Here is a 72,089-nt window from a genome sequence, read left to right as displayed (position 1 = left end):
TATGGCTGAGCCTGCTCCTCTGGTCCAAATAGCTTCCTCTTCATTTAATTATCCCCTTTATTCATGAAAGTTTCTCCTAATTCCTGCATCTTCCACATAAACTAAGAAGAGAGTCAGATTCATTCCACTTAACTCATTGAGTTAAGTGGGGTTAGTCCCACAAATGATAATAATTAACTCCAAATTAGAAAAAGATGATTTTGTTTCATGATGTTTCACAACTTAACATAAATGTTGATAATATATCCAGATAAAGATAAAGAAGTAGATAAATTAGATGAAATTGCACATATATATTACTATCATTTTGGATTTATCACGGGGCGCGCATGTTGGGCAGCGTGCCGTGGGTGCAGCGCGCAAAGTTGTGCGGGGTGCCTTGCAGCGGCTGTATGGGCAACACGCGCATTGTGTGTGCGGGGTGTGGGGCTGAGAGACATCCTGCCAGGAGACTAAGGCATGTGGCGCACTGAGAGCGCCGAGATAGCACAAAGGGCGCGTAGCGCTCTTGCGGGTAGTGCTCGGCGCACAGCGCCCAGCTGGGGGGCGTCAGATGCAGCGGCATCGCGTAGACTGCACGCGATAGTATTGACACGGTTGCTGGTGGCGTGTGTGATTGCGAAGGCAAGGGTGGGGTGTGTGATTGCTACGCTCCCGGGCTCCTGGCACCCGACCCGGGGCACTTGTGTAGCGAGAGGCGGCATGCGCGCAGAGCAGCGGCCTCGAGGCGGTGTGGCGACACTACCTGGCGCAAGGTGCCTCGTCTTGTTCGTTGTATCACCCTTGTCTTCCCCATGTAATGGTCCCAACGATGATGTACTCTTTTATGGTATTAATGCAATTACCCTATTCCCCGATGGGGCTGCGCCCCCACCATCTCTGTTGACCCTTTTTATGGGATCTTATGCATTTGCAAAGGCTTCCGCTATAAGAGATCAAGGCTGCTCAATGTTTTGCTCCGAACATTGAGGCTGACACACACCAGATTTGAGTGAGAGACCTAGCTCGGGATTTGACCGTGTGACTCTAAGGAACAAAGGAAAGAAGAAAAGACAATTCAACTTTATTCTCAAATTCAGTCAGTTTTGTCCTGTTGGGCACGCCATCCTTATATAGGGCCAAGGCATGCCCAATTGGGCGTAACTAAAGGGAACCGTCTCAAGACGAGTGGTTCTCTCAAAATGACAAAAATAAAGGTTCGAAATGGATGCGGCCAAACACGACAGGCCGAGTGCAGAATCGGATAAGAAATTAAAAGAATAATAAAAAGAGAGATATCGAAAAATGATACGCCTTCATCTTCATGCGCAGTACTTGAACGATGCATCGCGGGTGTTGGCTCGTGTGGCTCGATGAGGTTGCTGTCGTCATTCCGTCTTGATGGCGAGATGGTACCCCATCATCCTCGCGGGGTTGGAGGAACTCGGCTCTAACGAGTTGATGCTGACAATGTCTTCGAGTGCTTGAACTAGCTCTGATCGAACCTTTTGCACCTTTCGGTTTCCGTGATCCAAGTGTCATTTGATGTCGGTCGACCTTGCCAATGAACAAGGAACTTGCGGTCTAACCGCTCCTTGTAGTATCAATTACTTGGCGCAGTATTGTCTCAATATTATCCGCCTGATGGGTTTTGAATGGAATGAAGGGGCAAGTGTGTACACTTCTCACTTCTAGTTAGGTTCAAAGGGTTGTGAGTCTTATCGTTAGGTGAAGAGGTTGGTAGCGCACTAAGTAAACTACGTTAAAAGAGTGCTTACCTCATAGGTGTTTTCATTGATCACCCAGGCAATCAAGAAAGGCCCGGTGCTATGAGGGTGTAACTTCGTAGCGACCCCATGAAAGTATATCTCTGGGCGTAATTGAATCATGACTCGATCTCTCTCCGCAAACTAAACTAACCATCGTCCTTTATCGGCTAGTTCCTTATACTTTTCATTTTGTGATGTAATGCGAGAATGTATGCTATGATGCATGTTCTTAATATGCAATGCAAAGTCTAGCCCTTCCTCTGAAATTCTAGTATGATCATCTAGAGGCATGAGGTCTAAGGATCGGCGGGGTAATTGACCGTATATGATCTCAAACGGAACCTTGCCGATGGTACGGTTGACAGAAGAGTTATATGCAAATTCTGCTCGGGGCAGCACTAGATCCCACAAGCTAGTATTATTGCCAACTATTGACTGTAGTAAGTTGCCAATGCTGCGATTGACAACTTTGGTTTGGCCATCTGTGTGAGGATGGTAAGCTGTGGAAAATTTCATTTGGATTACCATGAGGACCCAAAGTGTTTTCAAGAAATAGCTCGTGAATCACACATCGCGATTCGAGACTATGGTGTTAGGAACTCCGTGCAATTTAACAATGTTGTCAAAGAAGAGTCTCGCGACGAATCGTCTGAGTCTTAGATCACGACACGAAGTGTGCCATTTTGGAAAACCTATCTCGATGACCATGACTGAACCTTGTCGTTGTGCAGTCTTAGGGAGTCGTAAGACAAAATCTATGCTAATATCATCCATGGGTCTTGTAGGCACTGGGAGTGGAGTGTACAGGCACGAATTCTGTTTTGTCATTTTGGTGCATGAGCATGCAAGGCATCGTGCTACGACTTTGCTGACGTCTCGTTTGAAAGAGGGCTAGTAGAATTGGTATTCTATGGCCACTATGGAATTGTTGACGCCAAAATGACCCCTAAGGCCTCCAGCGTGAGTCTCCCAAATGAGATAGTCTCTCAATGATGCCCTCGGGATGCACACCTTCTTCCAAAGAAGGGGTAACCATCAACTAAATAATAATCACGTAATTCAGTGCTCATTTTATCCTTTAGAGCACGCTGAATTGGGCCAAAATCTGGGCAGTCCTCGCAGTTGTTCTTCATTTTTCCACAACTGACTATCTGGGTTCGCATCATGTTCAGTATTAGTCGCCGCCTACTTAGGGCATCGACCCCGGCGTTAGCCTTACCCTTTTGTGCCGGATGGTGAAGGTATAGTCTTGGAGATCGCAATCCAGCGGGCGTGTTGGTCACTAACCTTCCGCTGATCATGTAGGTGTCGAAGGGCACTATGGTCTGAGTATAGAACAAATTCTCGAGGCAGAAGGTAATGTCTCCAATGTCTATGCGCTTGGACCAGCGCGTAAAATTCTTGGTCATAATTGTCATACTTTTGGCTTGTGTCGTTAAGATTTTCACTAAAGCACTCTATTGGGTGTCCTTCCTGAGAGAGGACTCCTCTTATGCCTACTCTGAGGCATCACATGCAACTTTGAATACCTCGCTGAAGTCGGAAGTTTTAAGACTGGTGCTTTGGTCTTAAGCCTCTTGACATTTTCAAAGGCCTTATCAGCTGCAAGGAGTCGATTCGAACTTTTCCTTATGCAGTAAGTCTGTAATAGGGGCAGTGACCCTATAAACCTGGCATGAATCTACGATAGAATGTAGCTAATCACATAAAGCTATGGATGTCGTGCCGTCCTTTAACTTTGGATTAGTGATGGCCTCTATCTTAGCCGGATTGGCAGATACTCCACCTGCAGAGAGGATGAACCTAAGAAAGATACTTCCGTGGTGAAGAAAGTAGACTTCTTCGGGTGAGCGTAATGCTTTGCTACCATAGTGCTGACCAGACATCTCATAGGTGCTGCATGTGTTCTTCCCGGCTAGTGCTATAGACTAAGACATCGTCAAAATAAACTAATGTAATACGATCCCACCGGCATTGACGGTTCGTATTATGTCTCAACACGATGATGAGTGAGTTTAATTGGTCCGTTTTTAGTGGAATGAATGTCGTGAGAAAAACCCTGGATGAGCAATATAGGATGTCTACGATTAGAGTGAATGATCAAAGAATTTCTATGACAAAGATATTGATCAATCTCAGACTCCCAATAACCCTTAAGACCATTTCACGATGACTGCGCTAAGAGGCGTTTTAACGGCCCTGAATTGTTCCAACCTAAGGATCAGCGACTAATCATTATACCCCAAAGAAATCCTATCCCTCGAAGTGGCTATCCTATAGCCATGTTGGTCGAAATCTTAGACAGAGGAGGTGATAGCGGAAGATGGCACTGCAACAGGTAATAATAAAGAAATGAAATGTGGGTTGGAAAGAAGAGGAGATATCTGGTTGAGGACGTCCACGGCAAGAGGTTCACACACGGCGTGGGCAAGGATGACGACGAGTGCCGAGAGGCGTGGCGTCGGTGATGAGAACCGCACACGGGGTTGGTGTGGCGAGGCGGCGGTGCCTGGCGGGTGGGACACGGCTCGCGGGGCTCGGCGCGTGCGCACAGGGCGAGCGCCTGCAGAGCCACGCGAGCGCGTGGGTGCTAACGAGGGCGCCCTGGCCTGGGCGCTAGCGCGTGGCGCGCTCGCGTGCGGCGTGCTGATGGCCAGCGCGTGAGCATGCGGCAGCGGATGCGGCGGCGTGGGCATGCGGCCATGGCGGCGGCGCGGCGTCGCGGCCCGCAGGCAGCGCGGCGTGCGGGCGTCTAGCCGCAGCGGGCGGCACGTGGGTATGCGCGCGAGGCGGCACCGTGGCGGTGTCACACCCGATGGGCGGTGCGCGGAGTGACCCCAGCGTGGGCGGGTGATGCGCTCAGTGGTGATGTGAGGCATAGGTCGCTGGCGTGTAGCACTTAGGCGTGAGATAGTATGGAGCTTGGTCGTCGGCGAATGCAACAGGGATGTCGGCGTGAGCGGCGATGGCGATGGATCAAGAAATCTTGGATTTCTTGAGGATTAACTGCTCAAGAAGTCCAGAAGGCCTCTGGTTCTTGAATCTTGAGAGATCTTGTTAGCTCAAGCGATGGACTCGGGAGGGTGTCGATAAGGCGGCGGTAGGCGACAACAGGTCCTTGGGTGATCTCGATGAGAAATGTTGGCAATGGCAGCCTCCCAGAATGGTGAATCTTGATTCTGTTGGATTCGTCCGGAGTGATCTCGGCAGGCGAAGGATAACGCCTCATGGACTGGTCTCGGCGTGAAGGCGTGTGGCGGTAACCCACAAAGTAATTTCATTGTGAGGGCGGGAACAGGCACATTCCCTCTACTCTCTAAATCCTATCTACTTCTATCTTGCTAAACACTCTGAAGGAAACCCAACTTTCAAATTCAATCAAAGCCTTCTTCAACTTGGGCATACTATCCTTATATAGTGAGGATAGGTGCCAAGTGACGTCGTATAGAGGGCGAACCATTGCGAGGCGTGGGTTGACCTCTACTCATGATTACAAGAGAAAGGAAAAAACAACATGGACAAGGCCCAAACACCGGCCCAGTCCATAAGATCCATGAACAAAAATACAACCAAATAAGGCGAAAATAGCGCCAAAATGAAAAGATACTCATGAGAAGTGCTTGAACCCCAGATGGCGGCGTCTGCGAGCAGCCGGTGTGGATGCACTTGTCCCGTCTAGGCGTCAACTGGATGGTCCCCATCATAAATGATAATGAATTTCCTTATGAATGGGCAAAGTACCTCATTCATCAACCTCTGAAAGGTGCTAGGGCGTTAGATAGCCCAAAAGGCATGACATTCCACACAAATAGATCGTCTTTTATCTTGAAAGTGGTTTTCCATTCATCACCAGGACGGATCCTTACTTGATGATAACCACTGTTTTAGGCCAATCTTTGAGAAAATTGTTGCCTCTGCCATCTCGTCGAAGGTCTTGAACTAGAGGATCAGGAACCGGCATTTCACGGTGATCTTGTTGATTGCTCTCGAGTCACAGCACATTCGCCAAGTTCCATTTTCTTTGGCGAGAAGTGCTGGTACAGCTCAAGGGCTAAGACTTTCTCGAATCAGTCCTTTAGAGAAGATCTTTGACCTGTCGGTGAAGCTTTTGTACTTGACTGGATCCATCCAATAGTTTGAAAAATTTGGAAAGGATGCTCCGGTACTAAGTCAATTGCGTTCTGTATGTCACACAATGGCAGTAATTCATCGGGTAGTTCTCGGGAATACCTCCTTGAGTTCATCAACTTGTTGAGCGACCTCCGGGGTTGTGATATCTGGCTCTAGTTCCTTAGTAGGAGCGGTGACTATAAGTGCTAAACAGACATGCGTATGTGCTCTGTCTTCCTCCAGTTGCCGATGAAATATGCATCCATTCATAATAAGTGTATTTTGTGGTGGCGGATAGGAGTTGGGGTGGAGGAAAACCATATTAGTAAATGCGACCACCATAAATGAAAGTGCAAGTATTCGTTTGCCCAGAGTTTTGGGCGTCATGGTCGAATAGCCATGGGCGTCCTAAGATAATGCTTCTGAGTTTCATCAACAGTGCGCATAGCACTTTCTTGCTGTAAGTACTCATCTTTAGTCTTGACGTAACATTGATTTCTGACCGGTAAGGTTGATGCATCTATCCACGAGACATAGTAAGGATTGGGATGTGGTATGAGTTAATCCCAGTTTAGTGGCGGTTTCTTCGAGCTGCATTGATACAGCTGCCACTATCAACTATCAATTTAAATGTACATCCTCCAATTTTGGCGTACATTGGCGTTGAGCTAAGTCAATGTCACGTTGATCCTATCCAGTTCATCGAGCGGCAAGATTACTGTGGGGGTAGGAGTTGGTTGACCTTGATTTGCTCTAGTAGGGTTGGTCAACGGTCTGCGTCTCACTAGACCTGATCCGGTCGTCAATACCCTTTGTGGGGCTTAGGGCTGGGGCTAGTCTAGGAGCGGGTCGGGAAGAGCTTGAGCTGCGAGCTTCCATGCTGCTACGATGAATCCACATATTTACTTCTAGGGCTTCGCTACAGATGTGATAGGGGTAATCTGAATATATCCTTGGGGTTCTTCGTACCCCTCTTCCTCGCTAAATTCTTTCAGAAATTCATCTACTTCTAAGTCATCCTCTAGTATGGGTTCTACAGGGTTTCCATGAATGTTCATATGTAGGAGTGATGGACATTCGGTCCTACGGTGTCCGAAGCCCTTGCATTTAAAGCATTGCATGGGCTCTCGGTTGACGGCCAGGGCTCAGACCGTGGATACAATGGATGATGCAGTCTGGGCTGTAGTCACTGTTTTAGCTGGCAATGGAGTAACTCTAGAGGTGGTCGTGGTAGTTCTAGTACACCTAGAGTTACTAGTCATCTTGGCAGATGTGGCTGCGCTGTTGTTGTTGGCAGTTGTTGCTCGTGTGGCAACCGCAATTGTAGGAGTAATGTCGTCAATTGAGTACTCATTACTCTTGACCAAGCTATAGGCAGTGGCCGTAACTGGATTTTGCTCCAGCACTCTAACTCCTAAGTCGCTACGAAAGCCATGAATGAAGAATGTGATTTGGACTTGTGGGCTTTCCACAAATTTACATCGCATTCTAAATTCTTCGAACTCCTCTAATACTCACTAACTTTACGCTTACCCTGTTTAAGATCCATCCATTTTAGGAGTAAGCGGGTCATGTAAAGCTTGAGAACATATTTATCTCTTAGCTTCCTGGACATTTGTTCTCAAGTCAGAGAAGGCTCTCCTCGGCGTCGTGCCGCTTCCTTCTCATTTTTCCAAAAGATCTTGGCTTGTCCGCCAAATCTTGCTTCCGCATATGACACTCATAGGTCATCGTCCATGTCATACCACTGGAAGTAGCTTTCTAGGTCGGACTCCTAGTCCATGTAATCTTTAGGGTTCCTTGATGCCTCGTATAGTGGAGCTTCCATCCTAATGCTCTTTTGTATCATACCCCTGTAGCTTCCCGACGACGATCTTTTTGTCATCCTGATGTTGATGTTGTGGCGAATGTCGCGCATCTTGCGGCTTGGTAGTCAGTGGGGTCATGTGTAGGGGTCGCATAGGGAGCTGGCGGTGGAGCATAGTCACCATATCCATGTTGTGTCGTTTGCACATAATTATGTGGAACCGCTTGGTTGACCACCGGTGCAGTCGGCCTGTAAGTTGGTGGTGACATGTAGGTAGCCAGAAGTGGAGGTCTCATAGTGGACTCCACGTGATATGCCATATGCGGCACTGGATGTGGTCCCGATGCATGATACACGTCATGTGGAGCATAAGTGGGCACTGGTGCATAGGGGGAAACATGTGGCGGGTTGATCGGCGGTGCACTGTATGGTTGGGGCGCTGGGGTGACATTAGGACCTTGATTTGGGGTCAAATTCTGCATCGGACCATAGAGTCCGGGCAAGACAGACATTCCATTCTGATACATAGGTCTATTTGGACCTGTTGGGTAGCCTTTCACTCAGCGCAGCATATGTGTCGGCCCCACAACTGGCGGTGGGGTAGCACCATAGAGATGTGAGGAACATTGTTCCTAGGGCGTTCAGGGCATCTGAGACCGATTGATGACGGTGGATAGTAGATTTCTGCAGGGCAGAAATTTCTGTCTGAGGTAACTCTGATAAATGTCGTGGTATCGAGGGTCGATACCGGTCTGGTGGTGGCGATCATCGGTGGTGACTCTCCCAATGCTGATGGCATTGTGGGCGATAATGACACGCGGCTGTCCGTTCGATCGCACAACGAGGTGGTGCAGCTCCCTGGTTGGTAGTGGCATGGGGCTGCTCCTCATCTAAGCTTTGCCCGGCGGCGATGAAATTCTTCCGCCAGCGAGAATACTACATTCTCACTAGTTGGCGTCTTTGTCATAGGTGCCATATCGAACAAAAGACGGTCTTCAGGCCATGTCGATACTACAGGTCGAGGTGACCCACTAGGAGGGGTAGGGATCCAAGCTACGATATCCCTAACTACTAGTGGAGGTAATTCACCCTCCACGTCCACAGGACTCACGTCTTGGTAATACTCAGGGCGTGGGCCTTCAGATGGAAGGTCCACGACATCAGGATCGTATATTGGATCCGGCCCGACGTACTCTTCATCCACTATACTATGAGCTTGAGCCCTCATTTGAAACATTGTATGGTCAGGAGTCCCACACTAACTTTCACTACAGATGCTAAATGAAATGCAATGATGAAATGATGTATGAATTACAAGAAATGAGATGTTCATTAAACTAAAAATTCAAAGGAGATTTATCCGACCGACCGTGTTAAGCAAAAGCTAATAAAACTTGGCTCTGATACCAATATGATGTAATATGTGATCAGCCGGGATCGATCCGCGTATTACACCGCAGATGATGATTAGCGTAATGATGCGTCTTCATGCGATGATGTAAACTTGAGAAAATTTAACAACAAGTATGGCGAATTATCTAACAGAATTTAAGGACTTAGCTCAATTGGCAAAGTTTGATTGGACACAATCGACCTCCGACCGTCCCTTCGGACCTACTTGACACATAAGATGATGTAGGACGACTAAGGAATGGATGACTGGAGTGCGGGGAAGGTTACAAATGGATGGGGCGATGGATGGGTTGAGTACAAGAGGATAAATCAGCCCACAAAAATACACACGGTCAGATTCGGACTCTAAAACTGATAAAAAACTGGTGATGCAGCTTTGACCCTTGTCGGCGGAGAACTGTCTTCACCAACATAGCGATGCCTAAGCACGAAATAAACACCCAAATTTGCATCGCGAAGGAGACTCTCGAAAGAAAGGGAGAAAGTGCGGAAATCCAAACCAAATCTAATCCGATGGCGGTGGAAACTTGTCGTGGAATACTGGGCGAAGAACACGGCGACACCAAAAGTTCAGGCGTACCTCTGCACCGTAGTGCGTGAAGAGGCTACAGCGAATTCTGATTTGTAATGAGACTAGACAATTCCGGGCGTTGGCCGACCCGCTGGGCGAGAAGATCTGGGCGTTCGGGCGTTGGCGGCCCTGGTAGTGAGTTGATGTTGTGGTCGCAGATTGGCGTGGCGAATACCGCGCCGCGAAGTGCGCGTATGGTGCGTGGCGCCGCAGTGCGCGAGCAGCAGCGTGGGCGCTGAGCACGCGGAGCGCCTACGGCGCGCGAAGAACGCGGAGGCCGTGCAGCGCACCCGAAGCACGCGGAGCGAGCGCGGCTCGAAGCGTTGGACGGCGTTGACGACGGCCAGCGTCGGTGGCCTGGCGTGCGCCGAGCGATTCTAGGCGGTTCTTGCGGGGTGGCCTCGCGGCTGTGGGCAGCCCAAGCGGGCGCCCTGGGGCTGGCCTTGGGCGGTCCGGGCAGGTGCGGTCTCGGCAGCCTGGGGCTGCCCTGTTGGGGAGGCCTGGGCGGCTTGGCGCTGCCTTGTTGGGGCGGCCTGAGGGTGGCCAGGCGGCCCTAGTAGGGCGGCCTGGGGCGGCAGGGCTGCCCTATTGGGGCCTAGGGGTGGTCTTGGGCAGCCTGGCAGGCGGCGTGGGGCGGCCTGGGGCTGCCATGTTGGGGCTGCCTAGGGCTGGCCTTGGGTGGCCCAGGCAGGGCAGCCTGGGGCGGCCTGGGGCTGCCCTGTTGGGCGCCTAGGGCTGTCCTTGGGCGGCCCTGGCAAGGGCGGCCTGGGACAGCCAGGGGCTGCCCTATTTGGGCGGCCTAGGGCTGGTCTTGGGTGGCCCTGGCAGGGGCGGCCTGGGACGACCTGGGGCTGCCCTATTGGGGTGGCATAGGGATCGCCTTGTGCGGCCCTGGCAGGAGCGGTCTGGGATCATCTGGGGCTGCCCTGTTGGGACGGCCTAGGGTTGGCCTTGTGCGGCCTTGTGCGGCCTTGTGCGGCCTTGTGCGGCCTTGTGCGGCCTTGTGCGGCAGTCCTAGGAGGGTGGTAGAGAGAGAGAGAGGGAGAGTGAGAGAGATGATAAACTCAAATTTTAAGTGTTTTTTACTGGTTATTTAACTGATGTGTGGTGTGAGGATTTGAGCTTATACAACGAATTTGTAAACCTCACGGCTTAGGGCAAGTGAGGGTCGATCCACAGGGAGCAAGTAAGACAGTACTGATTCTCGCTTTTGAGTTAGTTTATCTCAGGGAATATATAATTCAGTTCTTTTAATCAACTTAACTATCTTCAGAGAAATTTAATTAATCACCTTAGGTCAGTATAGTAAGTTCTCTTGTTGCAGAATGACCCCCGTTTTAATTGTAAATATACTTATTATAAAAATTCTATAGGTTCTCCTGCTCACAAGCTCACACTTGTGAAGAAGACAAAAACACAAGCACCTGGTGTGCTTGTGCCTCTGCGCACAGAGCACAGCGATCGCTGCAAGCTAGCGCGAGCTGCTTGCGATGGTCGCTGTCTTGCCAAGGCGCTTCTTGTGCGGGCATCACGATGCCTGCGGCGCAAAAGGTGCCTGCGCGCGGCGACTCTCTCGCGCCCGTGGCATTTCGCGCTCTGGCGTCGCGGTGCTCCTCGTGGCGCGAGGCTGTACTGCGGCGTCGCGACCTGCCTGTCACAGGCTTGGCGCAGGTGGTGGTGCCGGTTCAGCGCGCTTCGTCGCTTGCACGGAGGGTCTGTGCTTGCGATTCTTCTCGCTGAACCTGCGGGTTTGCTGGAATTTGGATGAACAGACTTGTGAACAAGATTGGAGATGGATAACGAAGAAAATCAATGAAAACAATACTGAATAGAATTCTAAGAGTAATCTACCAACAATTGTTATTGGAACTGCTGAAAACACAAGGTGTGATCTTCAATCCAATACAGATTGTCTTCAGAAGGGAGAAGAGAATTCTGAAACCTCAACAATCTCTCCACCGGTGTCACGTCCCTCACGGCGAGGTAGAGATCTCCTTGCTTGCTAAACCTCAGGCTCCTTCTCCTCCCAACTCCAATGCTCAGCAGCTCTTGGAGGTGCAGAAATCCTTCCTCTCAAGCCTTAGCTCCTTGAGAGGAATTCTGAACAACCTAAAATCAACTCTCAAGAGAGTATTTATAGGTTTCTCTTAAGTCATGCCCAGGGGCATTTTCGTAATTTTGCTTCTTTGAATTTTAGCCGCTCCTCATGATCCTCGTCTCTTTCCTTGATCTTCTTAACCTGTCTCTGAATGTTTACTAACCATAAAATGTTAAATATATTCCACTTGATTCAAAGGATCAAGTGGGGTTAATGTTCATAAAATGATGCATATGCATGATATTAGCATGAATTAACATTATAATTTTGATGAATGAAAACTAAAAGTTTAATTATTTGATGACATATTTGAGAGTCATCAAACACTAACTTAGATCATTTCTAGTCCCTTAGTAATGAAATGCAGGTGAGAATAAAGATGATCTCAAGTTGACTTTCGACTTCCGATAGCTTTGATTCATGCTCTTTTCAAAGAGTATTTTCAGCAATTGAACTTGACCAGCATAGGAGAAATTTAGGATCTATCTCAGCCTTCTACCTCAACTAAGTGCACTTGATCTCAGCGTACATGTAGTAAGTACATAGTATATGGAGTAAGATCGAGTTAACACCCCAAGCGCACTACTGAGCAGCGTGAGAGTGGTGCTAAGGCTAGCTCAATACTATGGCTATAGTAGCATCGGCTCAAACACATGGAGACAGCTTTTCCACCTTTATTTTCTTTGGCATTTGCTGCTTGTTGGTCATTTTGATGACAATCAACTTTAGTACTATGATGCAAGCTTTGCTTGTTTATGCGTGATGCAGCTTTCACTTTATAGTTTGGTGGCGCTTATCCACTACCCATGTGCCGTCCTTAGTAGACTGGCAGCTTATTCCCCGGCGAAGTTTTGTATCCTTCTTGGTTCAGGGAGCTTCCTCACGTCATAATAATATTGCCAATGAGCTAACACTAACCCTACTCTCCACTAAAGCTAAAAATTTTCGTGCATGTAAGTGCTAACTCAACCCGAGGTGGATGGTGAGGTGAGATCGTATAATGGTCAGATATATGGCTGTAATAGTATGGATCATAGTGCACCTAGCTAGGCTTACTTCACCTAGGATTTCCTTGCTGGCCACTCTTGCACTTCTACCCTTTTGAAAAGTCGAATTATCATGCATATCATTGGACAAGAATCTCCTAGGATCATCAAATATCCATGGTTTGTGAATGCAAAGCGAAAAATTTTTAATGGATGATGCATGCAACTGTACTCCCTCCCCAATAAAAGGCATGTTCCTACATGACAAATCATAATTAAGAGAAAGGAGAAAGAGAGATCAAACCATGGAAGGAAAGGCGGCGATCAGCATTCGTGTTGTCAGTGGCGGTGTACCTAGCTTGGATAGGAGTAGCTGCACCACGAAGACAGAAACAAAAGCGAAGAAAACAAAAACAAAACCACGGCAAAATAACAAAATAGAAAATAGAAAATGGAAGCAAAAACTAATCAGATCATGAGCTCTCGTGCGGTGGCTTTTCTAAAGTAATATTCATGGGGCTATTAAGATTTTCTTCTTCTAAGTAGGGTTTGAGCCGTTGCCCATTCACAGTGAATTGTCTTTGAGATGTAGGATCAAAATGGTAACCGCTCCATTCTCAAAACCTGCTGAACAAGGGGCCATCCATCGCGTTTTCAATTTTCCTGGAAAGAGTTTTAATCTAGAGTTGTAAAGCCATACTTTTTGATTCTCTACAAAAATTCTTCTCCTCAAGCTCTTATCATGAAACATCTTCATCTTGGCTTTATAAATCTTCAAATTCTCATAAGCCTCATTTCTTAACTCTTCCAACTCATTCAATTGAAGAAGTCTATGCTTGCAGCTCTATCCAAATCTAGGTTGAGTTTCCTAATAGCCCAAAGGGCCTTGTGTTCTAACTCAACTGGTAGGTGACAAGCCTTCCCAAAGATAAGTCGAAAGGGAGACATGCCGAGAGGAGTTTTGTAAGCGGTCCTATAGGCCCATAATGCCTCGTCTAGCTTCCTAGACCAATCTTTCCCATCCGGACCTATTTTCCTCAAAATTTTCTTAACCTCCCGATTGCACAATTCAACTTGGCCATTGGCTTGAGGGTGATAAGGAGTAGTGACTCGATGATGGACACCAAACTTCTTGAGGAGGTTCCTAAAGTTGTAGTTTGTAAAGTGGGAACCTCCATCACTAATGATAGCTCGTGGGCATCCATATCTATAAAAGATGTTTTTCTCAATAAAATTAGTCACTACCTTACTGTCATTGGTTTTGGAGAATGGCTTCTACCCATTTGGAGACATAATCGACAGCCATCAAAATATATTCATAACCATTAGAACTAGGGAAGGGTCCATAAATCGATTCCCCATAAATCAAATATTTCTACTTCTAGGATGGGTTGTAGGGGCATTCCCTCTTTCCTATTTATGTTGATGGATGCTTGGCATGCTAAACAAGTATTATAAAATTTCTGGGCGTCATGAAATAATGTAGGCCAAAAGAAACCCGATTCAACAACTTTATGAGCTATTACCTTGGCCGAGTAGTGTCCCCCTCCTGGTTTCGCGTGGCAGAATGCTAGGATGCTTTGCTGCTCGCTCTCGGGGACGCATCGTCGCAAAACTTGATCTTGCCCTTGGTGAAACAGCTCCGGATCTTCCCAAAATAAAATCGCGCATCCTTTAGTAGCTTTTCCTCTCGTGGGACGTCCAACCTGTAGGAATTTGTCCTGAAACTAAAAAATTGTGATATCATACCAAGGAACCAATGTTCCTTGTGCAGTTAGAAAAATTCATCAGAAATGCATCATTAATTTGTTCAGTTGGGCGCCTATGATTCGGGAGAGGTGGTCGGCTACTACATTTTCACACCCTTTCTTATCTTTAATCTCTAAATCAAATTCCTGTAATAAAAGTACCCATCTAAATCAACCTCGGTTTAGCCTCCTTCTTCGTTAACAAGTATCTAATAGCTGCATGATCCGAAAAAACAGTTATTTTACTACCTAGTAAATAATACCTAAACTTTTCTAAAGTAAAAATAATTGCCAGCAGCTCTTTTTCGGTAGTAGTGTAATTCAGCTGCCCATCCCCTAAAGTTCTGCTGGAGTAGTAAATGACCACAGGTTTCTTGTCAATTTGGTGACCTAACACTACACCTACTGCAAAATCAGAAGCATCACACATTAGTTCAAAGGAAGGGTCAATCGGGCCCTTGCAAGATAGTCACGTTAACTAAAGCTTCTTTCAATTTATCAAATGCGTTCTTAGCCTCTAATGTTAGTTCAAAATCATTATTTTTAGGCGATAAAAGATTTGAAAGAGGTTTAGAAATTTTAGCAAAAGCAAGGATAAAGCGTCTATAGAAACCCGCATGGCGAGAAACCCTAAGGGTTTTAGGTTGGTTGGAGGTGGAAGGCCCTAGATGATCTCGATTTTGGCCTTGTCCACTTCAATCCACGGTTGCTGACCGTGTGTCCCAGCACTTCTCCCTCCTGCACCATGAAATGAGATTTTTCCCAGCTTAGGACAAGGTTGGACTCAATGCACCTCTTCAATACTTTGGTGAGGCTTAGGAGGCAGTTTTCAAGGTAGATCAAATACTGAAAAATCATCCATAAAGATTTCTAGACATTCTCCTACTAAATCAGAAAGAGGGCATTCATACATCGCTGAAATGTGGCGGGGCATTGCATAGCCCGAAGGCATACGCCTAAAGGCATATGTCCCTACGGGACTCGTAAATGTTGTCTTCTCTTGATCATCAGGATGGATGTTTACTTGGTTGTATCCTGAATAACCATCAAGAAAACAAAATATTGCTGCCCTGACAGTTTTCTAGTATTTGATCTATGCAGGGCAGTGGGTAGTGATCTTTCTTTGTCGCCTTGTTTAATTTCTTATAGTCAATGCACACCCTCCATCCAGTGGTCAATCTCTTCTGCACCTCTTCCCCTTTTTCATTCACTTCTACTGTAATTCCAGATTTCTTTGGTACCATGTGTGCAGGACTCACCCATCTACTATCGGATATGACATAAATAATTCCTGCATTCAACCACTTTATAATTTCTTTCTCAAGAACTTCTCTCATGTAAGGGTTGAGTCTCCTTTGATACTCTCTACAAGGTCTTGCTTCCTCTTCTAAAATATCCTATGTTCTAGATCGAAGATGGAATTCCTCTAATATCATCAAATGTCCAACCTATGGTATTTTTATGCTCCCTAAGTACATCGAGCAAGTCACTTTCTTGTTCAGGAGTGAGTGATGAGGAAATGATTACCGGTAAGATTTTCTTCTCATCTAGATATGCATATTTGAGGATGAGGTAAGGGTTTCAATTCTGGTCCTACCTCTACCGAAGGAGTCTATGATTTCTTCCTCTAGCTCTCTGCCCTCTACTTGTGACAAGTATTCCTTAATCACATCCTCTCCGTCACCCCTGCACACAATTTTAACTCCTCATTGCTTCCTAAGGGACACTTCATCATTTTGATATATCAAGTTGAACTCTCTCCTTTCCAATTTTAAACTCCACGTCCCCTTTTCCCAATCCATTACTCGTTTTGCACGTAACTAGAAATGGTCTTCCTAAGATAATAGGAGCTAAGCTAATGTTTCGATATCTTCACATCAGTCACTATAAAATCTACAGGTATTTCACAATTCTCTACAGTGATCATGGCGTCGGTTAACCTTCCTTTAGGTTGCCTCACGGTTCCATCGGCTAGGAGTAAATCCATGTGTATTTCCTCCAATTCTCCAAACCCACACTCCTCATATAATGCCGTTGGGATGATGCTTATGCTTGCTCCGTATCTAATAAAACTTTAGAAAATGTGTTTCCTCAATTTCACATGTGATGAAAGGGGCTCGGGGTCTCTCATTTTGATAGGGATGGCATTAAGAATGCTAGAGCGTTCTCAGATAATTTAACTACTTCCCTAGGCTTCCTAATGGTGCAAGAGTCCTTAAGGTACTTCTTTAGGGAGGGTGCGCACCTAAGCATGTCTTTTACAGTTACAGTCATGGTGGCTTTTAAAATTCTCCAGCAATCGGTTTTCATAATCAAGGATCGGTTTTTTTTCTATTTAAAGCGGAAGGGTAAGGAACATGTTGCCCACTCCTAGAAGGTAGAGGTTCCTCCACGTAGGGAGAATCCTCTCCTTCTTCCTCTCGTGGTTCATTCCCCTTCTTAGAATTCTCTCTAGAGTTCTGATAGGGATTTGAAGTTCTTTTCCATTTCTCAATTTTGAGATTGCTAGAACTTCAGGATCGTCTCCATTCGTCTCATCAGGAATGGAGTGCTGAACATGATGCAAGTTGCATGGATTTATTAATGGTTTCGTGGGAAGTTTATAAGATGTGCAAGGTAGGTCTAGAGATATACCTTGGTGTTCAGGTGTGCAGGCCTGAAGCTTTCTAGCATCTTCCTCATTTGCTCTTGAGACTCCAGCATTTGCTTTGTTTGAAATTCCATCATCATTTGCATCTTCATCTCCATCTCCGCCCGCAACTTTTGGTTTTGCTTCTCTATCATATCTGAAAGGACGGGGGTAAGTGAAGAAAAATCAGGTTGGTTCTGAGATGGAACCTGATACTGCTGTGGAGGCCTGTGCTGGAATGGTTGCCTCTACTGGAACGGAGGTTGAGTTGCCGGCTTGTTCCCTTGGTGGAAGGTCTCTCTGTTTTGGAAATTTGGCCGCTTTTGACCTGCCCATGGTTGTTGCGACTGGTTGAATGCCTTCACCTCCTCTTCCATGGCTTGCAGGCTCCATCTTCATGCTCTCTGCTAAAACAGAGAGAGCAAATCTTAGCTTTCACGATAGGCGAGTTACATAGGAAGGCGTTCTTCAAGGTGGAGGTGAGCTCCTCCAATTTCTGATTGGTCTCCCTTAAGTTAAGCTTGCATCTCTCCCTCCTTTGCATTGACCTGCAGAACCCTGCCCTTTTTGGTTGCAAGTTTCTCCCGTTTTGGTTGGCTCAATCTCCTGCAAGTCAGTTTCTGCAACTCTCTCCAAAATATCAAAACTTCATCCTCATAAGCGGTGTAAAGCGTGCCACGGTGTGAGATTCACTTTATTTTTCATGAAATCAGAGGCGATTCATAAAAATTTGGGCTAATTGACATTGCTCAATGCCATGGTGAGAGCACTTCCTCAGCAGATCATTGAACCTCTCCCATGACTCACTAAATGCCTCACCATCGTGAGGATGGAAGTTAATAATTTCTCTTCTATAAAGTTGGTTTTGGAGAGGGTAAAATTTCTGCAGAAATTTTCCTGCATCTCTTCCACGAGTTAAAAGTAATTCCTAAATTGTGATACCAGGAAAATGCTTTATCTTTTAAAGTTAGAGAGAAAATATTTTATTTTTAAAATTTCTGTAGATATCCTAGAGCGTTTTGAGATGAACACCTAATATGGAAATCATCAAAGGAATTCTAATGGGTTTTGGGCAGGCAATCCATTAAATTCAGGTAAGGAATTAATTAATGCATTGTCATATCGAAATAAAATACCGTCGCGATGTTCAGATTTACATCGGTTTGTAGTGAAACTTCAGCCGGTGTCGACCTGTCCAGCATGGTCCTCCTCCCATGCTGCTGATGAATATCTTCAGCCATAGTTCTCTGCTGAATTTCTGGTTCTGTAACTGTAGAATCTGGAGTGGCGTCTCTAATAATTTTTTCTGCAGACTTCTCACCAGCTCCTGAGCGTGTAACTACCATAAATCTTCAGCAAAATGTTAGCAGACGATGAGCTGAGGATTTTAAAGTCCTTCAGCTTAAGAGGATAATAAAGAACGACTGTAGATTCAGAAAAACAAAAATTCTTACTATAATACCGTGCTCCCCGACAGCGGCGCCAGTTGATAAACTCAAATTTTAAGTGTTTTTTACTGGTTATTTAACTGATGTGTGGTGTGAGGATTTGAGCTTATACAACGAATTTGTAAACCTCACGGCTTAGGGCAAGTGAGGGTCGATCCACAGGGAGCAAGTAAGACAGTACTGATTCTCGCTTTTGAGTTAGTTTATCTCAGGGAATATATAATTCAGTTCTTTTAATCAACTTAACTATCTTCAGAGAAATTTAATTAATCACCTTAGGTCAGTATAGTAAGTTCTCTTGTTGCAGAATGACCCCCGTTTTAATTGTAAATATACTTATTATAAAAATTCTATAGGTTCTCCTGCTCACAAGCTCACGCTTGTGAAGAAGACAAAAACACAAGCACCTGGTGTGCTTGTGCCTCTGCGCACAGAGCACAGCGATCGCTGCAAGCTAGCGCGAGCTGCTTGCGATGGTCGCTGTCTTGTAGGCGCTTGGCGAGGCATCACGATGCCTGCGGCGCAAAGGTGCCTGCGTCACGGCGACTCGCGCCGCCCGTAGCCGCTCGCGCGCTCTGGCGTGCGGTGCTCCTCGTAGCGCGAGGCTGTACTGCGCGCGTGCGACCTGCCTGTCACGAGCTTCGCGCGGGTGGTGAGTGCCGGTTCAGCGCGCTAAATCGCTTGCACAGAGGGTCTGTGCTTGCGATTCTTCTCGCTGAACCTGCGGGTTTGCTGGAATTTGGATGAGCAGACTGGTGAACAAGATTGGAGATGGATAACTGAAGAAAATCAATGAAAACAATACTGAATAGAATTCTAAGAGTAATCTACCAACAATTGTTATTGGAACTGCTGAAAACACAAGGTGTGATCTTCAATCCAATACAGATTGTCTTCAGAAGGGAGAAGAGAGAATTCTGAAACCTCAACAATCTCTCCACCCGGTGTCACGTCCCTCACGGCGAGGTAGAGATCTCCTTGCTTCGGCTAAACCTCAGGCTCCTTCTCCTCCCAACTCCAATGCTCAGCAGCTCTTGGAGGGTGCAGAAATCCTTCCTCTCCAAGCCTTAGCTCCTTGAGAGGAATTCTGAACAACCTAAAATCAACTCTCAAGAGAGTATTTATAGGTTTCTCTTAAGTCATGCCCAGGGCATTTTCGTAATTTTGCTTCTTTGAATTTTACGCGCTCCTCTTGATCCTCGTCTCTTTCCTTGATCTTCTTAACCTGTCTCTGAATGTTTACTAACCATAAAATGTTAAATATATTCCACTTGATTCAAAGGATCAAGTGGGGTTAGTGATTTCATAAAATGATGCATGTGCATGATATTAGCATGAATTAACATTATAATTTTGATGAATGAAAACTAAAAAGTTTAATTATTTGATGACATATTTGAGAGTCATCAAGAGAGAGAGGAGGAAGAGCGAGGGTGGAAGGCCAGCAGCGGAGGCGTGGCAGCAGCGCTATGGCTGGAGAGATAGGGAGGCTTTGGCAGTCCTCCAAGAAGAGTTAAACAAATCTCAATTCTTGAAATATGACTGCCTAATTATTTCTTGAAACAATGGCCTATACATATAGGCCTTGGAGGAAAGAGAAAATACAATTTAAAAATGAGAAATTAAAGACGAGACGTGCTTCATGTCATTCCACGGGGTAGTTGTTGATCTGCCATTGGTGACGTGTCATGATGCGCGAAGGAACATGCGTACGTGGAGACGTGTGTAGTGGAGACGGTTGCGGCGTGTCCTTAGTAGGAGTGTTGACGTGCAAGCGTGGAGGCGGCGTAAGCGGAGATGGTTGTGGCATGCCCGTGGCGGGAGTGATGGCGTTGGTTGATTGTGGCGGTGTATCTGTGGCGGAGAAGTTGACGCCGGTTGACCGTGGCGACACGTCCGATGGTGGTGTGTTGGCATCCTTGCCATCAATTCCCCCGGGGTGCAAAGAACTCGACTCAGCCGAGTAAGCGGCAGAAAGCTCCAGCGGGGTCCTTAAATCCAGTCACAGGCGAGCTAGATCCTCCTCCATGATCCACGTGTCGTCCGCTGATGCTTTGCCCTACCAACGAACAAGAAACTTCCGCATCGTCCCACCTTTGGTGAAGGTGATTACCTCGTCTAGTATTTCCTCGATGATCTCATGCCAGTCAAAAGGTAGTGATGGGGGAGTGGACAAGTCAAACTCGGTCACCAGAATGTCCGAGGGGTAGAACAGGGCCTTTAGATGAAGGAGGTGGGGCTTTAAACGCGACTATATCCGAGATATTGAAAGTGGTGCTTATTCCCCACGAGGAGGGTATGTCGACGGCATATGCATTTTCCCCAACTCGTTTGAGGATCGGAAACGACCCGGCACTATGAGCACGAAGCTTAGCAGCCCGTTTGGAGGAAAATCTCTCCGGCCTAACCCTCACCATCACCATTTCACCTTCTTTAAATTCGCAAAAAAGACGGTGAAAATCTGCAGCCTGTTTATATGAGGCATTACTATTTATGATACATGTATGGATTTCCTCATGCAGACTTCAAATATGATCAGCGAACTCGTGACCGTCATCTGAGACTCTAGCATGCGGTAACATAGGTATGGGGTCGGTAGGGGTACGAGGTCGATGACCATGCACTATCTCAAATGGACTCAAACCAGTTGTACGGTTGACTGACGCATTGTGGCCAAATTTGGCACGCGGAATGACAGAATCCCAAGACCTAAGGTTGTCTCCCACCAGCAATCGTAATAGGTTGCCGAGGCTCCTATTAACAACCTCGGTCTGTCCATCAGTTTGGGAGTGAAAAGTCGTGGAAAATTTGAGCTTCGTCCCCAAAAGATGCCAAAGAATCTTCCAAAACTAGGTAGTGAATTGGACATCTCTGTCCGATACTATGCTTTTTGGAAGCCCATGGAGACGCACAACTTCATTGAAATATAATTGAGCGAAATGAGAAGCATCACAAGTTTTAAAGCAAGGGATGAAATGAGCCATCTTCGAGAAACGATCCACAACAACCATGATGGAATCATAGCGTTTGTTCGTCCTTGGAAGCCCTAACACAAAGTCGATGCTCACATTGTCCCAGGGTTTATCGGGGACCGGAAGAGGGGTGTAAAGGCCAGTGTTTTGTTTAATCTGCTTGGGAAGGGAACATACACGACATTGGGAGACTACGTTAGCTACAGTCTTGCTTAAGGGATGGCCAATAGAACCTGTGCTCGACCATGGCAATCATTTTATCTCTCCCAAAATGGCCACTAAGGCCTCCGGCATGCTTCTCCCACACAAGAAAAACCCTAAGAGATGACTGCTTAGGATGCATAGGCGGCGATCATAAAGTAAGAATCCATTTTCTAAGATATAATCTAGGTTATCAGGGTTCGGGTTATTGCCTAAATTCTGTAAAATGGGAGCAAAATCTGGGCAATCAGGATATAGGTCCTTCGTGTGATCAAAGCCAATAACCTCGATCTTCATGACATTCAACAAGTGGACTCGTCTACTCAAGGCATCTGCTACTCGGTCCTCAATGCCTTTCTTATGTTTAAGGACAAAGGTATGAGACTGAATGAATTCGACCCACTTAATGTGCCTAGAGTTTAATTTCTGCTAGGAGTGGAGATACTTTAAAGCGTTGTGGTCAGAGTAGAGGCGAATTCCTTGGAGAGCAAATAGTGGCGCCAATGGCGTAAGGATTGGACAATCGCATAAAACTCTTTGTCATAGGTAGAATACTTAGCTTAGTGATAAGCGAAAATAGGGTAAAAACTATGCAATTTTAAGCCCTTGTCGTTGTGGATTTTGGGTTATGCAATAAAATTTATAAGAACTCCACTTAAGGCGTATAGTGATAAATGCAGTGTCGTCAATGGAAGCTAGTAAGGAATTCGATTTGGTGATTGTATTGGTCGTTTCACTCTGATTAAACAGAATTTGATCTTCAATGAGGATCAAGTCACCTAATTAGATGATAATTTAGAAAGGGGGTAGAAGAGTTGAGATGAATAGAAGAAATATGGAGCTCTAAATTGGCTTCTTTGATCCTAATAAAAGGATCCAAGAGGTCAATTAGAGAAACTAAAGGAATGTTTAATTTGAGTTTGGTTTGTTTTGCAACTTTGATAATTCAGAACTGAAATGGGGATAATTTAATCTCTAAAATTAAAACTAATTTTTTAGAGTTTTTCTTTGGAATGCAGTTGAATGCTTAGTTGAATCCCTCAAATTCTCCTCTCAATCTTAATCAGGGCTTGTACATGCCGCTCAAGCCAAGCGATTTAGAATTTCAGATCAAAACCAAGAAGAAGAAACAAGAAATTGAACTAATCTCATTCAAAATGCACAAATCCAAATACAATCAAGGAAAAAGTACCACATAACTTGATCCAGGGTGGGACTCCTCTCTCTCTTGCAGGTGTGATAGAGAACCATCAAGAATGAGCTCCCCCTCTCAAGATTTAGCTTTTATACTTAGGTTATATGGAAAAGCGTGCCCTTGGCGAGAGAAAAAAAACAATTAAATTTTCGTTAGTGCGCATTCTGCGTGCGTTTTGTCTGCTGCGCTGCGTGCATTTTCGTTCCTTTGCCTACTTGTGTGTACGTCACGTCGCCCATGCACGCACATTGTATGTGCCGCGCAGGCGGTGAACTTACCTCCTGCCACATACACATGTGCGATCGCCGTTAGATTTTTATCCAACGGCTAAAGTTCTTCCACGTCGACAAGGCGGAGGCTCTTTGCGTTTTTCAAGAAAGCCCTTAATAAAACAAGCAATTGTAGCGAACGCCGCCTAAAATATTCGTGTATATGCCCTTACGCATTCTCTCTCCTCCAATTTTTGGGGCAAAAACACGGTGCGAGTGCGGCCAACCTTGCGGTTGTGGTCGTGAGCCGATCAACCGTGCCTAGTAGACACCAAGGGGATTTTATAGATATGTCGAGTGTTTATAAGTGTTTATAGGCGTGGGCGTGTATAAATATCCCAATTACACTCGAATCCCACTCGTCCACGCCCATGTTCAGAAAATGAAAAGATACATAAATGATACCTTGCAGGTGCTCGATGAAGTGCGCATGTCGACGTCCACGAGCCCCGCGATGAAGATGATGGAGCGGTATTGGAGCTGTCCTCGCCGCCATCATATGGCATCAATGAAGTGCGTGGCGAGGACCTCCTTCGAGGCGCAGTCCACCCCTCTGGCTTGAGGCGTCGTCGGCTAGGCGGGAGGGTGAGCACTCCCACCTCGAGTGCTGCCGCGCGATCTGCCATTCTCGTGGGCGCCGTCGTGAGTGTCTGATGTGTGCGGAGGGTCGGCAAGCCGAGATGATCGACACAATAGCATCCCCTAGCTGTCGTGAGGGCGCTTGCCAAGAAAGAAAAAGAGATGAAGGGAGTGTGTGTACCACGTGGTTGGCGAGGGCATTTGTTTTCTAGTTGCCTTCTCGCGGCGGATGTCGAGCAGCTAGTTGTGCAAGGGCGGCACCGCATGATATCCTACAACACTGGGTGTAGTCGCCACTGGGAGCATGTACCTACACGAAGCATGTCAACTAACACCTGTGAGTCCGACTCTACGATGATATAATGAATGTTTCATTCCTCGTAGAGGAGTAAACCATCACGTATCGCCATAGCTTCGGCTACTGTATTAGTTTGTATGCCATAGAAAGATGAGAAAGCAAAGAGGATACTCCCTGTATGGTCTCGGAGGATACCACCTCCCCCTAAGGGCCTTGGGTTCCCCTTGGCCGCACCATCCACATTCAATTTGAGGATGCCGATTGGCGGTGGGAGCCAATAAATGACCTGTAATTGAATGCGGATAGGGGTGAGGGTCACCAGAATGCCCCAGGAGCGGAGGAGGTCGCATGCTAGTGCTGAGCTACAGGCTTGAGACGGGATGAGATGGTGGATGTGTCGTATCCACAGCTTGACTCCATGCATGATATCCACGGCGCGCATGGGCGAACCTGCAAAACGAGAAGAGTTTTGCCCTTTCCATATCTCCCATAGTAAATAGGCTATGGTGATGTGTAGGATGGGGCTCCGCTTAGAGCATGTTGGCAAGAGAAACATCTTGCCAAAACACTCAAATGGGATTAGTGGAGTGTGAAGTAGTGGGCGTAATGGTGTGTGATTTGGCGCCAACATTCGAGCTATCTCACTATGGAAGAAAAGATGGTCCATGGTCTTAGTCTGTGGGGATATGGGACAATAGTGGCAGCAGTAATTGAGAGAGAGTGACCTATACAGATCACTCGATCATCAGTAGGAAGGTCGCAATGTAAGAGCCTCCAAAGGAAAAAGGAGGCAGTAAGGATCGTCGGATGCCAAATGCGGCGATCCCAGTACTGGATGGGGGATTTCTCATGGAAATGCTCCCAAGAAGAGCTCCACAAGTAGGCTCCTCTAAGTGTGAGTGTCCAAATGGCCATGCTAAAGGATGGGACTCCACGGTTTGGACTAGACCTGATTGGAGTACTTTGGGCCTCGGGTAATGTGGCTGAAGGGAGGCCATACTGCTCCCATAGGTGTTGCGTGTTGCCCATAAGCAGATGGGCCACTATAAGTCGCACTTGATGGGGTACAAAATGTGGATGGAGAGCGAACGGCCCATCAGTGTGCGAGTATCAAACCAGGCACTAATCTCTCCTCGGCCAATATGCCAACGTGTGACCTGAACGGTCTCAAGCAAGTGGCACTGCCATGTCTGCCATCTCCGATGTCCTTGGATATCTATCTCTCGACGGGCCCACTCGCCATTCTTGGCTGGGATAAAACTTCCCAATGGGGAGTGTGTGGTGTGCATACCCCATACTAGCTTCTTTTGAAGCATGTCCTGGAGATCTGTGAGGCGCCTGATCCCCAGACCCTCCTCGGCCGTCGACCAACATGCTTTCTCCCAAGAAACCCAATGATGGCGACTCTCTCCCTCAAAGTGTCCGGATCATAAGGAACGTGCGCATAGTTGTTCCACTGAGTGGAGAACTGAAAGCGATAGTGGGTGGACCGCGAGGGTATGCAGCGGGATTCTCACGAGGACATGTCGAATGAGTTGGATACGCCCTCTAGGGGAAAGGAAATGAAGTTTCCATCCCTCTAGTTTCTTTCTAAGTTTACCCAACAAGGCATCAAAGTAATGATGCCTAGCGGGTCTTAGAAAGATAGGGCATCCAAGATAGTCGAATCGGAGGCATTCTCGTGAGTAGCAGGTATGGTGCTAGATTATCTGAGAGCGCTTTATAGTGGTGGAAGGACCAACAATAAAGCTACTCTTCAAGGCATCGATGAGATCGATGAGCCGTGATAAACCCAAAGACAAGCAACACTTGGGTAAGGAAAGTCCACTCGACTCAATCAAAGGCCTTCTCCATATCCAATTAGATGATGACATTTGAGCCCGAGGACTGGGCTAGCTTGTGAATGAGCAAGATATTATCATGGATCTGTCGACCCCTGACAAAACCACACTATTCAGGTGAGATAAGTCTATCAAGGAAGTTCCCTAGTCAATTTGTAATGATTTTGGATGCAACTTTGTAGCATACATTACAAAGACTAATGGGGCAAAAGTCTCTAAAAGTAGTTGGAGTGTCCACTTTTGGAATGACCGCCAAAAAAGTGGATTTCCTACTTCGAGGGAAAACTTTGCGCGTAAACACCTCCTTGATAGCAAGGACCAAATCTGTGCCTACGATATCTCAGCATGCAGTATAGAATTCCACTGAGAATCCATCCGGTCCTGGAGCCTTGTTCCTAGCCAAGGAAAAGACAACCTCCTTGATCTCTATTCAAGTAGGAAGAGCTGTGAGGAGGGCATTTTCTTGGTCGGACACCAAGTGAGGGATAGAGGCGAGAAGGCCCTCACTCACAACAGTTGGTTGTGAGGAGAGGAGCGAACAATAAATCTCCAATCTTGCTCATGCTAGCTGGCCGGGATCTTGATCATACGTCTCTAAGAGGGTCGTATAATTAGCATGGGCTCTATGACGGATCAAGCAAACATCTTGCAACTGTAGATCGTGCTTCGACCGGTGCGTGGACATCGCCGAAGACATTTTGATTCCACTATTCAGGTGGAACTTGAGATTCCTCAGTCGATAACTGAAGTTCTCCATAGCTGATGTCGAGATCATTCCATGCCAATGGCTGTGTACAAAAGTCCACTTCTCCCCGATGGCCATTACACCAAGTCCACTTCTCCTAGCTAGAAACCAAGGGAGATCAACAAGCCTAGAGTGGGAATGGATATGTGAGACGAGTTCTACCCAGAGGGCCTCCTGTACTTGGTGTCTATAGGGGGCATAGACTATGGTAAGTATGTAGGGCTTGGTGGGAGGCGATGCGTCAAAGAAAGTGGGCGGGTCCCCCTTCAACCAGTAGTTCCAACGAATAATGCTTATTCGAGTGACAATAAACATGATCCATTTCAAGATTCCTCGCAATGGAGTGGGAGTTATCCAATGTAGCTATCAGCTCAATAAGTCCAACTATTCCTAAGTTGCACTTCTTTATTAGGGAGAGGAGATGTGATTGGGTTAGAGGGTTGCCGATCCCTCTACAATTCCAAACAAGACTTGGAATCATAAAGCTATCGGCTCGCATGACACACCCTCAATCTAGTGTTATAGATGCGACGCGTGTAAGGAGCATCCGAGTGATGCTCTAATGGGTTGTCGATGTCTGATTCCTTAGAGATGGAGGCATCATCGTCCTCCCCTCCTCTGGAAGCATGGCTGCTAGTATCCTCACAAGTATCCTCCGAACTAGGGAATGGTGATATGTGATGGGTGGAGGTCAGGCAGGAGGTGTGTATATCAAGTGGTGGGGAGTGTGGTTAGGGTGGGGCGAATAGGGATGGGTTGAGGGATGGTTCCAAGGGAGGAGGGCAAGGGGATGGTAGAGTGGGGGGGGGGGGGGTAGAGGAGGGAGGTGGGGGGGAGCAAGTAGGCGGGGATGGTGGGGAAGGTGAGGAAGGTGGGGAAGTTGGAGGAGAGCAGGTAGGCGGGGATGGTGGGGAAGGTGCTTGATGGCACGGCACCATCGTTCAGATATTCCGCGTGATGACACGCCATCTTCTGATCATTTTACTTACTCGTTTCTTATTTTCTTTTCATCGCTTTTCGTCTTTATCATTTTGTCATTTTAGTGAGGGGAAGAACCCATATGAGGATATCTTCCCCTCCCATCTACCTAGTGGGCCTTATAAGCCTTTTATTTTCTTTTTCCTTTGTAGTTTAAGGGGCCTATTTCATCCTTCCTATATAAGGACTCTTGAAATTTTCATTGAAAGTATCGTTTTGGAAGTTAAAGAAGAAGGAAGAAGAAGAGAAGGAAGAGACGCCATCCTCAGCTCTGGGTGCTCCACCGTCCCGCGATCGGCCATCACCCCGTGTGCCATCGCGCTTGCTACCATGCCGCCGACTCTCTCGCGTGCGACCCCAGCGTGCCAGCGATCGCGCGGCGTGGCGAGCGTGCGCCCGCGCTTCGCTCTGCGCCTCGCTCGGCGCATGGCCCTTGCGCGCCTCTCGCGCGTATCGTACCGCCGCGCGTGCACGTAGTTGCGTCACCTGAGTTCCATTGCTCTTGGGCACGGCCGTGATTTGCCCGATCGACGGCGCCGCGGCCACCCCACACGCCATTCCGTCGCCGCGCCGTGCCCGCTCATGCTTGGGCACCCGGCCCGCATTGCCGCGGTCGGCAGCGCCGCCCGGCCACACCACACCCGGCCAGCGGCTCGATGCGATCACCTGGCACCTCGCCTTCACCATAACTGACTGACTCACCGCCTCCGCACCATCTAAGTTCTCACGAGATTTCGCGCCAGCGTGGCGCGAATGTACCCCTACCCTACCTCTTACTTTCGACAATCTGTTCGAAGTCTTACTTGCCTGGTACGAGTCAGGTCCTCCCGACTGCGGTGAGCATATTAGCGGGATATCCCGTTCGTCACCTCGACCCTCTCGGGCGAGTTGAGTTTTTGACCTCACCAGGAGCGATCTCGTCTATCTCTGGGCAGCAACACCGCCAGGTCGCGCCGCGCATGTCTGATAGGACTTTCCTCGCATTTTCATCATCATCTATACCTGCCCATTCGCATTATCAGACGGCACTTGCTGTCGACGTCCGATCAAGATCCTGATTCGATACCGAGCTGCTACCCTCGGTGTCGACCGGACGATGCCTTGATGAGGTCTGGCATCAGTGCTAAGGGGGGGATAGGTGTGGAAGGGGGGTGGAATGGTGGGAGGAGACTACGAGAGGGCAATGTAGGTTGGGGGATTGGGGGGGACGCGAAGGAGGGGGGGATGGTATAGCAGAATGGATATGTTTGACCTCCGTGCAATCTCTATCATGTCTCCCTAGCCCATCTAATAAGGCAAAGGTATTTGAGGTAAGTGGGGAACTTATCTCCTTACCTTTGCCCAAAGCTCTTTATTATAAGGGGCCCCGAGTTTAGGGTGGGAGCGCTTTGCCCGCCCTTCTTCACCCAGCAGAGGCGCGGTGGCGCTGGCTGGGCACAGGGCGGGCAGCATAGAATCTCGTGGGGGCGGGACACTAGGTACACCTTGCGATACGGGGTGGGGCGGGTGCTCGGCGGCGGTCATGGGTAGTGAGTTTTCATGGGGTTGAGGTGGTCGATGATGCCTTTTAGCGACACATGTGAGTATGGCCAAGGAGGGTACAAATACGATGGGCTGGCGTTCCAAATGAATATCATGTAGTGAATGGGTTCAAGGAGATCTATCTCGACACATACCTGTGTATATCCGGGGCGATTGAACAGATGTACGTCTTTATCAAGATGTATAAATGTTCCAACTGCACCAGCTAAAGATGAAGAGATGTGGCAGTAGCCAGGAAACCTATCCAGATCGATCATCCCAATTGGAAGCTAATGAAGACTGCCGATGGTTGTGTGCGCCAATAACCACCGATCCGAGGAAATTCCCCGACGCTAAGTAAACCCTCATGATATCGTCAATAAGTGAGCAATTCGTAGTAAATCTCCCTATCAATGTGTGGGCAAATGGTAGTGCCATCCTCGAGACCTCCTCTTTGGAGAAGGCTACTACTTGCATCCCCTTTGAGTCAATGTAACCCCATTTGGTGGTCGTGTCATCATAAAGTGGTGGAAGCATGGTGGTTGTCCAGGTAGTGACGTATCATGCGTCAAATCAATTAAACCACGGTGATCGCTGGTCGACTTGGTATAGTCATCCGTGGGGACTCGGTCACTATCAATCGCAATATGCCGCGGGGTTCACTATGGTGTCATAATAGTCTCAATCAGTGTTGACCGAGTTCCCCTGGTCGACCGAGTCAAGGATGACCGAGTCAACATTGGCGTCATTCTGGTCAACTCGGTCAAAGTCGACCAAGTCAACCTGGTCAATCTAGACCAAGTTGACCAAGTCGGGGTTGAACGAGTCAACCAGGGGAATTTGGTCCTGTTTGACCAAGTCAACCATGTCTCCTTGATCTGGATTGACTAAATAGTCAACTCGATCAGGTTTGAGGTTGACCAAGTTGACCAGGTCTCCTCGGTTAGGATTGACCAAATGATCAACCTGGCAAGGATTGACCAAGTCTCTCGGGTCAACTCGGTCCCATGTCAGCCTTGTCGGTGGGCCAATGTGGAGAAGGTTGCGTGGAGGGATCTGAGCGATTGGTTTGGTAGACCATCCTCTAGGGATGAGGTGGCAGATCCGACGGTCGTGAAAAATCATTTTGGAGAGGAGATTCATTCCGGATATGACATGGCTAAAGGCGTCTTAATTGAGCGTTGGCATTGATTGCCAACGCCCAATTTTTGAACGCGGAGAGGTCCGTGAGTCCATTGTGTGGGCCGGGCGCGTCGCGACCGTGGGTGTCACGGGGCGAGATGGACTCGGGGAACCCTTGCTGTAGCAGCATTTAATGTTTTTTGACTTTTTCTTTTTTTTGTCTTTTATGGTATTAAGGTATGTCGGATGAGTCCATGATGGCGCTGGCGCCCGCGCGCTCGCATTAGACACCACCACACCATCAGCAAAGTCAGCGCGCCGCTCTGGTCACGCCCGCCACCATTATAGCTCCTTCACTCATCGATCAACAACTACTTCAATATATCGTCTTTAATTTCTAAATCGTTAAGTTGTATTTTCTCTTTCCTCCAAGGCCTATATGTATAGGCTATTGTTTCAAACAATTAGGAAAGTTTATTTCTGAGTTATCTTTCTCTTCTTGGAGTGCTTGCCCCCACCTACCCTCCTTCTCGCTATCTCCGATCTCACATGCCCTTGCCACAGCTGCCCTCGCATCGCCGCTACCTCTGCCTTCCCTTCTCACTTTGTTCAGACAGCCTAGGCTGTCGCTTCTTACGCCAGGCATACCGTTTAGGTTTTGGGGTGTTGCCCGAACCCATAAAGGCGACTCCCCCTTGACAACCCCAAGCCGCGGTTGGATCTCGTCCATCCAATACCCATGCGTCGCGCGCATGGCGCTTTCTGCCGCGCGCCCATGCGCGCTGAACTCTTTGGTGTCGCCGTGTTCTTCGACCAGTATTCCACGAGAAGTTTCCACCCCCATCAGATTAGATTTGGTTTGGAATTCCCAAAATATCTCTCCTTTGTGAGTTTTCCTCGTGACATGAATTCGTGTATTGGATTTGGTGCTTTGACATCATCGCGGTGGTTGAAGACAATACTCCCGCCCTCAACGAGGAACGAGGCTGCACCACCAGCATTTCATTGGTTTTAAGCTCAGAATTTGATCGTGTGGATTTATGTGGTCTGTTTATCCATCCTACCAAACCCGTTAGCACCCTCCTTTCGTCGTTGTCCCATTCGTCCTCAATCGCCCTTGTTCGCCCTAGCTGTCCTGCTGATGGAGGACCATCCAGCAGATGGCGGCTCAGCGACGCACCGAGGATGCTACGATGGCCATCAGCCACGCGGCGCCATCCGTTTAAGTACTCCGGGTAAGCAAGACTTTACCATTTTATTACTTTCATCATCATGTTGTATTTCTTTCCGAATTATGGATTGGGCCATTATCGTAGGGCCCATCCTCGTCTTTGATTTTATCTTTTAGAATTGTATTTGAATTTGTGATCTCTCCCACGTTCTCTTGGCACCCCTCCTCCCTATATAAGGGAGGCATGCCCAAGAACATTTTTTTGAATGAATTGAATTTTTCAAGAGCTTCGTAGTGTAGGGGTGTGGCTGGAGCTCACGATCCATGTGTCGAGATCACTCCGGGCCGAATGCGTGCTAATGTGCCGTGATCACTCCGCTACGTTTAAAGATTCAAGAAGTCGGCATCGCCTCGGACGGAAGCCTGCATCGAGATTACTCTAGAGGCATCTGAACACAGCCGAGGCGCTGCACTGCATCGAGATTTTCTTCATCGAGGAGACTCGCCCGCGGCATCAAGAACCTCTGTCGCCAAGGTTCTTGATTCTCTCCTCCACCTACACCCTTCTCAACTATTCGCCCGACCATCTTCTACCCCGCTCCTGATTCCCCTCATCGTCCTCGCCATTTCTTGATCCCCTTCCCCCTTCTTCACCTTTTGATTCCCCTCATCGTCCTCGCCATTTCTTGATCCCTCCCCCTTCTTCACCTTCGTTCTTGATTCCCTTCATCATCCTCGCCATTTCTTGATCTTCTTCCATCATTCACCCAACGTTTCTTGATCCCTTTCCCCCTTCACCATTCTTGATCTTATCATCAACCCCATCCCGTTTCTGGAACCCCATCCTCGACCCTCCCCCTCCCCTTCTTCTTCTTGATTCTTGATCCCCAAACCCCGTTCTGGAACCCTCTCGCCTCACCTCTACACTCTCCCGCGGACCCTGCTTCCCGCCGCTCTCGCCGCGCCTCAGCATTGCCCGCGAAGACCGGCGCGTGTCCACGCCCAGCGCCGCTGCCCGCCGCGTCGCGCCCCAGCGTCGCGCCCAGCCCGCCCCAGCCAGCGACCTCGTGATCCGACCGCGCGCCGCGGACTCGTCAATCCGTCGTGACCCGATAGTGCGCGGCGGACTGTCGTCCTCCCAGCGCTCGTCAACTCCGCGCCCGCGCCGTGATCGCCGTGGTCCGCCAGCTCTGTCATCACCGTGTCGCGCGTGACCCGCCATTTCAGCTGTGCCTTGGACTAAGCCACCATCAGGTTTGCTCGTCTCCTCCTCTTATTCCAGTATTACCTCTAGATCGAACATCGGAATAGGCGTAGCCAGAGCAGGATTCTTTGAGGTAAGCGGATTGTCTATGATTGCTTAAATATCGAACTCTCCAGGGCGTTAGACGCCCCTCCGTCCTAGTCGTCTAGTAGATTCAGCGGGTCAGCGGGAGTCTGATTTCCGGATCATTCTACTCCCCAATCTACTGCGCTTACTTGTCCGCGTCTTATCTGCTCGTTTATAAACTTCAGTCCCATAAATTTGACAAAGTTATATCATATCATCATTTCACTTGTGACGTGAAACGCGCCGTTCGATCCCAGCCGCCGTCGTTTCGCATCACCTGCATCAGTCCACGCTGGCGGATCCGAGGGCATGGACACCTCCGATGGCTGGCGTGGACACTTTAATAGATTTAATTATTATTAATAACTACAAGATTTACCCCAATTCCTCTAAAATTATGATATAAATTATGTGTAAGTTAGGTTAAATAGGATTAGTGTTTTCTCATCATCTAAAATATATTTGAATAAATTTTCTATTTTTTCATTACAATTATAATTATTAAATTAGATTGAGTTCTTAGAAAGTTCATAAAATCCTAAAAAATAAAAATGAAAGATTAAATTTTCTTATTCAGTACATGCTCCTTGTAGATTGGACTCTTCCTCTCTGTTTTATGCAAGGAAAACTATAATAAATAAATCAAAATCCTAAACCAACCTAATTGACACCTATTCTCGTTTATCATCCTGATTAGGGGCTATTTGGTGGTCCGAAATGACCTTATTTGAGTGGTCCTAATAGGAGATGTACTAACAGATGTGCCTCTTGATTGAAAGTGATTCTAATAGGTCATTTGTCATCTTTTGCTACATGTTCTCCAACATTCAGCTAAATCATTGTGTTGAAGAGCATGTTGGTTTTTGAGGTTTGGGTGGTGGCAGGTCACCTTTTTCGTAAATGGGTGCTTTGGTGTGCTTGGGTTTAGCTCACCCTTTCCTCCATTATTGGGTGGAGGCTGCTGGTTACAAAGAGGTTATGGATGCCTAAGGCAAGCTGCATGTGGCTAAGGCATCAACGCAGGTGGCTGAAGTCTACATTTTCATTTACTACTTGCAAATAAATTTAACTTTCACAAAGTTGTAATGATAAATTGATTATGAGAAATCAAGTTGGGCAACATAAAAATCTAAATCTACCCTATCTCCCCACGAATCATTTGTGCCCAAATAAATATTTTTCAGAAGTATAAATTCGACTTTAAACTATTAAAAAAATTATTCATTTAAAGATGACCATATTAATTAGAGGTAGTTTCTTAAATTTTTTGGTGATTATAATGAAAATTTTACTTTTATTAATGACTCAATTGTCATCATTGTTGCATTAACATACCAAAGTCACTGATATCCATTATCATTATTGTTGATTAAATGCATTTATCCTTTTTATTTCAATTTATTTCTATAGTAGCCCGTAACATTTTATTTTATGGCTTAAAACAACTGAATGTGGGCCACCTTTTAAATGGCCCAGGTAGAAGTGTATCACATGACTTTTTCTGAGAATAAGTCAGGTAAGTGAGTGGGGATCTCTTGCTATTTTATTGGCTGGAATTTAGCCAGAAAAATGAAATGAGAAAACATGTCTTTTGGCCTATTCAACCCTAGCCAGCAGGAGTTTTCCAACAGAGAATCAGAGAGAGGAGCATTCTTAGGAGATCAAAGAAGCATCCAAGGAGGTTAAAAAATTATCATTATCATTATCATAATATCAAGTGATGACGATATTTACAATAAGTATTTGATACCGTGACCTGTATCACTAGCAGTTGTAAGGATAGCACGATAACGTTGGCAATGATGAGGCCACAACTTTGAAAGATAAAAACCAAGAAATACCAGAAGTGACATTATGATATGTTCTATTCAAGGAAATATAAAAAGAAGATAGAAGAAGAGAGCTAGTCAACGGCCATTGATTAAAAGCGAACGAGACCTATAAATAAAAGAAGAGGAGAGCGGGAGGGCAGATCTTTTCTAGAAATCTTGAAGCTGACGGTTACGACTGTCAGAGGGGCTGGAGCAGGAGTCGGCCTTCTGAAATGGAGGAGGAAAACTTCGTCTTGGATTGAGGAGCATCTATGCATATTGTATTGCTATATTCACATTCCATTCTTCTATAAATCGAGTTTACAGACCTACATTGGTGATTTCTGGTGTATCTTGAATTCAAAATTGAGGAATAAATAATTGATACTATCAAGGTGTATCATATTACCACCAGGAGGAATAGATCACAACCAATATCTCCAGTCATCTCTCAGCTTCACAGAATCTTAAGAAAAATGACAAATCCAAAACTGACCTTTCTAGAATTTGAGAGCATAAACTTTGGGGAAATTTGGAATTAGAAACCAAACCTTCAAAACAAGAACAAATAAAACAATAACTTCATAAAAAATTCCACAGCATGGGAAGAATATAAGCTTCACATAACCTGAAATTTTTCCTTGAGCTTCAGTTCATAAACTCTGTGATTCAATTTAATCTGATTATTTTCCAATAAGGAAAAATGAAAACAAATTAGATAGGATCCGAACCGTTACCGGATCCCAGATCCGATATCGTTCTTCCCGTTATCTGCCATTTAAGCGCGCTAGAAGGCGGGAAAGAGAGAAAACATCGCTGCAGTGTGGAGAGATGGAAGATGAACAAAAGAGGAAGAAGATGACGAACCTAGTCGAAGCCATCAAGTCGGCGGAGGTGAGATCTCTTTCCGATGTTCTAGCTATCAAGTCGTGATTGTTGTTTATGCTCGTATCCGGTTCTTTTAATCCTTCGCGTATTAGATTCGGGGGCGGATCTGTTTTTTGGAGATTTTGACTGACGGATCTACTCTTATGGCAGTGGAAGCCACAGAAATTGGCACGATTTTATTTTACTCAGTGTCTGTATCTTCAAGTTTTTTTACAAAGTCATTTGATTGAATGCTTTTGAGTTGAATTGGGCTTTGTGGTTTCTCTCGGAAGAATTTATTAACGTTGCGATTACTATGGCCGCTTTTCTCTGATCGCGGTTCTGTGGTGTATTATTTTCCGGTGATTTTTTCGATTTCGATCTGTTTTGCTCTATCTTTTGGCTAAGTCAATTTGTGCTGTGTTGCAGAATGGGGATGTTCGTTTGTCTCTTCTGGACCAACTTGAAGACTTGGATTCATCTGAGGCATCCGAACTTGTTCCTTTAATGGAAGGCCTTTCAGTATCCTCCGAGTTATTCCTAAATCTTTCCTTTAGCTCTTAATCGTTTGGCCATTCATAAAAATGCTTTGTAAATATTTTTACGATTGTAAAGTCGGATCTTTACTTGCAAAATCGTCCTTCATTTATTCAATTCGCAATCAATGGATATCCTAAATGGTGTATCCTATCATTTTTTACATCACTTACCCTGAACAATGATGAAAGTTATCCCTCGATTCAAATCGAATTTATTTCCCTCTGATCACATTTAGTCTTGGCATTTGGCTACCTTGACAAGATTTTGGGAAGTTTGGGAGGATTCCGTATGCTTGGACGTATCACAATGCATGTTGAACAGGAAAATATTGAACGTTGCCCTTAAACAATTGGGGATGAATGCATCTGCTTGTCTTAACCAATGTGTCGACATTGGAACAAAGGTATTTGTATGACATGAGTCCGTCAACAGTATCATGGTGCCATCTTTATTGTATGTAATGCTGTGAGTTCTTTTATGTTAGGCAAGCATGTGGTGCAGAAAGCATCTGGAAGTAACATCAATATCTGGTGACCAGGGTGTGGAAGAACATTCTGCTACACTTACCCCGGTATACAGAAATGCTTTCTTCTCTATTGAATCTTCCTTTAAATTTTTGTATTTCATAGCAGTCTTCTTTGCAGTTAGTGTTGGACTCCCTTCAATTCTCATCGGCTACGATTTTAGCCTTGACCGAATATATTTATTTCGGAGAAAGAACCAGTATCCCTGCCGTTGAGAATTTTATCTTGGAGCAATTCATTCTAACGAGGACATTAATTTCTGATGTAAAGGTGTTCGTATTTTTTGTTAATTATCCTATCCTTTTTTATTTTTTACGCTTAATTCTTTAGACGGAATATATTTATTTTCCAGAGGTTTCAGCTAATCTCCATGGATTTGGTCAAGGCAGCACAAGCCATTTTGGATTCCACAGTAAAGCTCTGCAGATGGTACTTCGAATCCATGCATTTGAACAACAGCGATATGATGATTGGAACTGAAAATGGAGCTGATGATGTTCTAAAAGCTCACATTATTACTCTCACCGCTCTTACAATTGAGAATTTACATGAACTGGGGATTCTGGCAGCGTCTGGAGGGGGAAGCCTTGTGACAATCTTGAATGTATCGTGGAAGGGAGTTGTTTCCTTATTACAACTTGGGAAAAAGGTCTTGGCAGGCAGGGTCAAGATAGTCAATATTCTCTGTTCATTGATTACGCTGGCTGATGGGTCACTCTGTCGTTCTTCCGAGGCCTGGCTTTCATCACAGAAAACTGAACTTACTCTGTCTGAAGCCAAGAGAACATTCCTCCCAGTTAAGTTTTATCTCATCAATGCCGTCCGGATTTCCTCCGAACATCCCCTTGAGGCCATCAAAATTTCTCCAGAGATTATAAAATGCATCATGCTGGTGTCATACTTTGGTATTACATTTGCCAGAGAGGCTCATTTGAAAGCTGCGTGCGAGGCATTGGCTGATCTTCTAGAGCCAACGTCCTTTCTCCTTCTCCACGGTATTTTAAACTCGGATGAAGTTTCATCAGCGTCTAAATCTCAAATCTTGGAGGGCATTTTCACAAATAAAATCGATCTTGCTCCAGCAGCAGCAAATCAAAGTCTTACCCTCAACAGAGTAATGATTTTCCTGAGTATTCTCAAGAGCTCTGTTTCTTTCAAAGAGGAGGTAATCTCATTAATCATCATGAACTTGGGGAAGCTTCTGAAGAGCTTAGCAGCCGAAGACGTCTATCCTTTCATGTTGCTCTTGCATGTTCCTGAGCTGTGCAATAAAGAGAAAAACAAGGGAAGAATTTCATGGAGGCCCCTTCTTCATCTCCTTTTCCATTCCCTTAAAGTCTTCATGATCGCTGCCAAGCCTTCTTCTTCTTCTTCTGTTGGGAATTGGCAGGAAGTGGAAGACTTTCTGCTGCATAATCTCTTCCACCCTCACAGCCTCTGCCAAGAGATTGTTCTAGAGATGTGGCGATTCATCATGCGACACGTGGATCCGGTGATCGCTAATCAGATCTGTGACCGTTGGTTGGGTCTATTGAAGGTGTTGGCATCGTCTGAAACAGCTTTGGGTCCTTTCTCTCCTCTCAGGAAATCGGCTCGGCTGATGTCCAGGATTCTCTCTCACGCGCCGCAGCCCACCGTTGATCATGTCTACACTTCTTTGTTTGACAGCGCTGAGTCAGATCTATCGTCTTCCGTCTACACTGTGCGTGTGGCCATGATGATGGAGGACTTTCCTCTCAATTTCTTATCAGATCGTATCCAGAAGCTTTCTGCTCAGAGAATTCTGACTGATTTCCAAAGATTTGTTGCCAATTATGGTAACCGCCAAGATCAGGGTCATGCATCTCTGGGGCTCCTCCCCTTGCATTCCGTGGCCTGCGCTCTGCGTTCGTCGTAAGCTATCATCATCTCTTGCCAATCTTTTCTTCTCTTTCTCTGTCAATAAACTGATAATCTCTCTCTAGCCTTTTGCTCGATTCTTGTCTCTTTCACTAGTCTCATGATTTTTCCCTCTGATCCATCTCTTAATTCTTCTTTCTTTATACTACTAACCCGATGATTCCTATCGCTCTAGCCCATCTCTCAATTCTTTTATTTCTGTCACTAAGCATATCATTTCTCTCTAACCCATCCTAAATTCCTCTCTCCCTATCAGTCACCTGATGGGAATCTCTCGAACCCATCTCTATCACTTGTCTAGGTGTCTGATACTTTCTCTCTCTAACCCATCTTTGAATTATTGTCCTTCTACCACTCACCTGATGAAACTCTCTGTAACCCATGTCTAAATTCTTATTTCCCAAATAACTACCGCGATGAAACTCTCTCCTACCCTTCTCTATTGTTCATCTGATGATTTGCTCTATACTCCATCTATAATTTCTCTTTTTTCTTTTGCTAGTCCGATGAATCCTCTTTCCAACCCGTATCTTAATTTTTCTCTCTCTATCAATACTCTGATGATTTCTCTCTCCAAGCCATACCTCAGTAATCTCTCTCAACCCACTAAGCTGATGATTTGCCTCTTTGACCCATCTCTCATGTTGCGATTGGGGATTGAAATGTGATCGAAAGTCAATGTTTCGATTGATCGAAAGTTTCCATTGAACAAAAATCAATGTTTCATTCCAATAATGAATAGGTTCAAGTTCAATCTATTGATTTGATTGATCCAATATCAGTAATCAAATCGAACAGTTAGATAAAGGAGTAAAATTGAATTGTATCTCTCTCTCTCATCTCATGTGTTCTCTCTCTCTAGTACCAATTTTTTGATTTCTCTCTTTAACCCATCTCTCATGTCCTCTCTCTCTCTCTAGTACTAATCTGTTGATTTCACGCTTTAACCCATCATCTCTCATGTGTTCTATCTCTCTCTCTCTCTCTCTTGTACTAATCTGTTGATTTCTCGCTTTAACCCATCATCTCTCATGTGTTCTATCTCTCTCTCTCTAGTACTCATTGGTTGATTTCTCGCTTTAACCCATCATCTCTCATGTGTTCTATCTCTCTCTCTAGTACTCATCTGTTGATTTCTTGCTTTAACCCATCATCTCTCATGTGTTCTATCTCTCTCTCTCTAGTACTAATCTGTTGATTTCTCGCTTTAACCCATCATCTCTCATGTGTTCTATCTCTCTCTCTTTCTAGTACTAATCTGTTGATTTTTCGCTTTAATCCATCAGCTCTCATGTGTTCTATCTCTCTCTCTCTCTAGTACTCATCTGTTGATTTCTCGCTTTAATCCATCATCTCTCTAGTTTGTTAATTTCTCTCTCTAACACAGCCTCATGACCTCTCTCTCTCACAGAATTTGATGGTTTCTCTCTCTAAAATTCCAGGCTGATTGCTGAGGTCGACATGGCAATACCCGAACTACTGAAATTCTCTCTCCAGCTGGTCCAAGACCAGAAGAAGGGCAACCATGGATCGGGTCACCTCCTCTCACCGGCCATGGCCATCATCTCCAGACTATACCAACCATACCATCACCGCGACATGGAAGACCTGATCAAAGCGCTACCCACAGTTTCTCTCTCCTCCGAGCTCAAGCCAGCGCTGGCGACGTTCATGGCCGGCCTCTGCCGGACGGAGATGAGAGAGAAAGAGGACGACCCAGCGAGCGCATCGGCGTGGGCTCTCTCTCACATCCTTCTTAGAGAGAGAAACTGGGCGTTCCTCCATCTCTCTCTAGACGGGTTCGGGTACTTCGCGGCCAGAACGAGCTGCACTCAGCTGTGGAGATTCGTCCCGTTGGACGCGGCCCTCGCCTACGACTTGGAGACGGGGGAGAACCCCTCGGAGGAGAGGTTTATGTCCGCGCTGAAGGCTTTTTTAGAGAGAGAAAGTGGGGGCGGTGACGGGATCCAGGCCCTGAGAAGAGAAGCGGCGGGGCTTCTGAAGAGGCTCCCCGGGGAGGAGACGGGGGGGAAGAGGAAGAAGAGGGAGATTCCGGAGGAGGTTATTTTGGGAATTTCCGCGGTTCGGAATGGGTTTGACCTTCTTCTGAAGGGGCTTTCCCGCGAGGACGGCGTCGACTTGAGGGAACAGCTGGCGAGTCAACTCTCCGCTCTTCGGGAGGTTGTTGTTGCGCTCTCGGGTGTTTCTTAGCCGTCGATCTGTGGATGGATGGCTGTCCGAGTTCTGAATTTCAAATTTGGGAGGTTCCGCGCTTTGGGGGGGGCGGTAGTCTGGGTCGGAAGAGCAGAATAAGAAGGGAAGGGGGGGGGGTTTGAGTGGTTGTGGTTTTCCGAATTCCGATGGGGTGGGTGGTGCGGGTTGTGTGATGCCTGCGGGATAGCGTACCGGTACTGTCCTCTGTAACGACGTCCTGACTGGTCCCATCGGCGTCCTCGCTTCTCAAGAAAACCACTCTCTCTCTCTCTCTCTCTCTCTCTCTTTCTACTGATCTCTTTCTCTCTCCCTCTTTATTGATCTCTTTCTGACTTTCTCTACTGATCTCTCTCTCTCTACTGATCTCTTTCTCTCTCTCAATTGATCTCTCTCCCTGTCTACTGATCTCTTTCTCTCTCTCAATTGATCTCTCTCTCTACTGATCCCTTTCTCTCTCTCAATTGATCTCTCACTCTCTCTACTGATCTCTTTCTCTCTCTCAATTGATCTCTCTCTCTCTACTGATCTCTTTCTCTCTCTCAATTGATCTCTCTCCCTGTCTACTGATCACTTTCTCTCTCTCAATTGATCTCTCTCTGTACTGATCCCTTTCTCTCTCTCAATTGATCTCTCTCTGTACTGATCCCTTTCTCTCTCAATTGATCTCTCTCTCTCTCAATTGATCTCTCAATCTCTCTACTGATCTCTTTCTCTCTCTCAATTAATGTCTCTTTCTACTGGTTTCTTTCTCTCTCTCTATTGATCTCTCTCACTACTGATCTCTTTCTCTCTCTCAATTGATCTCTCTCTCTCTACTGATCTCTTTCTCTCTCTCAATTGATCTCTCTCTCTCTACTGATCTCTTTCTCTCTCTCAATTGATCTCTCTCTCTCTACTGATCTCTTTCTCTCTCTCAATAGATCCTCTCTACTGATCTCTTTCTTACTCTCTATTGATCTCTCTCTCTCGCTACTGATCTCCTTCTCTCCTTCAACTGATCTCTCACTCTCTCTACTGATCTCTTTCTTACTCTCTATTGATCTCTCTCTCTCACTACTGATCTCTTTCTCTCTCTCATTTGATCTCTCTCTCTTTCTTTACTGATATCTTTCTCTTTTTTTCTGATCTATTCTCACTCTCTACTGATCTATTCTCTCTCTCTTTTTACTTATCTCTTTCTATCTCTATTGATCTCTTTCTTGTCCTCTTTTTACTGATCTCTTTCTCTCTCTCAAATGATCATTTGATTTCTTTTTGTCTCTCTTTACACTGATCTGTCTCTCGTTGTAATGAGCTCTCACTCTCTCTCTCTCTCTAAGTCTCTTTTGAGCTCTTTCTGAATCTCTCTTTCTACTGATCACTGTCTCGCTACTTTCTACTGATCGATTTTTCTCTCCTTTCTATTGATCTCCTTCTCTTTCTCTCTCTACTTTTGTCCTCTCTCACCCTTTTCCGATCTCCCTCATTCTCTCACTCTCACTCCCTCTTTCTCCCACTCTCTCTCTCTTCCGGTCTCCCTCTCACCCTCTCTCTCTTCCGATCTCCCTCTCTTTCTCTCACATACAATCTCTCTCTTCCGATCTCCTTCTCATTCTCTCTCACCCTCTCTCTCTCTTCCGATCTCCCTCTCTTTCTCTCACACACACTCTCTCTCTACTGGTCTCCACTGTCTGTCTCTCTCTCTCTACTGGTCTCCACTGTCTGTCTCTCTCTCTCTACTGGACTCCTCTCTATCTCTCTCTCTCTCTCTCTCTCTCTCTCTCTCTCTCTACTGGTCTTCCTCTCTGTATCTCTCTCTCTATGCTAGTATGCTTAGTACTCTGGGTTCTCTCGCTATCCCTCTTTTGTCTCTCTCTTTTATTCAAATTTCTTGCGCAGGAACTTCCGAATATGATTACTAGAGGAGAAATTGCTTCCTCTCGCTGTTGCTGCAGCGTAATCGAGATCATGATTTGATTCATGCGAACTGCTGTTAATCGTTCTTGGCTTCAAATGCAAGAGAAGCGGATCGGACGTTGCAAACGCCACAAATGCTAGTGAGTTTCTTTTTTCCGCCTAATCTCGACCCAACTTTGAATTCCTTCTTGTTCTAATTTACCGGCCAGATCTTGCACTTACAACATCATAATGTTTGAATACTACATTGGCTGTGATTTTGAACCGACCTTGATTCTCCAGTTCACAGATTCACGACAGAGAGGACGAGATTCTTTGATTTCTATCTGAAAATCGTTCGATCAAAGGTGCATTATCTGTTTGTAACTGGCTTGGACTTTCTCCCGTCGTTCCTGAAATGGCTGCAATCGAGATCCACAAGTATGCTCATAGTCCCGTGCACAAGGCAGTTCTTACCAGAGATTACGCCGGCCTGAAACGTATCATATCATCTCTTCCGAGCTTATCTGAACCATCATCGATTCAATCAGAAGCTGCTTCAATTTCTGAGGAGAAGAAAGCAGACGCTATATCTGCAGCCATCAATCGCCGAGATGTCCCCCACAGACTAACTCCTCTTCATCTTGCCGTGAAGATGGGAGATTCAATAGCTACAGAGATGCTCATGGTGGCTGGTGCAGACTGGAGTTTACAGAACGAGCAAGGTTGGAGTGCCCTCCAAGAAGCAATATGCTCTAGAGAATTAAACATCGCCAAGGTCATAGTCCGCCATTACCAGCCAATGGCTTGGGCCAAGTGGTGCCGCCGCCTACCTCGCATTGTCGCTACGATGAGGAGAATGAGAGACTTCTACATGGAAATAACCTTCAATTTTGACAGCTCTGTGATTCCATTCATCTCTAGAATTGCCCCCTCCGACACCTACAAAATTTGGAAAAGAGGGTCTAATCTCAGAGCAGATATGACCTTAGCAGGATTTGATGGGTTCAAGATCCACCGCGCAGAACAGAGTATATTGTTTCTTGGTGATGGGTCAGCAGATGGGAAGGTTTCTCCTGGATCTCTCTGTTTGATCTCACACAAGGATAAAGAGGTGATGAATGCGTTGGAAGGCGCAGGGGCTGCGGCAAGCGAGGCCGAGGTTGAGCAGGAAGTATCAGCCATGGTGCAGACGAATATTCTTCGGCCCGGCATAGACGTGACTCGAGCTGTGCTCTTGCCCCAGCATACATGGAGGAAGCAGGAGAGATCAGAGATGGTGGGGGAGTGGAAGGCAAGAGTCTATGACATGCATCATGTTGTTGTCAGTGTGAAATCTCGCCAAGTCCCTGGGGCAGTGCAAGATGATGACATCGAAGGTGAAGAGTTTGGGGATGTGTTGACTGAGGATGAGAGGAGGCAATTGGAGGATGCACTTAAAATGGACTCCTCGGATGGTGTCGTGGGACCTCGACATAGTTGCTATGAGGAGAGAGAGATGTGCAGCGAAGATCGAAAAGGGCGGTTCAGTGCTTGGGGAAGGAATGGGAAGCACAGGGGAGAAACTCAGAAGACTGAAGCTCCAAGGAGTTCATTTTCTTGCCAGGGTAGGGGGGAAAGTCATGATGTTGCTTGCTCCTCTGGGTCTGGTCATCTGAAGAGAGAGAAGCCCAAGGAGAGTGAATACAAGAAGGGTGTGAGGCCCATTTTGTGGCTTTCTCAAGATTTCCCTCTCCAAGCGGAAGAGTTTATCCCGTTGCTTGACATTCTCGCTGACAAAGTCAAGGCCATCAGACGGCTAAGAGAGCTACTGACCACTAAACTTCCCCGAGGAACCTTCCCTGTTAAGGTACTCTTGGCCATGCCCTAAAAAAATCATTAAAAAATTGCGCCAATCATTTATAAACTCGTCAAAGTCATTAAGACTATTGGGATGTGCCTTTCCCTATTCTTTAGATTTCGTTGTCATAACTCTGATTTTTTCTTTCTTCTTTAGGCTCTAGGAGACCTTAATCAGATCCACTTATAGAGTTATACTGATCGCCATCAGTTAATTACTATTTTTATGTTTTCCAAGTTGTGGGTGCATATAACTATCATATTCTGTAATGATGCATAAACTGTTTCAGAAATACGTAGGGTCCCATTCTTTACCTCTGTCCAATACTGCTCGAATCCAGGCTAAGGATTTTTTTCACGATCTAGATTCCTGGTCCTGCATCGTTCTTTTGTTTCTTTAATCATTCTCTTTTAATGTATATCATACAGATTCAGAAGCTGTTAAATATCATATTACCTTTAATGTCACCCGTTTATCTGATTCTTTCTTAGTAGGGCCTGGTTACCAAATTTTTTGTTCATCCAGGTTGCCATTCCAGTGGTTCCTACGATCAGAGTATTGGTAACATTTACGAAGTTTGAGGAGCTACAACCGTCTGAAGACTTCTCCACGCCTCCGACAAGCCCAGACCGCAGTGGAGCAAAAAGCCCAGCGGCTGGTAAGCGTCAGGCGTTGAACTCATGGCTACAGTGGATCAAAACGCCATATCACCAGGCATTCAATGGGTCTGCCCAAAATACCCTAAGGGTGGAGGACATCCAAGATCCTTTTCTCATTCCCCCGGATTATTCTTGGACGACGCCGGAGGCCAGGAAGAAGAGAATCCAGAAGAGCAAGAACAAACCCAAGAAGGCAAGGCCTCAGGCTCATTAAAGCTGAGTCATTCTTTTATCCTTTATGGCCTTGAATTTTTTACTCCTCTCTGTTTGTGCTGTCTGGAATTACTAACTACTCTAATCCTCTTCTCGTACTTTACATGAATGAATTTTGTAATGACTACATCATCAAGAATTTCTTGCTTTTCTGGGTTGAGCCTGGCTTCTGCTAGTTATTTTTATGTCAATCTCTTGTTGTACATGGTAAATTTCTGAAACGACTGCATTGCCAAGAACTATAAGTGTTATTTGGGTTTCCGGGGTTCGTTGGTTGTCACTCTAGTGACCATTTATTAAACATGATGAATTTTTGTTGTGACTGCCTCATTAAAAACTCCAAATATTTGGGTTGTGTGGATTTTGTCATCCTGTGTTCTCCCTTGGTACTGTTTTTTACTCTTGCGACCTCTTATTATGCGATTATATTTTGTCATTGTTTTTATACATGGGATTGGTAATGGCTGTCTCTTCTGTTAATTCTTCCTGTTTTGATCATGCTGATGTTCTGAGGCAGATGGAGTAGAGCTCCTTGAAGAGATTCATGATATTTATGTAAGAAGAAAATATTATAAACCCGGATGATACTTCTCAGTTAAGTGGTAGATCAAACTATAAATTGTCAGGGCTTAATGTAAAGGTTAGGTAATTTGGAGCCTAGTATGACCAATGTATCCCATTTTGCAAGCTCGTGGTTTGAGTCACTATTCCAAAACATAAATTTCTCCAAGAGCCCACTAGACTGCATTTTCCTTTGTTTTCAACGTATAAGGTTGATTGATGTCAACTTTTCAATTGCCTAATTCAATCAAAAAATTTACATGAATTAGTTAACCTAGCAAGATTGTATGGACCAAATACACTCGATTATGATACACTTGTTGAACCTTTTGAGGTATGAAGAATGGGATGGTAGATGAATGATGCCTTCTGTATTAGTGTAAATTGGAAATCAGAGGTAGGTACTAAACAAAAACTATCTAATGGGAGAAAAAATGATAAAATGGGAAAGGGAGAATTGCTTGTTATATCAAATGCTCAGATGAGAAAGTTTGTGTCACTAAAAACAAAAATGGGAAACAATCTAAGGACATTCTTTAACACTACTGAAGTGAAAAGTTATACTAGACTGTGTTTGATTAAATTCGAGACCTGCGGTATTTTAAGGGTATGATTTTTTCCTATGACTAGTTTAAAAAATTTAGCTTGATTTATGTTGCCTTATTATTACTCTATTTTCTAACAAACACTTTGTAATGAAGTATCATGTTTGAAAAATCATTTTGGAATTTATAATTTTCTTCCATGCACCAAATTTCACTAAAATATAGCATGAATCTTAGCTAATCGTTAGGGAGTTATTTTCCTGATATCAATTAATCTTTTTGCTATGTGCCTAATTATCTCCATGAGAAATATGTTTTCATTTTCTGTAAGAAATTTATAAAAATAATATTTAGTAATGAAACAAGGAATAATATTTTAATGGTATGATTTTTTCCTATGGCTAGTTTCAAAAATTTAGCTTGATTTATGTTGCCTTATTATTACTCTATTTTCTAAAAAACACTTTGTAATGAAGTATCATGTTTGAAAAATCATTTTGGAATTTATAATTTTCTTCCATGCACCAAATTTCACTAAAATATAGCATGAATCTTAGCTAATCGTTAGGGAGTTATTTTCCTGATATCAATTAATCTTTTTGTTATGTGCCTAATTATCTCCATGAGAAATATGTTTTCATTTTCTGTAAGAAATTTATAAAAATAATATTTAGTAATGAAACAAGGAATAATATTTTAATGGTATGATTTTTTCCTATGACTAGTTTCAACAATTTAGCTTGATTTATGTTGCCTTATTATTACTCTATTTTCTAACAAACACTTTGTAATGAAGTATCATGTTTGAAAAATCATTTTGGAATTTACAATTTTCTTCCATGCACCAAATTTCACTAATACATAGCATGAATCTTAGCTAATCGTTAGGAAGTTATTTTCCTGATATCAATTAATCTTTTTGTTATGTGCCTAATTATATCCATGAGAAATATGTTTTCATTTTCTGTAAGAAATTTATAAAAATAATCTTTAGAAATGAAACAAGGAAAACAAAATATTGTGATAGAAATAAATATTATTGTATAAAACATTCCTAAATATCTTGTTAAGTCTTTAGTTTTAGAAGCCCATACGTTTTCGAAGGATGTACAACATAAAATAACCTCAACAAAATACTGGTTTAGGTATCTATGTTAATGGTAATAGTCCTCTGGTATGCCTAATTTATTGTTACAAAACAATTGTCATGTGCAAATGTACATTCAGTTTGATAACAAAAATAAAGGATAAGTACTTTGAAATATTAGAATCCTTTGGACATAAGTATAAAATGACCAAATTCCAAATTAATATGTTTGAGTGTTGTATGATTTTTTTTCTTCCTTATGGATTCTGCATCCTAGTTTTGACCAATTAACCCAATGATATAAAGCGCTTTTGAATTTCTTTTAAGATCTTTAGGACAAACTCATTTTCTGATCTCTGAAGTGATACCTCAAACTTGATTCCAAGCTATTAAGCAAATTTACATTCATAACTTTTTGACATTGAATCTGATTAAGAATAGTTATTATGTTTTGTTATAGCACGCAAGTAACACTGTAATTATTTGTTTGGCTTTCAAGCTATCATGTACAATAATCATCTAGTTTTATTTTTACGAAAAATATGGAGGCATATGTAAAGATATTTCAACGTAAAAAATGACATTTATAAGCTAAATACTGATATATAAACGGTAAGAAAGGATACCATATAAGTTGTGAGTGAATTGATCATCACATACAATTTCAATTTTGTGTAATAATGAATTGTATTAAAAAATATTAGACAACTAGCCATTTTTAAAGACATCCAATTGTTTATGGTGAGGAAAGACACCAATAAAAACTCTGATAGCTCCATTTTTCAATTTATTTTTTCTATTTATGGTTGAGAACAAGAGTCTCCCATGTCTTATATCCCATGAATCCCACTTAGTCCCATCATACTGGCCTTGAGGAGATTTCAGCCTTTGAGCACTAGATTTATTGATTTAATCTAACCACACATAGTGTCAATTGAAGGTAAATCTCTGTAGTAGGAAAATATACTTAGGAGACCAAAAAGGAATATATATTTGTTCGTGTACATTATTCTCCATGTATTCCTATATTGGTGTTATGGTTCATTGTTCCCTTCTCATATTTGGAGCTTAGGTGGTACTTGATTTTCACCTTATCATTGTTCATCACTTTTACTATAGGTTACATCTATTATTTAGGTTGAACTGTTGACTTTATTAATATGGAATTTAAGTGTTATTGTCTTCTTGGTACCAATATGACATAAAAAGTTGTATTATTTTGGTTTTAAACCTTAGATAGAATTTAATATCGAAAGCTAAAAATCACCTATAATAATAATTTTTTAAAACTATTTTATTATCATGTTTTGAAATTAATAAAATCATGTTGGGTAATTCCAACCCCAAGGGAATTAATATCATTTTTGTTACCAAGCTATGATTGTAGCCAGATCTAATTATGCCCTGGACGTCACCCAAGGGGATTTATATATTTTAATGAAGAGTGTTTTCAAGAGTTTTTATGTGTGGAGAAAATAAAAAAATCAATTTGGGTAGAAATATAACCCACTAGTCTATACTAAAAACAGAAAGAAAAGTTGTACAACAATCATACCTCGGAGTTCACTTAGACGGCCTTAGATGGCAGAAGTGGGTTCACATTCCCTGGAAGCATTGGTTGTGGAAGATGAGGCACATTCATCATACATGCCAAATGATTTTTTAGGAGCTTCATGATTTAGATGTCGTCTATGCAGATTTATTCAAAATTTTTATACATGATCGTTTAAAAGATCCCATTGTACACTTGATGCAATGATTTGTTGTATGACACTAGTTCTCATGCTGTATTTCAAGGTCCTTCTTCAGTTTCTTCCTGAACAATAAATAAATAGTTCAAGGCCCATTCAACCAGTCTGATATAGATCAACCAGTCTGATAACTGTAGATAATATTTCAAGATGTATAGATCTTAGGTGTTCTAGATAGTAGAAAAACATGATAATCTAAAATCAAAAAAATTCATTGCCACAGGTTTAAAAACCTAAGCCTGAGTGTTCAATCTAAAATTAATTCAATATATTCATTGTTGTTATCACCAATGGCCTTATTCTATTATCCTAGTTGAGAACACACATGAGATGTCACAAACAATATGGTCATACTGGCCCCCCAGAAATTTCTCTTGAATATCTGTTATATATATATATGCCTATAGAGAATACAGTCTCAAGAAACTTTCATGTGTAAAATATGCATAGTTAATTAATAAGCCTAAAATGTGTTTGAGTACATGTGACTTTAATCGTGGCCTTGATGTTTAAGTTTATACTTTAAAATGTATAATTCCAGTTTTCAAAATTTTAGTTAGAATAGTTTGAGAAAGGGGTCAATCCACAGGGAAGGATCTGTGTATTAAATGCTGAATAAATGTTTATATTGTATAAAATTGTTTAAGAAAAGAAAGAAATGAAGAGTTACTTGTATGATTCTTTTTATGATTTTTAGAAAACTATTATAATTTCTTATATTTTTTTAATGTTCGGTTGTAGAGTTTAAGAAGTAAAATTTGATGTCAAATCTTAAAATTTCAGTTCAAAATTATATCAGATTGAAATGTTTTTAATTAATATATATATATATACATATTTTCAGTTCAAATTTAAGGCCAAGATCAACTAATATTTTGTGAAATTTTAGGAGTAGAAATTCGAGATGGAGGATTTTTTTTATAACAGTAAAATATCCAATATAGAGAGAGAAAGTAGAGAGTGATATAGAGGGAGAAAGTGGTTAAAGTTGGGGGAAGTGGATTTTTTTCTGGGATTAAAATGAGATGATGAACAGGGTAGAATGATGTCTTGACGTTTTTATCTTGATCCGGATTTAAATCAAGTGCTCTTCAACTGTAGAAATCCTCCAAGGGCATGAATATGTGACCGTGCATTGGTGTTTTGGGAAACATTCAAGAAAGAAATCAAAGATGAAGAAAAAACTTACAAAATCAAGCCAATAACCAAGAAAATTTTGAATCTACAAGCTTGCTGTTTCCTTCATAGATAACTAGGGTAGGGGCAAGTTCAAAGTGTTTTTAACCTCTTCCTGACTTAATTTTAACTATAAAACTCTGTGTAAAAAGGGGGAAAAGCTGAAACTACCCTGAAAAATTTTGGTCGATTCAACTTTTGGATCTCCAGATATCAAAGTTTGAAAATTCTTGAATTGTAATCATCTGGTTTCCTTTCTTTTCTCTCTGTTCCAGCTGCCATCAGCGCATTTAGGGTTTCTTCATCCTGATTCACCAACAAAATACGTGTGCAATCATCTCTGCCATTGTTCAGTTCACTTTCTAAATATGTGCATCCACATGTTCATTATGCAATTAAAACACATGTTCATTATGCAGATTTAGTTGCATGTTCACTATGCAACTAAATCTGTGTATCCACATGTTCAGCTCACATTCTAAATGATTAGTCGTTAAATGAAAACAGAATATACCTAATGGACTGTTGAAGGCCGCCACATATCCTATGAGTTGAAAAAAATAGGAGAGAGAGAGAGAGAATAAAAATAATAAATATATAATAAAATGATAAGCGCCATTGTGGCTCTAATGTCAGCACTGCAAGGATGCTGCCTGGCCCTTAAAAGGCACCACGTGGTAGGTGTCCAGCTAAAGAAATGAAAAATTTTAATCTAAAATTACCTGACATGTGGCGAGTGGTCATTACACGCGAATAAATCATGTATTAAATGCATTTTATTAATCTAAAAAATCAAAATTTCTGCTGCATAAATCATCTCTTGATGATTCACTGACAGAAAATTCTTAAAAAAAATAGAAAAATTGGGGGAATTTAATTAATATAAAATAGGTATTTTCTGACTTTAATAAATAATTTCTAAACGATATTAATGCAAAAAATATCATTAAAAATACCAAAACATTCTGGAAAAAATCATAAAATCATGTTTAAAGGCTACTTTATTGATTTAGATCCATCATAACATGCAAAATAACGTGATTTTCATTCATATCTCATATATTTATGTAATATGCAACAACTTTCTTTGGCAATGTGCATACTATCATTAATTCCTAAAAGTTTAGGAGAGAAGAGGTATCTAATTGATGCATATATTTAATCAATAACTCAATATTTGAAAATTTTGTGCTGTCTTCCACCAATTTTCTCAAGCTATCAATTATTGATGAAATTGTTTATAGAAACATAGTTTTAGGAGCTAAGTAACTGACTTGTAGCACATAAAATCCACAGTGTGCAAGTCATAAGTTAAGGAGTTATATGGCCTCAAAGTAAATCACATTTCTAAGTTTCATTTCAAATAATTAATGTAAATCAGATTCCTTATTATTCATGTGCTGTATGTATAATGAAGTCGAACGATATGTGAAGTGAGGAGTGAATTACGATGATATGGCATTATAGTGATTGAATTATCTATGAACATATATCCTAAAACTTTATGTTCATATGATATTTGAGGAGAAAATCAAAACAAGCTGATTTAATATTACTATATGCTCCACATCATATGAAGATGGTGGTTGGTCATGTAACCATTTGTGTGGAGATGTTGAGGAGGAACTATGTGTTTTCTTTAGAGAATGAGTCTCTAAACTGATACGTAGATATCAACGAGGTCCACTCCTGCAATATTTTCTGTAACTTATCTGACATGATACGCTAATGCCATGATGCAAATGGAATGTCATAATTTGATTATTCAGTATGAGTTCCCAATCACATGATTCCAAAGAGTCTTAGTTTGGATGTGATAACAATTATATGAAGATGATTGTTGATAAATATGGGATTATGTGTCCTTGGTATAAGAGGATACAAACATATGGAAGATTATTTGTTGAATTATTTGGCCAAGGTATTAATATTTTCTAATAAAAAAATTAATGGAAAAGTATGACCAATAAGAGTTTAATAGTTTGACAATGCCCTAAATTATCATATGAGTTTCAAGAGAATCAAGGACAAATGACAAAAGGGTTCCTTGAAATAAATTAGTATAAGAATTAATTTTTATGTTTATGGAACAGGAGATGTAGCTTGGCACCTCACATGGTGGAGCCTGGAGCTATCAATTGAGTTAAATTAATCCAGTATTAAGTTAATATACTTCTTCTCTATAGATAAATATTTGGTTGGCCCCAAAATAGTCATTGGGCTCAAAGACTGGTACATTACCAAGAGGGTCATATAAATAATGCTTATTGGACACTAGAGGTTATACTAAAAGTGCATATGTTTGTGTGGAAATATTTTTACATATAATGTCTCAATTGAGAAACATGCATGCAACACCCTCTTTGGTATTCGTTGTCTTCTCCCTTTGTTCTCCAGAGCCCTCTCATCCTGGTGTGTATAGAATGGTAAGAAAATTTTCCTAGATCTTTTGTATTTGATCGAGAAGAAGACGATGAGAACTAAGGAGAAAAAATCACCTGGATACACCAAGAGCCCAGACACTTGTGTGACTTGAGATGACTCATTCAAAGAACCAAATTATAGTGGATTCAACTCAGCACAAAGTAATGAGATCATCATCACGCTTTGGTTTTACTTTAAACGCTTAATTTGATTGGTATTTTTTCTATTGTTTGATACTCACCTCAGATTGTCCATTGTGGTGTAACTAAGGCCTCCCATTGTGGCTGATTTTATAAAATTCCATGAATGATAGACATGAATCAAATTTAGTACAAAGATATATATTTCATGGGGCATCCCCTGATTGATATTCTCAATCACAGTTCACACATTTTGATCATGATTGAAAGCACTTGGAAACAAAAAATAAGACAATAAAAAAAATGGATGACACACGGGTATCCTTTCTAAAAGTCTTATTTATTTTTCATCAATACTTATTAATACTAATTTTAAAAATATTATACTAAAAATTCAAGTTCAAGTAGATAATAATTCACAATACAATATTTGTTATTTTTAATCACTTAAATATTTAATCACTCTTCAGATCATTGATCATTAAGGGTGGTTATGATGTTTTTCAACCATGATCAATGGGTTTATACAACAGACCTTTAGGTTTCTCAGTAAAGTTTTAATTTTGAAGCATATAGAATTCTTTTTTCCAGTGGAAATAACTTTCCTATGTGTTAACTTGACATTAAATTCACCAGTGATATCCATTTGGGTCATCTAATACCATTTATCAGATCCTATATAGCCCCTGTAATTACAGTCAAACAGTCCCATGAACTAGTGACATTGATGTTCAATTTTTTCTCTATATGTAAAAGGCAGATGTTTAATTTCTATTGTAAAGAGATAGGATTTTAATTATAGAAGACAATTGGGACAAAAAATAGAATATTAATACGGCGTGTTGTAAGTTCAGACTTCGTAGGCTAACTTCACATGTCATTATTTTCTTGTTTCAAATAGTTATTTTGATGATAGAATCAATTCCAACCTGAATACATATGCTGTGTTGACTTCTAACTTGATTAATATTGAATCCTTGTGTCAAAGAGTTCCAATCTTATTACCATATAAAAACTACTCATTAAGACTTGATAATATTCATGATATGAAAAATAAAAATATTTTAATTAAAACTTATTCTAATATTAAACCATCATAGTGATTTATAACACTATTTAAATTAATTATGGTTCACAAAAATCTTGACCCTGTATCTTATACACTCTGAAAATTTTTTACAACTAATTATTAAGACGCAATTGAAACTTTCACTCAAAAACTTCTCAAACTGTTTATCAAAATAATCTAATATTATATTTCCTGTACCTTTGGATGTAAAATTTTCTAGAAAAAAATTACGACATATTTTTTATATTTTTCAGGTTGATTTTTTACAATGATTTCCAATGAAAATTTAATTTACAGTGATTAATTTGCAACTTTATGATGTTCGATTTAACCATTGTTGGATGTCTAATAATATTTCTTAGGTCATTTCCCATAGAAAACGAGAATACATATTGTGACGAAAATTGGTACCAATATTCTATAAGAGTGTCACTATGAGACAATTTTGTGAACTGATATTTTTAGGGGTTAAAATTTGAAGAAATCTCTCTCTCTCTCTCTCTCTCCTTATATGTTCCTTGTCATAGACTGCCGTTGGACACTTCTTCCTCCTGATCTCTGCAGACAGGAAATCATGAAGCATCGAGATCATAAATCAAGACTGAATTGTAAAGGAGGTTCATTGATATTTTCACAACTGTACCAGATAAGAACAAAACGGTTATGAATACTAGTTTGAGGACACGACACTTACAAACTTGGGTTTGCAAAGAGCAACAGCTGAAAGTACATGGCCTCACAGTATTGCCTCTGGATGATATGACTAAAGATGATGCCAATTTACTGTTCAAAGTACAAGAATCCAAAACATATAGAATTCAAATAATTTAAAGTGTACAGTGTTTTTTATCCTCAACTGATGCACTAGTTGTCTGTTTAACGCCATAGACATTAAAGAAAAAAAGGAAAATACTGGAATATCGTGAACCCCACACCTTCATGCGGCGATAACGTATGTGAAGACGTTTACTTCTCCTTCCTAATCTAAACAAAAGCCACCGAGAAGATCGAAAACTTATGTTTTGGATTTTTGATGCTTGGTTATTAGAAATTCCAAACTATGTATTTTGGTGAATATTTTACAATGTACAATATTTTTTATTCTCTTGTACTTAGGTTTGTTTAACGCCACAGATAGTAAAAAGCAAATACTGGAATATAATGATCATCCCTACCCAAGTCCCAATTTTTTGAGGCTCGTCCGAACCATCCCATCCATAGTCTGTCCTATCTAGAATAATTAATTCCATGTCCCCTTTCAGTCCAGGAACCGTCCTGTCTGAGACATTCTTCTCCTGTACATCATCAGACATGGAAAAGACAGGTCACCCTTATGAACGCGTGGCTTCCGCTTGACTTTCTCACTGGGCTCCTACTCGGCTTTCTGTCTAGGCTCCCACTATGCTTTCCCTCTCAGCTCTTGTTTGGCTTTCACTCTCGGCTCCTGGGGATGATTTTATGTCCCGCGATTCCTCCAAGGGCCCGGAAGGGACGGTTTTTTTTGTTCCATGGCAAAAATTGTCCCTTCCAAAGACCAGCCGTTGATTTTATGTCCAGTCATCTGTCCAAGGCGCCAGATGGGACGGTTTTTCTCATTCTGTGGCAAGAATTGTCCCACCCAGAGTCCAGCTGACAATTTTACATCCCGTCATTTGTTCTAAGGCCTCGGACGGGACAGTTTTTTAAAAATTGTCCCGTCTAGAGTCCAGAAGACGACTTTACGTCCCGTCATTCGTCCAAGGAATGATCCAGAACCTGTTTTACAAATCAAATAATATGTTGGCCTTACCACTTTTTTTTGTGTTTTTTACTTCTAAGAAACTTCTTTGAGCCTATTTGACATGTTGGAGCTCGAATTTTTATGATGTGTTTGAGTTAAGATTATTTCATAAATTCCACAGGTTTTGACTATGAATACACTTTAACACTCGCATGTTTCTTCTGTCCTACAGGAGCAGTAACTCATTGTAGATTTGATGGTATTCTTTGTCCTGGATTGTTGATAACATGAAAAATTGCCTTACATATTGATAGCGCCCCTTTGGGTTAGAGATTTACGTTATCTCAGACTGAAGAAATATAGCCGACAATGGCACAAAACCTCCCAACGAGAGGGATGAAACCAATGTGATAATGTTGACTAGATCCCTGGACGAATGAGTTCGTAAAAGAAATGAGAATTCCACCTTGAGTATTCCAACAAGAAGAAATAACAAAAGTACTAGGGATTCGCCTACAAGGTCGTATCGACCCTTGACGATCTGAGATGACCCGGATCAGCAACTTCTCCTCCTCCTCGAGAACATCTCTCGTGGCTGCTTCAGAAGACGTTCGACCCCTCCCCTCCTTGGCCAAACTTCCCTTTATTCACCTTTTCCCAAAACGTCTTCATTTATTTGAGCTTCTTGACTCCAGGCTGTCACGTGATGTGGCAACCTTCCTCCTTTTACCTTACGTTCGAGGTAGTGCCTTATCACATATACCTTGAATATAACATGAATATCTTCGTCCAAATCACCATATTTACATGCTATCATGGTTTACATTGAGTCAAAAAGCCTTCACTATGGTTATAGCATTTTATGAATTTTCACATTATTTTATAGATTTTTCACTTTAGGTGCCTAGAAAATTTAATTAAAAACCAATGTATTTATGGACATATTGAATGCATTAATTTTTATGTTGCAATATATTTCCAGTTAGTAGCTCTCTGTGACTCATTTGTGCTTATTTGCCAATGATTGGTCATGCCAAATTTTTTAAAATACATGACTATGGCATCCCCGTTGGTAAAGCCACAATGGTGAATCATTTAATTTTCGTGTTGATTTAGGTCCATAAGAATGATAATACTAATTACTAATACTTCAATATGGTGATACTTACATCTTTATCCCCATGAAATAGGTTTATATTATTGTTATAAAAAAAATTGATTAAATCCATTTTTAGAATTATTTTTTGAGTTTTATGAAATTCTGAAGCATCTTTAGGGATTTTGTGACATCATATTCTGAAAGAATATAAAGTTTTGATGTGGAATTTGATTTTCCTGATTTTTTTTCATATTATATTCATAAATATATTATATTTTTTAGTTGGAATATATATTTATTCATATTTGTGGTATGCCATATTGACAATAAATAGTAATGGTTTTTTAAAATGTAGATGACGATGTGGAAGAATGAAAAAAAGAAGTCATTTTTAGTACAAAAAGAGTTCCCAGGAATGAGGCCGGCGGTTTTCAACAAATCAAGTTTTTAATTCTTTGACTAGTAAAAAAATATATGGCACAGACTGATGTGTCACAAGTCATGTGGCACCACCTATACACCTGACGTGCATGTTTCCATCTTCTATTGGTGTTTATTGAAAATATGTTGAGGTGGTGTGCGCTGATTTGGGGCCACATCACGTCTTCTTTTTTAAAAAATGACATGAGGGCGCTGATGAGGATAAGAAGAGATAAATCTTTGGATTGAATTAACAATTGGGAATCATCTAAATTCTGGGTTTGATACCTAAAAATTTAGAAGGCCAATGAAGCTGAAAATTTGAGAGTAGCTTCCTATTTCTCTTCTGTATCATCCATAAGTTTAGATATAGAAATTGAGCACCCGATCTTTCTAAAAAAAATCTTTAAACTCAATTCCTCCAAGAGAGGAAGATTGAACGAGAACATCTTGATCCTGGCGAAACATAGGATCTAAGGTTATTCTCTTGCCTTATGTTTGTCCATTTTTAACGCATTCACTTAGGTAGATAATATCCATTTCATCATTACTACCCACAAGTATCCATCATCATCTACCACCTATCTCACATATCATCTACTCTCATGATCACGTCCGTTGTTTCCTTCTCTATTCACCAACTAAACCCTAAACCACTATCTTTCTCCATCTCAGTCCTCACTCATCCCCTACGTTAACCACTTTCATCACTATGTCTCATCCCCTCATATGCATTCCATCTTGTCTTCAAAACCTCAATTAAATCGTAAACCAGAATTTAAATATTTTTTCTTATCATTTCCCCTTATTCATCATCTTTTATTATCATCACCTCATCACGTCTTATTCTATCCCACTCGCTCATTTTCACTTGCTTCCTTCACATACCACTATCTACCACTCATGATAATACTTGTCTTATTATTATTAGAGAGTTGTGATCCCAATTTCATCTGACCATCTTCATCTTATCGTTACCTATTATCCTGTACGTATTCCTTCTCATCCTCTTAAAATAAACAAATCAAGAGAGTTATCCCCTTAAAATTTAGTTTGGTTACATGTGGAGATGACTCGTACTCATCCGCTAACTTGTACATTGACATGTGTATGTCTAAAAATGCGTTGGACTTTGTGTATTTATTATTGAATGTAACTAATGCTGGGCTGATGCCTATCATTCACCTGAGATGATGATTAGCTCATGGCAATCAATGGCCACAATCCAAAAAAATCAAATTGGGACATGTGGCAGAGTAGATTTAGTCAAATGGTTTCCATTTAGGCCAAGCGAATTATCAAATCACTACATTGAGATATGATATAACATATACTATAACTAAATTATTTTAGTTAACTCCATAGCCAAGTCAAACATTGAATTATTTTATTTTATAAAAAAATAAATATCAAAATATCTACAACGACTGGATTATTATTCTAAAAAAATATTAAAAATTTAATAATACTTTAAAAATCATAAAATATATTCTATGAGTTATGAAATTAATTTCATCATCAAATAAATTTCAGAAACGTCTTTAAAGTACCATAAATACAAGAAAAGGCAGAATTTCATTCTATACATGCATTAATTCATTTTAAGCTTAAATAACATGCATTTATGATCATTTTCCTGAAGATAAGCGAATATAAACATAAAGTTACTTTTAAAAGACTTTTCTTCTGACTATGACCATTTACTATTTCTACTATTTTGAAAAATTTCATAAAACTTCCTAAAACTTGGATTTTCATAAAAATCTCCTAACATAAAGTATATTGACAAGCCATTTTAAAATCTTGTGTGTGTAGCTTTCTAGGATGATGAATAAGTCTAATTAAAAAATATATTAGCCCGATAAGCTTTTTTGGTTAACCTCATTAATTAATTAAGGATCAATCTTACTCAATTTATAGAATGATTTTACAGGCTATGGGTTACCTAGATATAGCTTGTACTCTAGAAATTACAAATGAGTTTTTTATGCTCCTGAAAACATATAATTTACAGCATTACTTTCATAAATATATAATTTTTATTTCCACTAAAATAATTATGATTGCCTGTTATCACAGTAAAAATGAAATAAATTTGTCTTTAGTATATTATCATGAATTTTCCTCATTTTTTATGGATTTTTGTTGAAATTATTAAGAGGAAAAGATGAAGAAAAGGGCTCTGAATAGTTTTTGCAGACAAAAATCTCCAATTTCATTAACATTTTTGGTATTTTTACATGTCTTAGAAGAATAGAGGGCTTTTTTGCAATTTTTCATGTGAAATAGGTGAGATAATAAGGTGATTGAGAAGTGGAAGGGCATATATCCAAATATTTCTAGCACTGGTGTCATAATAAAACTGCGCAAAAGTGGAGAGAGAGAAACCTTAAAGGATCTAATGCCTTAGATTGCTCTAGATTCAAACCTTGATATCTGAAGATCCAGCAGTCAAAATAGGAGAGATAATGAAGGTGATTGAGAAGTGGAGGGGCATGTATCCAAATATTTTTATGACCAATGTAAAAATAAAACTGTGCAAAAGCAGAGGGATTTTTGCAGATTCAATGCCTTAGATTGCTCCACATTCAATTCTTCATATCTGAAGATACAATTGTCGGATTGAGCTCAAATTTTGAGGGCCAGTTATTTATCATATTCTCTTTCCATCCTTGCAGATAGATTGACCAGTATAGTCTTAAAAATAAATAAATCAAGGGAAACCTAAGGGCAAAAGTGTAATTATCTCACCCCTCTACACTAGGTACAAATTTGTGGTTTCCTTTCTCTTTTTCATTCTTGGATGCTCCATGATAAGCTCAATTTTTGGTAGTTTTTTACTGGTTATTTGGCGGTTAAATCGTGTGAGGATTGGGCTTATACAACAAATTTATAACCTCACAACCTTAGGGTAAGTGGGGTGTCGATCCACAGGGAGCAAAGAAAACAGCAATGAATTTCTTCCGGTTCTATCTGTAATTTCAGGTCTCTATATTCAAGTGTAGAGCTTAGCTAAATTATCTTCAGTTAAAACCACAGAGATTTCTTTAGACAGCTTAAGTTTCCACAGAAAAAGCGTGTGCAATCATGCCCAGATAGGTTCAATGAATTACTGGTTATATATGGTTTGCAGGCGCCCAGATCTAACAACCGATTTCCTTCCTACAGGTCTTCGCCTGTGGTTCAGGCAATTCTGCAAACACTCGAGGGGCGTGCGCGTGAGGGTGACCTGTGCACCGCTACTGCTGTGCAAGGGTGAGGTTCGCACGGGGTAATAGCAGCGTGCAGGCACCCTTGCGCGCAGGAAAGGCGTTGCGGGCTCTCGTGCTCGCACTCGGTTCCTGCTGCGCGCAGGGCTTTTGCGCGCAAGCAAGTCTTGCGCGTAGCTGCTTGTGCGTGCGATTGCTTGTGCGCAGGTCTTCTGCGCGCAAGCAAGTCTTGCGCGCAACTACTTGCGCTCAGCCTACCCTACGCGTGGGGCACTTGTGCGCGGGCAAGCCTGCGCACAGTTTCTTGTGCGCAGATGAGGCTGCGCACAACTGCTGGCGCTTAGAGCTGATGCCCTCGCACTACAGTCTAGCAACTGTAGGAGGGCTCCTCCACGCAGATTGCTGAGGAATTATTGAGTGTGCAGGCTATCTTCAAGACTTGTGACTGTTGATTGATGAGCAAGCTTAAGAGTGATAAAAATGCAAGAATTCAAGAACAATACTGAACAGAAAATTTAGAGTAACAGATGAACAACTGTGGTTGGAACCTGCTGAAGACACAACTTGTGCTCTCCAACCCAACACAGATTGTCTCATAAGGGAGAAGAGGGAACACTAAAACCAAAACAATCACACCTCCTTGTGTCACGCCCTTCCGGCAAGGAGATGATCTTCTTGGCCTGGCTATGCCTCAGCTTGTCTCTCTCCCAGCTCCAATGCTCAGCAGCTCTTGGAGGGTCTGCAGAAATCCTTCCTCTCCAAGCCTAGCTTCCTTGAGAGAAGTTCTGGACAACCTACAATGAACTCTTAAGAGAGTATTTATAGGTTTCTCTTAAAACATGCCCCGGGGGCATTTTTGGAATTTTCTTCTTCCTGATTTCTCGCCAGCTCCCCCTGATCCATTTCGTCTTCCTTTGGCTGCCTTACTCTATTTCTGAACTCATTAATCAAAATTGTCAGATATAATCCACTTGATTCAAAGAATCAAGTGGGGTTAGTAAATTTATAAAACAATGCATATGGATGGCAACCAACATGAATTAGATGGATACAATTGATGGTTTTATGCTCAAAAAGTCTAAACATTTGATGACGTATTGATAGTCATCAAACACCCCCCAACTTAGATCATTACTAGTCCCTTAGTAATGAAATGCAAGCGAGAATAGATGATGATCTCTAGTTGACTTTCAGCTTTTGATAACTTTGGCTCATACTCTTATCAAGGAGTGTCTTCATCAATTGAGCTTGACCAATTAAGGGAGAATCCTAAGGATCTATTTCAGCCCTTCTACCGCAACTAGGTGCACTTCTGACTTACGGAGTACATATAATAATTACATAATATATATGGAGTAAGGTTGAGTCAACACCCCAAGCGCACTACTGAACGAGGCGTAGAGAGCGGTACTAATGCTGGCTCAATACTAACGGCTATACTAGCATCGGCTCAAACACATGGGAGACAGCTTTTCCACCTTTATTTTCGATTACATTTTCTGCTTGTTGGTCATTTTTCGATGACAATCAACTTTAATTTCAATGATGCAAGCTTATGCTTGTTTTGCTCAATGCAGCTTATACTTTGCACTTTGATGGCGCTTATCCACTACCCATGTGCCGTCCTTAATAGACTGGCAGCTTATTCCCCCGAAGAGGTTTTGTATCCCTCTTGGTTCAGGGAGATTCACTCACGTCAATAATAATAGTGCCATTGAGCCAACACTCGCCCTACTCTCCACTAAAGCTAAAAATTTCATGCATGTAAGTGCTAACTCAACCCGAGGTGGATGGCAAGATGAGAGAGATATGGGGATAAGATGTGTGAATTGTGGATAGTAAGAATCATTTTTGCACCTAGCTAGGCCTATTTCACCTAGGGTCCCCTAAATGGCCAGTCTTTCAACTCTAACACCCTTGAAAAGAGCCCTATTGTCGTGCTTATCATTGTGTGAGTATCGCCTAAGATCATCGAATATCCATGGTTTGGTTGATGCAAAAGGAAAAAATTTTGATGGATGACAGAGCAGTTATGCATGCGACGTTATTCCCCATAAAAGGCATGTTCCTACATGACGAGAAGTAAAATGGAGTAAGGGAAATAAAGACCAAACCAGGAGATGGAGAGCGGCGACCGGCGTTTGAGTTGTCCACTTGCGGTGTAGGTGAGCTAGGAGAGGGACAGCTGCACATGATGACGCAAAGAAAAATGAAGAAAACAAAGGCAGAACGGAATAACAAGATATGTAAAATAAGGAAACAAACAAAGATACTAGTCAGATCATGCTGCTATCATTCGGTGGTTTCTCTAGAGGGATATTCACGGGGCCTTGTAGATCTTCCTCTTATAAATAAGGTTTGAGCCTTTGTCCATTAACAGTGAATTGTTTTTGAGACGTAGGATCTAGAATTGTGACAGCTCCATTCTCAAAAACTTTTTAAACAATGAAGGGGCCATCCCACCTAGTTTTCAATTTTCCTGGAAAGAGTTTTAACCTAGAGTTGTAAAGCCACACTTTCTGGTTTTCTACAAAGGCTCTTCTCCTCAAGCTTTTATCATGAAACATTTTCATTTTGGCTTTATAAATCCTTGAATTTTCATAAGCCTCATTTCGTAGTTCTTCCAATTCATTCAACTGAAGAAGTCTTTGTTTGCCGGCTTGATCTAAATCCAAATTGAGTTTTCTAATGGCCCAAAGGGCCTTGTGTTCTAACTCAAGAGGTAGGTGGCATGCCTTCCCAAAGATAAGTCGAAATGGGGACATTCCTAGAGGGGTTTTGTAGGCTGTTCTATAGGCCCATAATGCCTCGTCTAGTTTCCTAGACCAATCCTTGCCATCGGGACACACTATCTTCCTCAAGATTTTCTTGACTTCCCTATTGCACAGTTCCACTTAACCATTAGCTTGAGGGTGATATGGGGTAGTGACTCGATGGTGGACACCAAACTTCTTTAGGAGGTTTCTAAAGTTATAATTTGTGAAATGAGATCCTCCATCACTAATAATGGCTCGTGGGCATCCATATCTATAGAAAATATTCTTTTCAATGAAATTGGTCACTACCTTACTATCATTGGTTTTTGAGGGAATGGCCTCTACCCATTTGGACACATAGTCGACTGCCATCAAAATATATTCATGTCCATGGGAGTTAGGAAAAGGACCCATAAAATCAATTCCCCATAGATCAAAGATCTCTACTTCTAGGATGGGTTGAAAAGGCATTCGGTCCTTCTTATTCATGTTAATGGAGGCTTGACAAGCTAGACAGTTATTATAAAATTTCTGGGCATCTTGAAATAGAGTCGGCCAAAAGAAACCAGATTCAACAATTTTATGTGCTGTTACCTTAGATGAGTAGTGTCTCCCTCCTGGTTTTGCATGGCAGAATTCCAAGACGCTTTGTTGTTCGCTGTCGGGAACGCACAGTCGCAAAATTTGATCTTGCCCTTGGTGAAACAGCTCCTGATGCCGGACGTCGTCTCAACGGCGTCCGACCGTCACCGAAGGAAGGAACTCGGTGTCTTATTGCTAACTAATCGGGTTACGTCCACGACGTCAACCGATGGATATGCGGAGAACAGAAATATATGTATGGCGATGGCGGGGCGATGATTCTACAACGGTACGTGCAATGCGCCGACAATCTACGAGAGCCAACCCGGAGCGGGGACGGGGTCGCCGAGCTGGGTTGGTCCAGCCCTCCAAGTCGTCCGAGGTGTGTCGATGGCGCGCACGCCGTCGAATGGGGTAACTCCCACTGGAATGCTCACACGCGTCGGGCGTCGACTTCGTACGGACAGGTAAGGCGCTCGTCTTTGTTTCGTCGTTCTCTCAATCTGTCCCACTCACCTATCTAACCCGGCGCGGTGGAGGCAATCTGAAAGAATACTGGCGGAAATAAATGGCGTAAAGAGGCTAGGAAAGCAGAGTACGCCGTCGCGCTGGCGGCGGGATTTTCGCACCAACTGGTTCGGAGGAAGGGAGTTGTCGGGTGCGCCGGAGGTTGACTGGTGCGGAGGCGATTGTGCGCAGTCAGCGCGGGCGTCGCGAGAGATGTGGTCGACGGTGGTGGGCGCGCGTCGGCGGCGGCGCGCGCGGTCAGCGCGGCGGCGGCGTCGCGGCGGCGGCGGCGGCGGCGCGGCAGCAGCGGCAGCGCGGCGGCGGCAGCGCGCGGCGCAGCGGCGGCGCGCGGCGCAGCGTGGCGATGGCGCGCGGCGGCGGCGCGGCGGCGGCGGCGCGCAGCGCGGCGGCGGCGCGGCGGCGCGCGGCGGCGCGGCGGCAAGCGCGGCAGCGCGGCGGCGGCAGCGCGCGCGCGGCGATGGCGCGCGCGGCGCGGCACGCGGCCGGCACGGCGCGCGGCGCGTGGCGCCAGCGCGCGTGGCGCGGCGGCGCAGCGAGCGCGCGTGGCGGCGCGCGCAGCGGGCGGCGTCGGCGTGGCGTAGCGGCGCGGCAGCGCGGCGCGCGTCGGGCGTGGCGGCGGCGGCGTAGCGGCGCGGCGCGGCGGCGTGGCTGGCGCGGCGCGCGGCGGCGTGCGCGCGGCGGCGGCGGCGCGGCAGCGGCGGCGCGGCGGTGGCGGCGGCTGCCCTTCCTCTTTCCTATCCCCTTCTCCTCTTCCTCCCCTCTTCTTCCTTCTCCTCTTCTTCTTCCTTCTTCTCTTCTTCTTCCTTCTTCTATTCTTCTCCACGACCTGACCCTTCTTCTCAAAATACCATTCTTCAAAATTTAGGTCAAAGTAAGGGGAAGCGCCCACCTCTTCCCCTTATATATGGGTGAAGATAGGCCCTTCCTTAAGTCCAAAAACAACAAAACAAACAAGGAAAGGAAAGGAAATAATGAAAACGGGCTTGTCAGGCCCAACATAAAGAGGGGGGGGTGAAAGAGTTCCTCATATGGATCCTTCCCCGCTACACGACAACACGATAAAACCGAAAAGCTATAGAATAAGGTAACCGAAGGTGTCGGTGTGCTCCGGTGGTCGGCGTCCGCGTCATGCCGAGTAACGGAATGCGGAATCCCGTGTTGCTGCGGCGGCTCGCCGTGGTGGCTGGACTCGTCTCGGTGGCGAGCTGGGTAGTGCCGGCTCCTCGGGTGCTGGGTCGGGGAAGTCCTGCTGCTCCTCTGCTGCTGGCTCGATAACGTCCGGTGGTGACGCGCCATCAGCTCCGGGTCTTCCCAAAAATAAAATCTTGCATCCTTCAGCAGCTTCTTCCTCTCGTGGGATGTCCAACCTGTAGGGATTTTTCCTGAAACAAGGAAGTTGACAATGTGTGCATACCAAGGAACCGATGTTCCTTGTGCGGTTAGAACATGCTCGTCAGGAAATGCATCATTTACTAATTCAGGTTGGGTGCCTACTATTCGGGAGAGGTGATCTGCCACTACATTCTCACACCCTCTCTTATCCTTAATCTCTAAATCAAACTCTTGTAGCAAGAGCATCCATCTAATGAGTCTAGGTTTAGCCTCCTTCTTTGCTAACAAATATCTTATAGCTGCATGATCAGAAAAAACTGTAATTTTGCTACCTAACAAGTAAGACCTAAACTTTTCTAATGCAAAGATAATAGCCAGCAGTTCCTTTTCAGTGGTAGTGTAATTCAATTGCGCATCAACCAAGGTCCTGCTGGCGTAGTAGATGACCACGGGTTTCTTGTCGATTCTTTGACCTAACATGCCCCTACAGCAAAATCAGAAGCATCACACATTAGTTCAAAAGGAAGGGTCCAATCGGGCCCTTGCAAAATAGGCGCATTCACCAAAGCTTCTTTCAACATATAAAATGCATTTTTAGCTTCTAGTGTTAGTTCAAAATCATTATTCTTAGACGATAAAAGATTCGTGAGAGGTTTATAAATTTTAGCAAAGTCTAAAATAAAGCGTCTATAGAAACCCGCATGGCCGAGGAAACCCCTAAGGGTTTTTAGGTTGGTTGGAGGTGGAAGGTCCTGGATGATTTCGATCTTGGCCTTGTCCACTTCCAATCCACGGCTGCTTACTATGTGGCCCATCACCACTCCCTCCTGCACCATGAAATGAGATTTTTCCCAACTTAGTACGAGGTTGGACTCAATGCACCTCTTTAATACTTTGGTGAGGCTTAGGAGGCAGTTTTCAAAGGTAGATCCAAATACAGAAAAATCGTCCATAAAGATTTCTAAACACTCTCCCGCTAAATCGGAGAAGAGTGCATTCATGCATCGTTGGAATGTGGCAGGTGCATTACATAGCCCGAAGGGCATACGCCTAAAGGCATATGTCCCTACCGGACTCGTGAAGGTCGTTTTCTCTTGATCTTCAGGATGAATATTCACTTGGTTGTATCCTGAATAACCATCAAGAAAACAGAAGTATTGCTGCCCCGATAGTTTTTCTAGTATTTGATCCATGAAGGGTAGTGGATAGTGATCTTTCTTGGTCGCCTTGTTTAATTTTCTATAATCAATACACACCCTCCATCCTGTGGTTAACCTCTTCTGCACCTCTTCTCCTTTCTCATTAATCTCTACAGTCACTCCTGACTTCTTAGGAACCATGTGCACCGGGCTCACCCATCTACTATCGGAAATCGCGTATATGACACCGGCATTGAACCACTTTAGGATTTCCTTCTCAAGGACTTCTCTCATATGAGGATTAAGCCTTCTTTGATGCTCTCTACAAGGCTTAGCTTCTTCTTCCTCAGAATCTCTATTTTCTTCAATCCCCTTTATTGTTTAAAAACCCTATATTAAGTATTGTCCTTATCAGATTACATTTCTGATTCTGGATCTTCTTTAGAGGATGAAGTTGAATTAAGTGAGTATCTATATTCTTTAAGGATCTACCCTTTTTATCTAGAAAGGAAATCAATAGAGATCATCCTTATATAATCTTGGAGATCTGAGCTTCCCTGAAAATCATATCTAATCATGATTAAATCTATTAAAACTCCATTCCAAATAGCTTGAGTTAAATCCTTGAACTCTGCTTTTCTGTTGACAACCCCTCTACTCATCATGTATAAGTTGACTAGAGGGTGCATTATAGATACTATTGTATAAGTTCATTACAAACAGCTATAGTAATTAATCTGGTTAATTATAATTAAATTCAGCTTATCAGCTCCCAGGGAACTTTCATCATCAATGTTTATGCATAGTACATTAATAGCATGAGATGCCTAAATGAACGAGGGTATGGTCAACTATAATAATCGTCATTTCAGTGAGTATTAATGCCTGAAAAATTATTTGAGAAAATATTTGATGGCACACGCCATCAAAAGTCGTCATCGATGTCATCCGTGCTACGCGCCCTCGACGTCGAAGACTGGGTGAAGCTGCTCAAGTTACCCTTTCCATTTTCTCGTCTCTCTCTCTCTCGTGTTTTTTTTCCGTTCTCGTCCGTCCCATTTTCATCGTGTCTCATCCCGTTTGCAATGTCTTTCGTCCGTCCGTGGTTTGCCATTGAGGGGGATGGGCTTCTCTCTAACCCCTCCCCCCTTGCCTCTCCCCTTTTCCTCTTCTTATTCCCCTTTAATTTCCCCCTTTTTATCTTCTTTGTTTTCTTCTATGTTGTAAGGGGCAGCCCATTTATAAGGGCTCCCCAAATGGACCCTTTAAGGCCCACTTAGGGGCCCATTGCGCCCCCCCCTTATATAAGGGAGGAGATGAGCGCCTTAAGTTCTTAGACCAGAGATTAACGAAGAAGAAAGTTTGTTTTGTTTCTGGTCTCCCCTCCTTCCATCGATAGAAGATCAACAGAGGGGGGAGAGGAGACGAGAACGTTGAAATAGCCCTGGTAAGGAGCCCGTCGCCAGGAGGTAGGAGGGGTCGCACGACCTCTCCCCCCCCCACTTCTATCACTCCGCGTTTCCTCCGACCGGGTTTTCCTTTTCCGCGGGCAAATTCCTCATGGCCCCTATTTCGATCACGACATCCGCCTTCCTACACCGCAAGAGGAAGAACCCGTCGGGACGTGAGATAAGGGGGGAACCTAACGATTTCCCCCTTCCTCTCTCATCCTGTTCTTCCCCTCCCGACCCTCTGCCATGGGAAAATTCCCGCGACCGAGGTTCAAAACCGCGGGGCCGAATTCCCGAAGACGCAGTTCAACGGCTGCCCCAACGTGGCTGCCCTCCCGCCGCGATGCACGGGGTTCGCGACCTGGCACCGCCGGGCAAATTTGGGGTCCGATTGGGATCCCTCCGTGCCTTGAAGACCTCCATGCTGCCTCCCTCCCGTGCGCTGCGAGTTTTTTTCTGCCGGCTCCTGCCTGGAAGACTTTTCTTCATATCTGGTTCAACCGACGCATTCGCTCCGCCCTTGAGGGGATTTATACCTCTTTGCGGACGGCCGGTGAATGCCAGCAAGCGGGCTGCTGAACGCAGCCTTACCGGGTCAGGGTGCAGACCTTGGAAGCTTGAGTGGCTTATCGCCAGCTTGCCACGGTTTGGCTGCCTCTGGCCTCCGAGCGCTGCCGGGTTCCCCACTCTCGCACGTGAAGGAGCATTGCCGCTCGCCCGGCTTCACGGCTCGCCCTGGGCTGACCTGCGCATGTTAGCTGACCGAGCTGCATCACCACCGTGGATGCTCCAGCATCTCCTCTCTTCTCCAACCTTTATATAGAGCTCCAGCACCGACTTTGCTCGCGGAGCTGCCGTGACCTCTCTGGCACCCCTTCATCGAACCCGCTCCGACCGCCAACCGTCGACAACTCTTTGCACCATGAGCCACGCTGTCGAGGTACGCCGTACTCTCCCGTCGCTTGTTTATTTACTTCTTGCAGTGTATTTTTCATCCCGACTCCAACGCGCTCGGGCTAGGTAGGTGAGAGAGGTTAAACGAGAGAAAACTGCGTCTTTGAGTGTCTCACCAGTACGGACGAGTACGTCCGTACCGTGCGAGCCCTACGGATAGATTCCGTTCGGCCGTAGATGCCTTTGTCGCTCCGACGAGGTTCGAGAGGCCACCGTTGCCATCACCCGACGACCCGCCCAAGCTAGGAGCTCGACGCCTCCCTCGAGTCGGGGCCTGCATGTACGACACATAGGACACCCATTTATTGCATCATAGTTACATCGACCCGTTAGGGTTTGATCCGTCGGACGACAACACCGTCGACGTTCGATACTATCATTCCTTATCGGCACCGAGCCATCATACTCGTTGTCGACCGGACAACGTCCTAGACGTTGTCCGACATCAATATTCTTTGATATTGCCACTACCTAGGGTAGGGATTCAACTACATATTCTTTCTTGAATCCATTTCCTCTTATAGATGGGATGGATGACCCCATCTTGATGAAACACTGACTTTCATGGAGTTCTAGCTGAATATTCGATAGAACATATTTGAACCTTGCTTCAGGAAACTAGAACATTAGCGCAAGTCGCATAGTCATTCAATATAATTTACACACCCATAAATTAACCTAATTTTCACCAGGTATAATGAAAACTAGGATTATTTATAAATGAATCTTTCAAGTCTTTATCCACATATATCACTAAAGATAACATCTAATTGAGCATCAAAGAGGAAGTATTGTAACAATATTGGATTCAAGAATGGCTAAAAAATATAGAAATAAATATTACTAATTTTCAAGGTAGGTTGAATTTTTTTATTGCATAAAAATTATTTTCATTGATTTCCATCATCATTTGATTGATGGGGAAACTTTCGTGTTAGTATTTTTATTCTACAAGTTTGGCCTCCCTAATCTCTTCTTGAAAGCAGATCTTGCAGAATAAGTTTTAAAGTGTAGGCTTCTTCTCCCTTTGTAAAAAATACAGCATGAAAAAATGGTCTGATTGTGTTGTCTAATATGAATTCAGACAGCATATGTTAATGAAATAATCCTGACTAGTTATGAATATGTACATATATGTGCTCTAAAGGATGATTTTCACCGTCATTTGATCTCATGTGACTTGTGACTAGTTTCTTAGTTTCTGGAGATTGAGTTTTATTATATGTAGGAAAAGTGGGTTCTCTCTCAAGGGCTCATGATCTACTTTAGGACTTAGAAATTCTAAGGTGCAAAATAATGCATGCAAGCAAATACATAGGGAATAGAAGGTGTGTGTCACACGAGTAGGGGTGGTAGTCATCGGTAAAAATAAAAAAGTAGGGCATGCCACATAGTAGAACATTTTACGAGTGGAAAATCTAGGACTTATACCATGTTTATGAAGAACTATATATTAAATATTAAGTGAATGTTGGTTTATGTAGAGAGGAAGATGCTATTATTTAGTGACATAATCCTAAAGACCATGATAGACCTAATAGACCTAATAGGCCAAAGAGGCCTAGCCGCCTAGGCTATGAAAGGGCATCCTAGATGAAGGCAAGCCCTACGGGAGTACTGAATATAAGTTACATCAGCTGTGATTGTTGGGTTATGGAGATTTAATTGATTGCTTTAAATCAAATTTATGCAGCAGAAGATGCTAAAATCAATATACAAAATGAGTTCTACCCTCTGACTTTATATTGGGAAGAGTTTCTCCAAGCCTTTAATGTGTCATGTGTCTAGACTTATCCACATGATGAATTTGATGATGGATCTTTTGTGATTCTTCTCCCACTCTTCTTAAACATCTATAGATCTTTCACAATAAAATCTCACTAATGGTCTTGGTAGAATGAGAGCAAAATAATAAAATGGATGGCGAGGGGTGCCCAAGGGTGGTTGGCATGGGTGCCTAAAGGGGGTGCCCCATTATTTTCACCTATTCTGGAGATTTTTCATAAAAGTCCTTACACCTTAAGTATATCCACCAACATCCATATAGTCTAGATAATAATTTAAAGAGTCCAATGTCATTTATTGGCCAATAATATTAATCAATTATATCTACATAGATTAACTACGGATCAATTTGAATTGTCCATCCATGTGAGACTTCTCAATGACTTAGGGTTTGGTTAATCATCACACACTAAACCGCCATTCTAGTTAGTACTAATACGTAACACATATACTTATATAATGTCTTCTCCAATATTTCCGCTGCCCTAGCCAGGGATTTAATGTATGTTCTTCCTCAAGTTTATCTCTTTGTATATTGAGGACAGACTATCCCATCTTTACCACTCAATCACCTTTGTGTACTTCTTTCTATTTATAAGATAATGATGATTTGGATTACATAATTAGGGATTCATAAGTTGTACTCAAAATATGTATGTCCATCCACAAGATCTCCTTGGCATCTCAGGTAAAGGAACTACTTATGCAACCATGGCATAAATCAACAAGATCATGTATTCACAGATTCATACAAATCAATGTATTGAAATCTTTTCCCAAAGTTTACCGACTATCTTTCCTATTGTATCTCTATACTAATAACCGCAGGATCAGCCATACGTATTATATATTTTGGTCATATAGTGTTATTTTGGTACTTTCATTATAAACATGACAGATGAATAATAATGAATACATATTTATTTGACTGCACTTAAAATAACAATGAACTGTGATTGAATCAGCGGCCACACAATATCCATCAATGCCTGCATGGGGTTGCCTTGTAGTGGCTTAAGTGATGACTGATAAATGTTTATTTTCTTTGGCTTTTGAATGGTTGTGCAGGAATTCTTGAGGTCTCATGAACTTTTGCGGAAGGGATTGGAGCATACTAAAGTAGAGAGAAGACACAAAAC

At 43.3% G+C, this 72,089-nt stretch overlaps 2 protein-coding genes across 2 annotated transcripts; both read left to right on the top strand.

Moving 5' to 3' along the window:
- Positions 1-35,408: 35,408 nt before the first annotated feature.
- Positions 35,409-42,519, top strand: LOC144710097 (holliday junction resolvase). Its single transcript, XM_078583757.1, has 7 exons — positions 35,409-35,485; positions 35,888-35,980; positions 36,234-36,401; positions 36,483-36,569; positions 36,643-36,792; positions 36,875-38,415; positions 39,864-42,519. Exons 1-7 carry the CDS (start codon positions 35,423-35,425, stop codon positions 40,630-40,632), a joined length of 2,871 nt encoding a protein of 956 aa, XP_078439883.1. The 5' UTR covers positions 35,409-35,422; the 3' UTR covers positions 40,633-42,519.
- On the top strand, positions 40,803-45,382 carry LOC144710181 (Ankyrin repeat family protein). The gene is made up of 4 exons (XM_078583871.1): positions 40,803-40,829; positions 42,514-42,671; positions 42,814-44,359; positions 44,876-45,382. Exons 3-4 carry the CDS (start codon positions 42,929-42,931, stop codon positions 45,221-45,223), a joined length of 1,779 nt encoding a protein of 592 aa, XP_078439997.1. The 5' UTR covers positions 40,803-40,829; positions 42,514-42,671; positions 42,814-42,928; the 3' UTR covers positions 45,224-45,382.
- The last annotated feature ends 26,707 nt before the right edge of the window (positions 45,383-72,089 follow it).

The sequence above is a fragment of the Wolffia australiana genome, chromosome 12, assembly GCF_029677425.1.
Source record: "Wolffia australiana isolate 7733 chromosome 12, ASM2967742v1".
In the NCBI taxonomy this organism is placed as follows: domain Eukaryota; kingdom Viridiplantae; phylum Streptophyta; class Magnoliopsida; order Alismatales; family Araceae; genus Wolffia; species Wolffia australiana.
The sequence above is the reverse complement of the archived record's forward strand: the minus strand, read 5'-3'. Positions and strand labels throughout refer to the sequence as shown.

What these genes read in the sequence shown, in the direction of transcription:
- LOC144710097 (XM_078583757.1), top strand. Translation starts at nt 35,423, where the DNA reads ATGGAAGATGAACAAAAGAGGAAGAAGATGACGAACCTAGTCGAAGCC. An exon ending in CTTTAATGGAAGGCCTTTCA is followed by an intron (nt 35,981 to 36,233) that starts GTATCCTCCGAG and finishes GATCACATTTAG; the next exon opens with TCTTGGCATTTGGCTACCTT. An exon ending in ATTCTGCTACACTTACCCCG is followed by an intron (nt 36,570 to 36,642) that starts GTATACAGAAAT and finishes TCTTCTTTGCAG; the next exon opens with TTAGTGTTGGACTCCCTTCA.
- LOC144710181 (XM_078583871.1), top strand. Translation starts at nt 42,929, where the DNA reads ATGGCTGCAATCGAGATCCACAAGTATGCTCATAGTCCCGTGCACAAG. An exon ending in GAGGAACCTTCCCTGTTAAG is followed by an intron (nt 44,360 to 44,875) that starts GTACTCTTGGCC and finishes TTGTTCATCCAG; the next exon opens with GTTGCCATTCCAGTGGTTCC.